Raw genomic sequence first — 70,457 nt, 5'->3', positions numbered from 1 at the left:
CTAAACAAATCAAACTCATGCATTGATGCAGGCTCACTATTTGGCAAGAGCAAGTTAATGCTTAATACTCATTAATCTTACTAATGAGTAACTACGTTTATAAGTCTTATTATAAAGTGTAAAACACATCATCATTTATTAATGCGTTACAAGACAAGGCTCCTTTTACCAATTATAATGTATTATAACTTGTTTATAATTGATTATTTATGATTTATTAAGTGTTAACAACTGAATTAATAACCTAATTATAATCCATTTATAAATCCTTTATAAGGGTGGTCTTATTGTAACGTGGTACCCAGTCTGTGAAGCACACCTTTATCCCTGTTTATCATCTTGTGATCGGATCCACCGCACGACCTCTGACCCCTTGGATCAATGACACCTGTGACAAATGACAAGTAAGTTTTGGTTCATAAACTGTAGATTTATTTATTTTTTTAAAAGCTTTTTATTCTTTTTAATCTCCTTCTGTTTGTTATTTCTTCCTTTCGGAGTCAAGTGTAAATGGCCGCCGCAGGTCGCTGCACATACTGTATACACGATGCCGTTATTGCTCCTCCGTGTTATTGCTCGGGCAAAGACGCTGGCGGCTGATTGGTCGTGCATCAGAAGGCGACACCGTGTTGTGTGAACATCTCATTTTAATTGTGCATTTATAGAGAGAGGAAGTGGCTGCAGAGGAAGAGGGTGATGAGCTCAGAAGTCACACGTCCTCTGACTCTGGGTAAATAATGTTCCTGGCTGCACCTATCATTAATCCTCTGTCTTTAACACTTACTGTTTGTCAGTGGAAACTGGTCTCGCTCCTTTTGATCTCCCCCCCTTTGCCCATTCAACCCTCCCACTAAAAGACTCACCCACCCAGGTCAGAGAGAGAGAGAGAGAGACTGTCCTGCAGGTTATAAAAAGTCAGGAGCAGACAGCGAGACAGGTCATGATGATCCACCCCTCAACGTCATGATTAATATCTGCTAATATTTGCTAATGTCTTTCACGGCTTCCCAGCACAGCTGAAGTTGATCCCTCTTCACGTCAGAAGGAGATGGGCTGAAGTGTGATCTCACTCCACAGGGTCTGCTGTTAATATGTGTGTGTGTGTGTGTGTGTGTGTGTGTGTGTGGGTGCATGTGCACACAGCTGGAGGCTGCAGCGAGGAGATTTAACTGTGTTTTCTCACACACTGGTGTCTGCTGACCTCAGCTGCTCATATTTACATCAGGCAACACCGATCGCTGTGGAAGAGAAAAAACACACACACACACACACACACACACACACACACACACACACACACAAAAAAAAGAAAGTGTGTGTGTGAAACCAAACTGAGGAGGAAGAGCATGAATTAATGAGAATGTTTTTTTGTTGTTGTGCGTCTGTGTTTTGTACAGTATTGATGATATTCTGTATAAATCAAAATTTATAAACCCAGATGTGTCCATAAATAAAACCTGTAAGGACAAACAGAACACACTCTGCAGGACACTGAAGTACAGATGATCATATATATATATATTACTGTCTCTCAGGCTGTCGCTGCTTTAAATAAATAAGATTAATGATTAAATACAAATCATTATATCACAATATGACAAAAACAAAAACGTTGATTTGTTTAATTACACATTTAAAACAGATAAGATCAGTTGCATCTTTCCCCGACCCAAAATTAAATATTAGATTTTGCAATGGAAACTTGTCATTATCACTTATTATTAACAATAAAATAAACAGTAATAAATCATCCTGAGAACCTGATTCAAACCAACAATCAGCCGAATGTCGTCTTATTCCTCTCTCAGTATGTGTCTTTGATTTGGTTTATCTTCTGTCATGTGATGCACAAAAAACACTCCAAACACAGAGAGTCTACCAAAATAAAAGCACGGATTAGAAGAACAACAAACTGATTTAATACGGCGTGAATTCAAGCTCGGCTCAGCTGGCTCTACATTTTCTCTCTAATATCTATATGTCTTCTACAGGTTTTCTTGCATTTGTTTAACCTGTAAGTTTCCAGCCTGCACTTGACCTGACCTAATTTCTCATCGTTCTGCTGCTGCGACCGGCCTTATTTTTTATTTTTCAAAATAAAGTCAGTGTCAGTTTAAAACCTTTAGTGCAGTTGCAGATTTTTCCACTTGTTTTTTAAAAAATAACAAAGGTGCTAAGGAGTTAGCTCAGGGCTTCTGCACCGTCAGAGACTGAGGATGAGGTCTGCATCCGTCTATAGATAACACTCTGAAACAGGCTTTTACTTGTGATTCTTTCAGTCCTTTAATCCTCCTGCACTTCCACTGAACTTAAAAGTCGCAGATAAAATCACAAACAGCCTTCGTACTAAATTATTAACCACAATATTCTGTCTCTCTCTCTCTCTCTATACCGCCGCCAGATAAAGCTTTTCTCCTTCCTCTATAATCTGATAATAATCTGATCTATGAATCCAAATTAAATCAAGAATCAAGACGTCTGTGTTTTCTTCACTTGTTGGTGGAGACATAAAGGTTTTAGACACACACTGTAATAAACAACAGGACAGAGGTTTCACTCCTTATATATAACGGCCAATTAAAAGCTTTTAAAGGGGATATTTCATTAATTTCCTCATTTGTAATTTGTTTAAAAGTCGGCAGTGCCTCGCTTCGGACCCACAGCTGAGCTCTGTCCCGCACAGGAGCTGTGATTTCATGTTTTATAGTTCATCTGTCCTCCGCCACATCTCAGGCCTCAGCAGCGTCGAAGCTGAGCCTCCTGTCATTAGCATGCCAAAGGTCCCAAGGTCTACTGTAGGGCACCTTTAGATGAAGGCTGGCGGGGGCCGAGGGAGGGGGAGGATGGGGGAGGAGGGGGTCGGGGTTGGAGGGGGAGGGAGGGAGGGAGGGGTTGGGTGGGCAATTACTGTCCCCACTAATTCTTTTTATCCCTTTCAAAGGGACGGGTGATTAGAAGAGGAAAGTTTAGATTTCCTGAACTTGAAGTGGAAACGCAAAAGTGACAGACGAAGCTCAGGGCCTCAATCCACATCAGGGAGGGCTGAGTGCGTGTGTGTGTGTGTGTGTGTGTGTGTGTGTGTGTGTGTGTGTGTGTGTGTATACCGGCAGGCTGAAGATGAAGAGGAAGTGGTGGCTTGTGGTTGTTTCACTTGCTGCTGTTTCTTTACCTGCACACAGTTAAAATAATAGAGTGACATTAAAACACAGTGGAAGAACTGAATGTAAATCTCTCTCTCTCTCTCTTTATTTACACGTCTGCGGGTCAAAGGTCAGAGGCACAGCGTTACGTAACATGACACGAGACGATACCCCTTTATATTTTACTACATTTTCATAGGAAAATACTTTTAATTAAACTTCATTTATCCGACAGCTGCAGTAATTTACACTAAATAACATATTTTAAGTGTTTGCTGTGTGTTTGTATTGATGCTTTTCTTTGGCAGAACTGCCTCAAAAAATAAAGAAAAATTAAATAAAAGTCATATTTTCTATAAAAACATGAAACTTCCAATAGAATATAATGTATTGTTATGAATTAACCTATTATTAAATCCACTGACTACAACTATTAAAAGCTTCTTACACTCACTGCAGTAACAATAATCCAAACTCATAGTATTACACATTATATTGAATAAACCAGTCTGTATAATAACTACTTTTATTTGAACACTTTTATTGTTAGATCATTGAATCTCTTTAGCTGCTGAGACTTTCTTATATATGTTTTTTGTCCATATCAGTAAAACGGGAGTTTGAGCAACTTTGTTTTTAAGTCAATTAATCAATTTATGTGATAATTCCTGAAGAAAATAACTTTGTGTGTGTGTGTGTGTGTTTTCTCTTCCCAGGGCTGACTCATCCACCTCCCTGTGTTTACTTATTTAGGCCAGCGAAGTCCTCTGGAAAATATGCATCGTTATAACTGTCCCTTTGTGAAGCACCAGACCTCTGCAATATTTCTCACCTAGGTGCGTGTGTGCCGATGCCAGAGCAGGGCCTGCGTCGGTTAACCCTCGGCCCGCCGGGCTGCAGCCACCAGCAGCAGCAGCAGCAGCAGCAGCAGCAGTGTGAGTATGAGGAGAACGGCTGTGGGAAACCTCAGGTGGCTTTTCAAGCAAACTTTATATTTCAGAGCAGACGTTCGCTCACCGTGTGGGACGAAGAGGCTCCTCCTTTTTTTTTTTTGTTTTGTACCTCAGCTTGGACTTCAGCTGTCCGTCAAACGACGGAGATGTTGTGTTGTGCGTTATAGTGTTGCTCGCCGGGCAACACCTGGCAACTGCAACACACAGCTGAAGTTCAGCCAAGAGAGTGTTTTGTTGCTGCAGCTACAGACGTCTCGCCCCCCAACTTACTGAAACAGACATGATCAATGAATTGAATCTTAATTTGGCGGTATGAGGCAGCTTCCTGTGTGTGTATGTGTATGTGTGTGTGTGTGTGTGTGTGTGTGTGTGACTGTCTGTCGGGGGGGGCAGCAGAGAGGGGGTTATGTCCAGTATGCAGCCACCTTTTTATTTTTAAACACTCTCTGTCTCTCAGCCTCCAAAATAAAAAACACACTCACACACGCGCACACACACACACACACACACACACACATACACACACACACACTGAGGGGGAAAAGGAAGAGGCTGCTGAATGATACGGGATGGAAAGGTGTGAGAGACCCCCTTTACATTTATGGCCTCTGTAGAACTGGAGGAAGTGGTGTAGTAAAGTGGAGTCGCGCTCCAAAGCCCTCACTCAATTCCAAGTACATCACAGACAGTGGATTCAGAGGCGACGGGAAAACACACACACACACACACACACACACACACACACACACACACACACACACACACACACAAGGAGGAGGCTCAGATGTGAAACACAAAACCTTTGGCACCTAAAAGCCTGAATACTGTAAGAAGCAGCGGCGGCTCAGGAGCTGGCGGCTGCGTATTGATAAGCAGCAGGTCTCGGATCAGGAAAGGGTTTGTAAGAGTCGAGTCCCGACAGGAAACAAACATAAAGGCCGGCCGAATGTTTTCAAGATAAAAGTCTTAAGGTTTGGTGATTTTCAATATTTCCAATAGTTTCTTTATTTGCTGGAGAATTTTTTCTTCCACTTCTTTGCTCATGAAAAGACATTTTGCTGATGCATGGTTTCAACACGACACCAAAAAAGCACAGAGTCAGAAGCAACAGAAAGTTATTATAAGTTATATTTCTACACACTTGGATCAATATTACGAGTTCATTAATGTATAAGCAGCATTCAAACTGTTCTTTAATCTGCAACGATGCATCGTAGTTTCTAAAATAACCACTGGTTTTGTTTTATAAAATTTTAATCTGGAAGTAGTCGATAAATAAATGAGGTGGAGTAAGAAGCACAGTGAAGCACATGACTGAAATGTGTTTTAACCAGCAACAAAACAAGAACTAACAAAACTACTTAAAGCATTAAAACTAATACGACCTGTGAGACGGCAGACTGGACTCTGTTCTTGTGTCTGTATCAGATATTATATTCACAGATGGTTATTAGTTGAGCTAATCTCATCTACTTCATGTTCTTTCAGGGAGTTCACGTCTAAATAAAAAACGATTAAAGTTGATCTTCTGTATAAAATCAGATGTAAGAAGGAGATGAAGTGGAATAAAAAGTAATGAAATGTAGAAGGAAAATACTTGAAGACGTATTCAGTTTGTTTCCACTGAGTTCTGTTTAAAAAAACAAAATCTTAATCATGAACTTTGCTTTGGTTTTAACCTTCCTACTTTTTGCATATGTTTGATTTTTATGCATTTTTCATCATTTAATTTGAAAGATTTATTATTGTTGTTTACGTACTGAACTTTAAACTAAATGGAGAGAAAGTACAAATGGAAATATTCAAGTAAAGAAGCTGAAAAAAGTTGAACGGAGACGAAACAGACACCTGAGTCACGTTCAGTCGAGGCTTCGGCGTCTGTTTTCCCGCCGTGCACGGTTTAATCTCCCTGACCTCTGTCTTACAGACTTCTTCTTCTCCGTGAACGATACTGTGAGTTCAGTGAAGTGATGTTTTATTTACACAGCAGAATTATCCTCGGAGCATTCAGGCTGAAATATTTAATATTAGAGCCTCAGAGGGAAACCTGCAGGCCCCATTATGCAAATCTGGGCATCACTTGTGGGCCGTCCACACTTTGGCACAAGAGGAACACAGAGTCTGCCCTAATGGCCCATACTCAGTAAACACCATCCCTCTCCCATGTGGATTAGAGACAACAAAAGATTAGCACTATTTGCAAATATACAGCTGAGTTCAAAGGCTCTCTCTCTCCCCTCGCTTCCCTTCTTTTGTTTGAACACGCAGCTTTGAATGAGCGGAGCATCACATGCTACAGACTCAAACAGATATTTAGGTATTAATCTATTAAATCCCAAACCTCACACCAGGCAGCAGAGTCAATATTTGAACATCTGTAAAAGATGGAAAAATGTGGATTATTATATATTTTTTTTATTTGAGGAGAAAAATACGTTTTAGCTTAAAAAGTAAAAGTTGATTTAAAAAAAAAAAAAAAATTTAAATCTGTTATGTTGTAGAAAGAGGTTCAGTGTGGGGTGTGGGCGGCGTTTGGAGACGTTGAACCCGCTGCAGAGAGGCGAGGTGCGTGCGCTAAAGCCACGCCCCGCATCCCCATGAGGTCCCTGGGGGCCCTTAAATGATGAGGCCTCGAGGGCTCAGGAACCAGTGTCACTCCTCGGGCCTGATCTCTCTCTCTCTCCCTCTCTCTCTCTGTCAGCGGCTTTTTGTTTTGAAACTGGTTCTTGGATTCACGTCGAACTCGCTCTTAACACTTGTGGAAATATGACTTCATCCAACGCCGACCAGCGCCTGGAGCATCTCCTCAGCGCCGTGGAGAGCGAGTTCCAGAAGGGCAGCGAGAAGGGAGACGCCTCGGAGAGGGATATTAAACTGACGCTGGAGGACGCAGACCTTTGGAACAAGTTCAAAGAGTTGACCAACGAGATGATTGTCACCAAAACTGGAAGGTAGGTTCAACGAAGCTGCGTTTGTGTTTTACGCACATTTTTACGCACGAGGTTTTTTAAACGTAAGAAGCAGAAATTAGTGCGTAAATAAGAAATTGTAGTTAATTTTAAAGGTTGTAAATTAGTTTTTTTAAATTTGATATCAGTCAGACTCACACACACAAGAGCTCTGTCACAACTGCTGCTCCTGAGGCCTCGGAGGCCTCGCGAGGTTTTTAGAAATGGAGCCGCGTGTGATTTGGTTGAGCTTCAGTAAAAATTATAAAACAAAACTCTGACAAACTCTGCGCTTCTTCTCTGCAGGAGGATGTTTCCGGTGCTGAGGGCCAGCGTCACGGGCCTGGACCCAAACGCCATGTACTCGGTGCTGCTGGATTTCGTAGCCGCGGACAACAACCGGTGGAAATACGTGAACGGGGAGTGGGTCCCCGGCGGCAAACCGGAGCCCCAGAGCCCCAGCTGCGTCTACATCCACCCGGACTCCCCCAACTTCGGAGCGCACTGGATGAAGGCGCCGGTCTCCTTCAGCAAAGTCAAACTGTCCAATAAACTGAACGGGGGCGGACAGGTGAGGAGGCCCGAAGCAGCTCTAATAACTGACTGAGATTCATTCTAACAAGTTAATAATAAAATAAACCACTGGAATATGATTTTTACTCTCTTTCTCAAAACTCTTGTTCTTATTTGAGGAGTTGAAGGATTTCCTCAGTGTTTTGAAACATGACGAATGAATGTGGATCATTTTTATCAAGAGAAAGACGCTTAATTCCATGAGATAAACCTGATTCCATGTCATTCTCCTGCTGATTAAAACGGTGCTCAGAGCTAGTGACAAATAATAATATTAACATGAATTTTTTTTTTGAATATTCTCTATAGATCATGTTGAATTCTCTGCACAAGTACGAGCCGAGGATACACATCGTGAAGGTCGGAGGGATCCAGAAGATGATCAGCAGCCAGTCTTTCCCCGAGACACAGTTCATCGCCGTCACTGCTTACCAGAACGAAGAGGTCCGTCCTGCAAAATAAAACCTCACGATCACTCTGATCACACTGTCTCCAACATCGAGTGAAATGCTAACAAGCTTCCTGTCACGTTCTGTTCCACAGATCACTGCTCTGAAGATAAAGCACAATCCCTTCGCTAAAGCCTTCCTGGACGCTAAAGAACGGTACATGCTGATGCTCAGATCATCCACTCAGTGTTAAGTCAGTTGGCTCTAATGGTGCAGCATCTAATATTATTGTTTCTGCTTGCAGGAGCGACCATAAGGAAGTCCCTGACCACAGTGCGGACAGTCAACAGTCCGGCTACTCTCAGCGTGAGTTTCTTTTATTCCTACGTTTCTGTTTCCAAACTCGATGCCGGGTCAGAGTCTGAAATTCCCGGCGGTCTGTTTGACTCGATCGTGTCCGTTTGATTCCGCAGTTGGAGGTTGGTTCCTCCCGGGCCAGAGTCCCATCTGCCCCAGCAGCAGCCCCCCTCAGTTCAGCAGCACGGCGGGCCACTCCTCCGGCTCCTACTGCGAGCGCTACTCCAGCCTGAGGAGCCACCGGACCGCCCCGTACCCCAGCCACTACCCCCACCGCAGCTCCAGCACGAGTAAGACCCGCTCATACACTCTCTGCATGTCGTGTGTGTCACGTTAAGATGTTTAAATAAAGAGGAGAGCTGGTTGTTAACGTGGTGTGTGTGTGTGTGTGTGGCTCGTTTTTCAGACACCTACATGGACAACACTTCAGGTTCTCTGCCGACGCACGACAGCTGGTCTGCTCTTCAGATCCCCAACTCCACAGGCATGGGCACTCTGTCCCACAGCTCCAACTCCACATCCAACTCCAGGTGAGCCTCCGCACCAGATGTGGCTCAAACAGCAGCGCACATCTGCAATCAGAGAGGCAGTTGGTGTTTATCAGTTCAAACTGTTCGGTATCAATGTGTCCCCCCCCCCCTAATCCAAACCTTCCTGTCTCTTCCGTCCACAGTCAGTACCCCAGTCTATGGTCAGTAGCCAGCACCACCCTCACCCCGTCAGGCTCGGCCTCGGGCTCCATACCCGGAGGTTTGACCTCCCAGTTCCTGAGGGGCTCCTCCTACACGGGCCTGACCTCCTCGCTGCCCGTCTCCTCGCCTTCCTCCATGTACGACCCCAGCCTGGGCGAGGTCGGGGTCGGGGAGGCCCAGTTCGAGAGCTCCATCGCCAGGCTGACCGCGTCCTGGACGCCCGTGGCTCAGAGTTACTGAGCGGCCGGAGACTCCACTCTTCTGTTGCTCGGCCGCTCGTCGCCCCCCCCCCCCCTCCCCTGAAGGCTGCGAGGCTCCGGGAGCCGGACTAAAGACACAAAGAGACGTCCTCGGGGGGAAAGACGTGGAAATGTCACCAGACCTGCAAAGACCCTGTTTGTGACAAAAGCAAAGATCATTCATCCCAGAGCCTCTTAATCTGAAGAGAAGGTGCAGAGTTAGGTCGCACTCGCGGCTGATGTTGATGTGCAGAGACAGACCTTCAGAGACGATCATCACCTTCCCTGTTGGACAATATCACACATAGAGTAATAAGCCTTAGAATAGCTGCACGGTCACACCTCTTTCTTTGCTCTTAGTAATTCCCAACATGCTTATTACACATTTATAACGAGTTTATTTACACTTTATTTTACTCTTACGGCTCCACACGACCACAAACAAAACAACTGACACAACTTTTGTTTTGAAGGAACATTAAACATAAAAGATGAAGAAAAAAGAAAAAAGAAAAAAAAAAGGTTGGGCTAACATTAATGTGTATATGTGTGTATATAGAATAAATTAACGTCCAGTGTTTTCCATGTAAATGTTCCTTCTTCTGGTTGCAATACAAATGATTGGACTGAGAGTCACAAGTGCCTTCTGTTTCCTCCCTCCCTGCACAAACACATGTACATAAACTATGTATTTGTATTTGAACTCACTGTGAGTTTTATTTATGTCATTTAATAATAAATTAAATATGTTTGTTTTCTCAAACTTGGGATTCGTTTTGTCATTTTCTTTGACTTTATACGATGATTTCAAGGAGCTGTGTGTCTCAGCGGCTTCAGCACGATAAGCTTTTATTACAACACACGATAAAGTCCCATCATCCCTCGAGGGGCAAACAAAGGTCAAGTGGTTTCATTAATAAAAGGTCAAGCAAGAGACGGCTCACAAAAAATTTCATGTCTCACTTTGAAAGCGGCGGCTTGGCCTCGAGGTGTAACTCTCACTTTGCCCTCGCGCATTAAACCTCGACCTGATATGAGCTTTCTTTAAATAACAGCGTCCGCACAGCTGCTCTAAGTGGACGTGGCGTCTCTGCCGAGCAGCCCAGGTGACACGGTGACGGAGAGGTGTCCAGTTCGAGAGAACCGCCGCTCCGTGGTACTTTTCCATCACTGGCGCCCTTTCGTTACAATCCGCGTCGTGGTGCGACATACGGCGAACACATTCAGATCTGCGTGTGAGGAGAGTCGAAGATACAGAACACCGACCCCGAAAAGCTGCCAACAATGAAATTAATAAAGTAAATAAATAGAAATGTTCATATTATTACTGGTATTTTTCCAAGAGTTAGCTTTATATCGTTAGCATAAACTTAGCAACACAACGCAGCTCAGGTTAGCAACATTTGCTTCTTAAAGAAACCTTGTTGTCTTAATATAAAAATAACTTTATAACATTATAATGATAATAATTATTGTAAGAATTCAGTTTTATTATCAGTAGAATAAAACAGATGTAGCCTGGTTTCATTAGATGAAGAAATTATCATATTTTTTTTAACAAAAAACAACAACAAAGAGCTAATTGGTCTACACAATCATTATCAATAATTATAACAAAGAAGGAGAATAAATAAATAAATAAATAAGAATAATGAATAATATATTGATGCAACACTTTTGCCCCTTTCTTTCCTTAAATGAAAATAAAAGCAACAATAATAATGAAGAAAAAGTTTTTAAATTATTCAGAAAAAGCTAGGCTAACTGATTTTAGTTTATAATTGGGGGTGGTTGTTTATTCTTTAATTTATCATTATTATTTTTATCTTTTATATGTTTATTTTTTATCATATCTGACTTGAGGTCACAGCTGACACAGTTTTACCTTTTTAACATTATTTAACTTGTTAAATGTAAATGTAAAGTCCCATGTACATATAAATTAAAAGTAACATCAAACTTATTATAATTAAATATAAAATAATACTGGGTTAATTTTAAAACAGACACATCAGCACTTTCAGTTTTGAGTTCAATAGAAAAAAAACTAGCTGAAATATATAAACGTACTCCGGTTGATTCAGCTCCGTCCCCGGCTCATACCTGAGGCCGGGGGCTTGGCCGTGCGCTCATGATGTCAGTGGTGTGATGTGTGTGTCAGCCCCACACAGCTTCGGCCCCCGAGGAGGGAGTGATGGAGCGGTCCTCACCCAGGTGCAAATGAAGGCTGAAGGGTCACGGGGCCACGGGCAAATAGTAATGAAGCAACAATGTGACCTGCAGCTGGCGGGGGCCAAACGGAGCAAAGGTGCCCCCCCCCTTCATGAAACGCTGACATCTCCCAAATCCTCCACTTTACTGCTTTTCATGAATTTATCTCTGTTACCGGAATAAAACACAGACGCCGTCTTTGTTCCAACACGTGGACCGATCTGTGATTATATCAACTACTGTAAGAGAGACGTTGCCATATATGTCACCTATAAGTGGATATATCATTATCACATACAGGGGAGATATACGTTTATAACATATATGAAATACCCAAAGTAAAACGTACATTATTAAAAACATCGATAGGATGAACTTTTATACGGTAAAAGATAATATATATTTAATCTATATATATAAGTTTATTAAAACAACATACATGTTGTACATTATATAGTAGTATTATTACTAAAGCTAATTTAAATCTATATGCATCAAACTATTCAAACTGGTGTTTGACATGTAACATTTCAATCTTTAAACTATCTATAACATATATATATATATATATAGGTAAGTAAAAAGTACAATATTACAATATACAGTTGATATAAAATCTTCTTTTGGCCACTAGGAGGCAGAACAAGCAGAAAACACAATGTTGACATATGATCGTCTTATAGAACCGTTATGGTAAAAAGTTGATTATTTTTCGGTCTGTAGTGACGCGGAGCAACGTTAGCATTAATGCAAAGTCACGTCTCTGACGGATGCTAAACGTTACAATGCTCAGCAGCTAGTCGCTAACACTGTCTCTGTCTTGTAGTGGACAGGAAGTGGTTAAAGGACGATCAGAAAAATCACAAACTAACAGAAGCTAAAAGACTCAGAACAAACTTTTATTCTTTTAGTTTTTACTCCTTAAGTTTTTACTGCAGCGAGTGTTTTAATCTGATGATCAACAACATCACAATCATCCAGGATTCAGGATGACATCATATTTAAAGGACCAATATATTAGTTATTAATTTTTACATTTACATACGTGACCTGTAAACCAACTCATGTTTCACTCACTATGTATCTCTCATATTTTCAGTTATTGCTAATATTCACTGGACTGATGATCAGCAATAATATCTTCATTGTGTGTGTGTGTGTGTGTGTGTGTGTGTGTGTGTGTGTGTGTGTGCGTGTGTGACGGGCTGTTTATGAGCAGTTGTCCAGACTTGCTGAGGAGGATGTTTGCTGATGGTCTTTGCTCAGTCTGCAGCGGTAAACAGGTCCTGCTGGGCTCAGGGCCATCTCTGCCCACTCAGTTATGGTGTGTGTAGGTGTGTGTGTGTGTGTGTAGGTGTGTGTGTGTGTGTAGGTGTGTGTGTGTTGATCTGAGGACCCAGGGCTGACTGAAGCCTTTGTCCTCCAAGATGGCTGATCCACTCTGTACACCTCAGCCTGCAGCCTGTGTTGGCCTTCACTAATTGACAATTGGAGTTTGACTTTGCACACCGTCGTCCTCCTCCTCCTCCTCCTCCTCCTCCTCCTCTGGAAGTGTGTGTTCCAAATACGCTTTACAGAGTGTGCCCAGCACCCAGGTGTGGAGGATGGAGGACTCTGAACAACAGATGCAGATGTTGGGTTGGGTCGTCGTTGCCTAACTGTGGCTGAAGTTATTTTTCGTTTTCATCTGTTTGAGTGACAGAAATAGAATTTATTGACGGACAGAAACGGGACTGAGGTCAAACTTTTAGCTTTTTATCCGATGAGGCAGTCGTGAAAATCAAAAATCTGGCAGGTGAAGAAAAACCTGCCAGCCTCCCGTCCCATCTCCGTCCCCTCACGTATCCCTCCCCTCCACTTCCAGGAATAATCCGGCGAGCGGCGCCTCACGGAAGAAGAAGAGGAGGGCGACGCGGCCTCCGCAAACACCACAATTATGATATTGAGTCACATTGTGCGAGGCCGAGCACGTTGATTTATGAGGGGCCGCTGCCAAAAAACAAGTCGAGGAGTCTGGAACAGCGAGTCAGCGCAGTGGCGTGGGGGGGAGGGGTGTGTGTGTGTGTGTGTGTGTGTGTGTTTGCAGACTGCCCCCTCGTCCACCCCTAAACCCCGTCCCTCTGATGTCTGTGTGTCTTCGTTAATGAAGAAATTCTGGTACCTTGGTGAGACATTGCTCTCAGCTGAGCAGACTCTGCCTCCTCGGTGCCCTCTGTACAGTCACACAGCCGCCCCACCCAACCGCAATCCCATCATGCCTCTGGGCTTCGCCTCCCTCGCTGAAGCAGCTGAAAGGGAACTTCTGGAAGTTTTTCTGCCAACACATTCTCAGTTTGCTGATTTCAGAAACAAAAAACAAGAAACTGATCACTGACAAGATATCTTCTTTAACTTCCAACCCACCTGACACTAACAAGCTAAAAGGACCAAACCAGAGTTTTGGCGTATGACATTAAAACCCAAATTTGATCCGAGCCCATCGGGTTAAAGTCTGATGGTAGAACTCCTGAACGCAGCACAGTGTTTAGACAGAGGGGGGGGGGGGATAAATGGAAACCAACACCTGCCCTGGAAACGAGGATTTATCTAAAGCTGCTCTCAACAATATTTATATATTAACAATGGATAAAAATGAACTATGTATAAAGTGAAAGGCGTGACTCATAATGATGCTTTTGTTTCGCAGCTCACTATTTAAGTGTTTCGTGAAGTTTGTTGAGTCTCAAGCAAAAACACAGAGAGAGAGAGAGACAAAGTGAAGAACTGGCAGGTGAACACAGTGGAGCATTTAGCAGCTAAACAGTCAGATGTTTCCTTCAGACCAAGAACAGGGAGATACTGGACTTACATCCGCCAGGCGACCGAAGACACGACTTGAGATGAAAGCTATAGTTCTCCATATCAACTCTTATGTCCTGCTAACGTGTTAATATGTCAGTGTCGTGTCTACAGTTTGTTGAGCTGCCCCCCCCCCCCCTCTGTGGCAGGCAGAGAGAAAATATAATAATAATAATGGAGTAGACCAACACCTGAACTATATAAATGAACGTCCTGTAATTCATCCTATGTGGTAACATACCTGAGGGGCCTAAAACATGGAGACCTGCGCTCTGCAATCAGGAGACAAGTCTTTACAAAAACACTACAGTCCCCGATGAGACAGATGTGCCAAGAGTGTTTTTGAACAACATGAGCAATTTCACACATTAGGAGGACTTGCTAGCCGGCATAAGCTAATGTATGTTTCCTCCGGTCGCCACAGTGATGGTGACAGCCTCTCACCATCCTGACAGGTCCAGTCCAAGTTAGCTGTGGACAGTCACACGAGCGGGGAAGACTTGTAAGCAAACTGGTCCTCAGTGAAGTAACATTTAGCAGAGGTGCATGATATCCAGTGTGGTCTGAGTGAGAAACCATGTTCTTCACTCGGTGGTAGGTGTACGACGATTATCCTCGGGGGGTTTGAAAACAATGTCGTGTAGAGTCAGTGATACATCGCTGGAGTCAAGCATCAGTTTACATGTATTTTCATATGTATTCTGTTTTGTGTTTGTGCATATTAAGTGTGTTATTGTGCGTTTGTGAAAAAATGCTACTGGTATTATATATTTTCACTCATCTCCATAAATTGTGATTAACTTCCTTCCTTCTTGCAAAATATTAGTAGTAGTATCAATGTTTTGTCATTAATACCTTTAAATGTACTTTTTCCCTGTTGATGCTGCCCATCTGTATTTATACGGTCATGTCAATAAACCCTCAGCTGCACTGTAACTGCAGATAGAAATTAGCTACTAGCTAAAAGCTACAAGCATCTTTTCTCTTTTTTGTGATTTTGTACGTGGTCCCTGATACAAATAAAATAAATAAAACATTTAATCAAAATTAAAAAATTAAAATACCTGGGCATGCCGAGCTCCTCACCCACTAGCTAGCTAACTAGCTACTAGCATAACGCACCATTCTTTGATCAAACTGTTGAGTCGAGGTGCATTGTGGGTAATGTAGCCACCGTGTTTTGACAAGGAAGATGAATCAGTGGAATAAAAACTACAACATCTCTAGTACACCTGCATCAATTTTTCTTTTTAAACTCTTCATCGTGACATTAAAGGAGTGTGATGCTACATGTAGAACACACTCTTAAAAATATTAACTATTCATCAAATTTCTTTTAACTTAAAATGTTCCTAATTTAAAAGGTATTTTAAATTATAAAATAATAAAATAAAATAATTTTTAATTATTATCTCACTGATATCGACGTCACTGTTTAATGTTTTCCTTCTGCTGCTGCTTTACATTAAAAGCATTTAATCGAGTAACCAGGACTTAAATTAAACGAGTTCCACAGAGCTCCACGGGTCCTTTAAGTCGCTTAGATCCTTTATGAGTGCCGTGCACAGACGGAGGTGAACGCACACTTTCTGAGACTTGCTTTGGAGTTACTGAGCAACATATTATTACTCATAACCCTGAAGCAATGTGTGAAGTAATATAATATGCATAAATCAGAATAATCTCAGCTAATACGAGTTGCAGCTGCTGCATTCTTATAAGCTGTTGTGTTATTTCCCCATTGCAACCAAACTCCTGTTGTTTCATCAGTGTTTTCATTATTGTGATTAATATAAATACTATAATGTTACTATTATAAATATATCAGATTACAGGGATGTTAACATGTTCAAAGCTACACACAAAAAAAAAATATAAAAAATACGTTTGTGCAGAATAAAGTATGAGAGAAATTATGGTTAAATTCTGATGGATTATGGGTAGGATGAATAATAAATTCTTGCATCTGACTGGCAATAACTGCCCTGTGCACATGTGATTACTCATGTGATCACTTGCTCTTTAAAGTTGCTCCAACACTAGAAGGAGTAAGTCACTTGAAAAAGGCGCCTTCATTATAATTTATAATTCACAGAAGTTTGAGCCCTTATTTGCCTCCCAGATCTCAATTTGTTCATTTCAAATTATGAGATAAATTATAATTTCTTCCACTTGAGGATCATCTTCTTATGACGATCCATCACATTAATAAGCTCACTGCACTTTAACTAAAACCAGGTAACACTCAGCCTCTTTACTCTTTCAGGAAAACACTGCTGCTCCCTTGTGGTTGAAAACTGAAACCCTTTAGAAATCTGTGCTGCGTCTCTCTGATGTCTGCACATTTAATTGGTAAACACACACAACTGCAAATATTTCTCAGTATTTGACTGTTTTGAAGTGACGCGTTTTAAATATACACTTAAAAATCTGTGACATCCACGTCAGGACTTCCACTATTATGCAATTCACCTGGTGCGAGGTGACTTTCAGGAAAACTTGTTCTCAATATCGGCCAGTGGCCTTTGGATGCGATCCAAACATAACACATGGCTGAGTTCAGTGACTCACAGCGCTGGTAAAAATCACTTCTCTTGGCCTTGAACTCTTCAGGGTTGTGAACTTTCAAATTCACAGGCAGTAAAGACACTAAAGTGAGCAGGAAAAAAAAAAGTTGCATTTAAACTTTACAGCTTAGTTTTTTTTTCTTTTTTCCATTGAATTCTGCTCGTTCAGAGAAGTGACAGCTCAGGTGAGGTGTTCAACCTCGTGCACTAAATATAATCACTCACATGGCATCACTCTGATTTTAGATTCATTTACTAAAAAAAAAGAAATCCAGACACATCTTTAAATATTCGCACGACATGCAAAGGGAGAATGTGGGCGTTACAGTCATCGCACCTGTTCCCGTAACACGAGAACACATGAAGAGAAGACGTGGAGGGAGGTTTGTTTGGCGCCTGACGTTGGCTCCGACGCGATTCACATGATCTCGATGTGGACTCTACGACAGCAGAGTTTCAGCTGAATTTGGCTTTAGAGAAATCCATCTCCGGGTGCTGAGCCATGAACCTGCAGCGACAGAGACAAGGGAACAGTTAACACGTCGCCACCAAAGCAAGACGCACTTTTATTTAAAATCTGATTTCCAACAACTTTTTAATGCATCTTGTTCAATTCGTTAAAAAAAAGTTGGTTAATTGGTTGGTTTCTCTTCATGTCTTTATTCCTAATATCACAAACACAACTGGTTTGCCTCTGTTAAAACTTTCCTCTTGCTCTGTAGCACCTCCTTCTGGACGACGAGTGAATCTTCTCAACCAGTAAATGATCCCTCTGAGGTGACACCGTCAGACGACACATTCGACTGGACAGACACGATGTGAACTTTGTGTCAATAAAAAGAAACTACGAGACGAGTTATCTCCACGGCTGTATTGTTTAACTCTTATAAAACTGCACAGGAGCTTTTTTACAGGCAGCTTTTAAAGAGCTTGTAGAGGAAGTGGACTCGAACATAACGAGCAGACAGTTGAGCCGCGGAGGAGGGAGAGGGGTCGTGACAGGAGAGCGTCCTTCATGTCTGTGCCAGCTCCGACGTTAGCCCACATCCAGGATTTTATCTCAGTTAGCTGCTGCGCTGTGTAATATTTGACATGACATGACAGGCTGTCCCACAAGGACTACCGACTCCATAAAACACTCGACAAAGAATAATCCAGCTCGGAGGGAGAATCACCCTCCGTTAATACGCAGATTAAAGCAGCACAGTGGTGGTTTAATGTTTCTGACCTTTGACTATGAATGGGATCTACTTCACTTTATGGCTGACCATTGTCTTTAAGTATACGTGGTTTTACTCTTGAGATAGTCTTTGGTTTCAGTTCAGCCTGCAGAGACTTGAAGCTTGTTGGACCGAGGAAATTCAGCACAGGGAACAACATCTCAATCTCCACCCCTCACAGACTTGGAGGCGCATTTGCTGTGAGTTTGTGAGGGTCACTGTCAAACCATCGAGGGCACGAGGGCTCTCTAGCAGCAACACTTTGAGCCCTTTATGCACACTTTCTGTAAGACCGCATTTCTGCAGACTCTGCCTGAGACAGTCACATGTTGTGGAGTGCACGGCACAAGCTGCTTCAGGCTCTTTTACTACCTACAGCAGGTGAGCCTGGCCTTGAGCAGAAGGAGGTGACTAAACTACACAGGCATCTTTCAGATTCACAGCTCTTATAAAATAAAGCTTTGTGCACCATAAAGCTCCCGTTAGACGCACTCTGACTACGCCGTCTGCTTTGAAGAGTTACTGTCAAAAAGATCTTTACAGTTCCGTGATCAAGCCTGAGCTAAACAGAACAGGTGTATTGTTCGCAGGTGATGTAACTTACTTTTTAAGGATGTCTTGTTTCTTCTGCTCTTCAGACGTAGGCAGCCCCATTGATTTCTGCCTTTGGTCATACATCATCTTCTCCACCATACCACGCGTCTCTCCATCCAGGTCTGACAGCTGCTCAGCAGGAAACACACACAGGGGAGGGAGGGGGGGGTTATAGAGCGGGAAAACTAAGGAGTGCTTGTCAGTAATCTTTTTTTGTCACTTTTATTAAACACACAGTTGCTGCTAAAGGCTTAAACATGGCGCCTGTTACCTTTGAGTTCTCTGGACAGATTTTCTTGGTGTTGATTTCTGGATCTGTGGTAACGATCTTACTCCACCACTCCATTTTATTAATCTGAAGTTAAAGGAAAGACTCGAATGAAACCAGGCACGTCATTACAGCTGAGGAGACGCATAACTAAAAAGGCCGGGATCCGTCCACAGCGACTCGTCTCTCACCTTCTCCAGGTGCACTGTGACCACCTTGCCGTCGTCGATGAGCCAGGAGCTTTCCTCCACCTTCACCTCGTTGTAGAGCTGCCCTTCAATAACAGGAGGGTGTCCTTTCAGGCCGACTTTGATGGAGCGTCGCTGGATGTCCACCACCACGTCTCTCCCCTTGATGCGGAACTTCACGTCAAACGGCAGGGCCAGCTGTGGGAGGAGGGTACCAGCAGTAACACACGTTAGATTCTGGTTAATTCGCAGAGACACGGAGGTGGAATCACTTCGTCTGGATCGGACACGGTGGATTTACAGCTGACAGACTATGTTATCATATCTGTCATTCTTTTGTTGGATTTGGTTCATTTATGTACAAACCAGGAGTGTGATAGTCACATTGCTAAAACTAGTTTATGACAAATCATATAAATAGTTAAAGTGTTACCTACTGATTGAATAAACTAAATCCACTTGTAATGGCGAACCAGTGTTTCTCAGTAAAGCCACGCAAAGAGTTTCCCACAGGAGGATGCCAATAGTTGAGGTAGTAAATTACATTAAATGATGTTAATATCAAGTGTAATATTGTTTGAAATTGCAAATATAAAAGGAGTAAATTCATTAACTTGCTGCGTGAACTGAATAAGCGAGTAAAAAAACAAAACAATCGTCCTCCATCGGCACAACCCTGGTGTGAACGCACCCAAGATGCATTGAGGACGCATTCGGAGGTGGTCTGGGCCACAGGTGTCCACATTCTTTTGGCAGTGTGAACGCTACTACTCTACCAACGTCTCCCGCCCCAGTTTCATAGGCCCTGTTCCGACCTGGTATTAAGATCCGATCACAAGTGGACAGCTCTCGGTTCGTCAGTTCACACCCGGCTTTAAAATGCGTCTCCACATGCGTCTCGATTGACCACTTTAGATCGGATCTCACTTCCCCGCTTTCTATGCAAATAACTAAAATAACAAAAACTGCAGTTCTTCGAATGGCCGCTTGAGTCTGGCTCCAAAAGCGGGTCAATCCTCACAGACTCCCACGTTAAAACGTCCAACTTTACAGCAGAAATAAACACGTTTCCAGCCTGGTACAAAAAACAGTTTTGGTCTCCGTGGCTAATTTCCTCCTTCATGAGGTTTAAAGTTCTGCATAACTGAGGGCGTGCTGCTTTGAGTGACAGGTGGGTGAGCATACAGCGAAATCTCGGCTTGACACGTGCCCCTCCTCTTTGCCCATTTTTGGATTACCTGGGAACTAGGGGCGGAGTCAGGTACTGGCAAGAGGGCGATGACGGAACGGCCCACTCTGAGCTTCAAAACCGCTCTCCAGAAACCCATGGGTGACGTCACGGAGGCTACGTCCATCTTTATTTACAGTCTACGGTGTGTGAGAGCGAGCGAAAGAGAGCGAGCGGGTCACGGAGGGGTTATTTGCATATAACGCGGGGAAGTGAGATCCAATCACAAGTGGTCAATGGAGACGCATGTGGAGACGCATTTTAAAGTCAGGTGTGAACTGACGTTAGAGCTGTCCACTTGTGATCGGATCACTGAAGACGCATGTTAATACTAGAGCTGACCGATTAATATATAACACGTCATCACGATATGAACATGTGCAATTAACACATCGCAAAAGACTGAAACGCGATGAATTAGAAAAAAACATTTTATTTACACACGCCGTGCGGTCACAGGGTTTTCAAGGTGCAGCGCCAGTCTGAGACAGCAGCCCCTCCTCTCAGCGGCGTTACCTGCAGCAGAGGGAGGAGGACGGAGGAGATGACTGACAGTGTCTGTGTTCTTCATTCAGCTTAGCTCAGCAGAACTGTGCGCGCACACTTCAATATTTGTTTATTTATCGCAAGTAATACCGTCATTGCAAAATTGAACAGTGTCATCGCTCACGGCAAATTTTCCTCAGATGGTGCGGGTCTACTGTGAGGCGTAAAATACGGAGACTGGATTCCACATAAAAGAGATTGTGCAATCTATTCTGTATGACAACGCCTTTCCTACTCAGTAAATGGAGAAAGCGATGTCAGTAGTTATTTGCTCACAACAACATTTTCAGGCGAAAGTCTGAATCTAAATATGAGCTCATAAGAGAGCAACGTTAAAAATGGACATTATTGGGTCGACAAATGGAACATGGGCAAAGCAGTCGCTCATCTTTCACACCTATTACAGATGAATGGTCAAGAAAGGAGGCGAGGACTTGTCGCATGATGTCACTGTCGAAAACATCTGGCTGCCTGAGCAGGAAGATGATCAGTAACACCTCCTGAGAGGCTTAGATGGTGAAACAGAAGGATTCCACAGAAATGATAAGTCAAAGCTTTATCCTGAGGTCAGAAGGAACTCACATCCACTTCACACAGGGTCTGTGTCCACTTGTAGGTGGGCAGATCCGCTCCATTTCCTGCGTTAGGCTTCAGTTTGTCTTTGTCCTTCTCATCTTCCTCTCCTTCTGAGTCAGACTGCGGACAAGGAAATTAAGACGGGTAAATCAGCAGAAGCAGATTTAACTGCTCATGGACACTAAACTGTTTAACCGACTGTTCACTCACCCCCTTCTCTTTTTCTTCTTTGTGAGATGGCTGTTCGACGTTTGTTGGTGCGTTCTCCTGTTTCTCTTCTTCTTTCTTTTTCTATAACACACCAAAAATAAATACATAAATTAATCAATGTAACAGAACAACTGCAGTTATTCCTGTGACAGAGCATCAGAGCACCCAAATGTCACCTCGTCAAGTTCAGACTGAAGTTTCTCTGCTTCCTCATCAGTCAGTTCCTGAATTCTGGGACCGTCTTCATTTTTCTTTTCTTTCCTCTCTTCCTCTGCTAGCTTGGCAGCTCTTTCGGCTCTCTCTTTCTTTTCCTTCTCCTCTTTCACCTGCTTCTCTTTGTGGACCTTCATCGCCAGCTTACTGTGGTGGGCATAAGCATCTTTTACTAACTGAAAAGGAGAGAAATAAGCCATGAGTGAAGATGTGCCTATGTTACTATATCATACAGCATAGTCTCAAATGTTATAGAGGCTGTGTTTACAGTGATGTTACTCACCTTCTCTGCAGCACCTGCATCGCCACCGGTGAAGAAATCAGTTTTGCGACGGAGGAAGCTGAAAAATGTGTTTACTAACTGTAAAGAGAAAAACAAACCATCACAAACAATAAAACAGAATAATGAAAGAAACCTATTGAGCTTGATCATCTCCATCCTTCTACTGACTCTCAGCCTTTTGACAATTAAACATTTCCTTTATTATTAGCTAAGAAATGTGTGTTAATGGAGGGGGGGGGGGTAATGATCCTTCTAGAAATTTCAGCCACTTGAAGCCACTTAGTTAAGACCCAGTAACTCATTGCTATATACAAATGTTAAACTGGAACGTTATTCAGGAAAATAAGCCATGTACAAAATGGGTTTTTAGCAACAATTAAGAGATTTTATTGAAATGCCCTGCTGCTTTATTAGTCACATGTAAGTCAAATTCACTACAACACCTCATCGATGACAGACGTAAGGTTGTGATCTGTTCAGCATGAGACGTTTTCATAATGACACCTTAGTTTAAACCGTTAAAAGAGCTGAAAACATTTGCTTTGACGTTATTTCAATGCTAACAGACGAGGTGTGCCCACTAGCTTACAGGCTAACTACATTAGCTTCTACACTGGCACGAAAGCATTAGCACGTTAGCAATAGAGTGAATTACCTCCTGTACCCCTCCTTCATGTTGTTGCGCCATAACCAGCAACATCCCGTCATACTTTTCTTCATCGTCTCCCATGTTTGTGAGATAAGAAAAGGTTAAATAAAAATGTTAGCTAACGGAATGACGAGCCGAAAAGTTGAGTTAGCGACAATGTGAGGGCCGTAGTCGCGCCACTTACTTCCTGGAAACAAGCCCCGCCCATGCTTGTTTGGGCCAATTGGAGTAAGGAATTTTAAATGACAGCTGAACTTACCAATAAAGTGAGTGCTGGTGTCAGGAAGGGACTGATGCGCCCGGTAAGAATGAGAACTTTCTAGAGGAAAAAAAAAATCGAAAATAATGATTTTATTGTAAATATGATTTTAAGCGATTGTATGTTAACCGTCATTATTTTGTAATGAAATTAATTTTTTTAATTAATTTTTAATTAATTTCTCAGTATATTAACTCTAAATGAATAAAAAATGTTGCTTCCCTTAGAGTAAGATAACCCAGTCGCATTAAATTTAATGACATTTATTATACTGACAGAATGTAAGAACTATTTAGTCCAGTTTTGGTGAAATCAGTTTGAAATTTCCCTCATTTAAGCAATATCACCTGTGTGGACTAGAAACTGGACTGGACTGGACTGTTGCTAAGCAACGCAAACATTTTCCTGACCTGACGATGTCACATGACTGCACCTAGAGGTGTACGCTGAAGTATCCAGGCTTATTTTCTTCTCTTCATCTTCTTCCCACGACCATACATAATTTAATTCAAATGTTATTTCTGGAAACATATACATCTTTGCAAAGTTTGTTACAATCTAAGATAGATGACGACCGTTACTGTAACGCTAATAAACGGTTAGTAGAACACCTGGAAAGCGGAGTGATACATGTAGTTAAAGGTCCCAGTGCTTTTGTATATATCAGCACTGATGGAATGTGTCTCGTCCAATCAAATTACTTGGTCGGAACTAACTGTCGTATAATGTATTCTAATCAGTAAACTCGGCTACAATTTGTGGTCATTACTAGTAAATACAATGAGCAAAGATGTTACGATATAAAACAGATCATATTGTGGTCTTGCAATTCTGTTTGCCTGGGCTGAAACTACCAAGATCAGTTAAAGCAAGTGACTAAAATTACCAGAATAGAGTGAAGGAAGTTATCTGAGAGTTATGGTTTTAGAAGTGAACCAAGCATAAAGTTATGTGATACCCTTCTAAACTTGGGACGTTGCACATTTTCATATATCACCTGTACAGTAATTATGTACACTTTATTCTTATCTGCTGCACCCATGGTTATTGATTAATATGATCCGTCTAACATCAGAGGCCATGACTTCTCGATTCAATAGCTCTCCAGTCTCTACTTCAAAGGAACACAACAGGACAACAACTGAGATTAGGTAAAGACATTTATTTATTGACTACTACTACAGGATAAATGCAATATTTGATAATCTGCGAGATGAAAAGTTGGGAAAAAGAACAGTGTAATCAATAGCGGATAAAACAAACAGTGTAATGAATTGGGAAATGGTGGGAGAGAACATGTTTTGACTATTTACTATATGGCTATAAATGATACTAAGACATCTACTAGTGAAATTTAATGGTAAAATAATATCTTGACATCAACCCAGTCATGAGCAGTATATTAAGATCTAAACTACTTGTGGGTTGCGCTGTAGCTGGATATTTTCTTGTTGGAAGCCACAAGGCTGAAAAGCAATGTGTGAAATATCACTGCAGTTTTATTCCTGGCTGGAGGCTGGCATAGGTTTCAGCAGTGGTACCTGTCTTCTCCTTTCGTTTCAGACTAGGGGAGCAAGTAATTTTCTATAGAACTTTTCAATTGTTTAATCTGGAGGTTACTAACAATATCCCACATCCACCTTCCACCATGACCCATCAAAACATTAAATGAAAGAACATATAAACCGAATGGCGCTAATAATGACAGAAAGGACATACAAATGTGGATTTCATATTATATCATTGAAAACCTTAATTGAGCATAATACAAGTGGTTAACTGGTCAAACAACATAATGAATGTTTCCCAAAGCTAACAGTAAATAAATGTGGGTTACACAGTAGTCCTTTGATTATAATAATAAAAAAACATTATTGTGAAAGTTTAATGTCTGTTACTTTGTATAAAAGATGCTGACAGTATGGTCACACAAAAGATATTGTCTTAAAATACATCTGTTACAGTTCGTCCATTTTATAGGGTAGAACTCTTGTGCTTGAGCTATTACATAAAAACACCACATGGGTTACAAAATAGTTGGATAGTTTAATATTATTTCAGAAATAAGAAATATGTGTATAAAAAGAGTTAACTGCTGGTTACTAGTCAGGATCAGAATATGGCTGGTGATGGCAGTGTTATCTAAACTTTAGCTAACAATCATCACAAACACTAGTTTGTGTGCGCATGTGTGACACAGAGCGTTCAGGATTCACACCTTATTTATAATCACGTTCCTTTTGGTGTTACTTTGGTGTTACCAATCAAATACAGATATTGAGATGGTCATATTTTTTAAAAATTGAGATTTTGGTTGTTTACTCCAATTTTGCCAAGTGACCATTTGTTGATCTTCTGGAGCTGACCATCTGATCCATGGTCCGGTTGTACATCTCTCTGATGTGCTAAAAGCTGGACTGTTTCCTATCCATTTGATAGTTTGCTGGTGGGAAGAGTAAGAGGGGTGACATTTTTGGGTCCATAATTCTACATCATAACCATTAGGTATACTGACATACAACATGCCATATTATTAATGCACTTTGAGTTAGAGGTAAATTCAGTTATAAATTCATAAAACTCAATCCTGTTAATTTTTTATCATTACAGATGTGTCCGATAGCACTTGAGAACGTTGACTGATATTTTGGTGTTTGCCATGTGAAATGACAAAAATGTTTTAGGGTGGATTTTACATTGAGGGCATTGAGGCTTATTTGATTTGATTAAGTCCAGCCTAATTTAGGGACACAATGTCAACTGGTTTAGCAAATTTGTCAAACTAACTTTAGCCATTCAGATAAAATGTTGTTGTTGTATATCAACTCAAAGAATAATAAAGTATAATAATAAAGTATTTGAAAAATAAGCAAATGATTACATTTACATTTCTCAGTTAAATAATGTGACAACATTAACTTGTACTCAGTGTAATAGCTGACTTTTCCCCCATTATTCCCATTATTCTCACTGGCATACTGTATTTATTGTATGTGGAACTGATGTACACTTGTAGCTCCCAACTTTTTGCTACACACTGGTCTCCTGAATTTGATTTGAACGATACTCTGTCACCATTTTCTTCATGTCATGGTCTGGCTTAAGATCAGTTCTTCTGAGCATGGTGTTTGGGGTGGCAAATGGATCATATCTGCTTCTGTAAAAGAGTGTTCAGTCACTGAGAAATGCACAATAGTACATTTGAACCTTACTGCCTTTCTTTTTGACGATTTGTAACAATACTGACTACTCATGGTCATACTAACATATTAACATATGCTTATCATGTGTAACACACTGCATTGGTCCCAACTGACAACACGAAGAAGGAAAAACAAATTAGATACATACAGTACTTTAAAGTTGGAAAGTGGGAGGAGTGGCTGGTTCTGAAATTAACTTTCCCCTCTGTAAATTCCCATTTCAAAGTTTTCCCTTAATTACCTCCATGATGTTCCTCAAGATTTTCTGGATAATATAATGATACTGATTGTTTTTAATATGACCAAAAGTTTTAATTATTTCAACTTGATTCCTCAGAAACTTCTGTTCTTTTCTTATAGTTTTGTATGATAAATAATGAACTGACTTACTTTTTGAGGTATTTCTCAATGGCCTTCCGTTCATACACTGTTCCATGTCTTGTTTTCACAGGATCAACAAATATCTTCTTGGTGAGTGGGCAGATGAGATGGTTGGGTACAAACTGAGTCACAGGCTCCACCAATTTCTTTCACATCAGAAGTAGAGAGTAAGTATTAAGAGGTTACAGTTCTTTAAATGTGTAGAATGTGATACATTATATGCATGTTAATGTGTATAATGTAGCTCTTGTAGCAGTGTCTCCAATTTGAGTCCAGCTGGGGACATTTGTTGTATCTCTCTCTCCCTTGTTTCCTGTCATTTCTCTATGTGCACTATCTATGCATACTCTTCAGCAAAACAAGAACCACCAAAGTCCTGGTTTTGAAACCAAATCTTTGAACATGCTAGTAACCCATAAGTACGACTTAATATCTTTTAATTATAACTTAGCATCACATTGTTATAATCTAGTATATCATAATTATGAGATAGAGAGAAGATACAATCTTTGAGTTTTAGTTATTTATAACTTCAGTTGTTTGCACGCTTTATTGTCAAGTTCCTTACATTTTTCCTTTACCCTGTAGAACCTTTCAAAATACTATAGTTAGTTTACCTTCTCCATAACATCCAGTGATTGCGCAGCAGTTTCCTCAGTGTGTTTTTTGGCCTGTTCTTCATAAACCTTTTGGCTGGTCATGAATTCCTCAGCCAGAATGCTTCCACAAAAAGGACATATATTTTACTCAAATGTTTCATTAACCTAACAACAAATGAATATGCTGTTTGCACAAACATGTTACAAATTTCCTTCATACAGTATATTTATGAAGTTCATACTTTTATTTTTCCCCTACATTGGTGCTTTCAGGGCAGGGCACCAAAAGTTATGTAGAAAGTCTGTGGTCTCTTATTTCATGACAACATGGTTCAGTGTTGTATGTACTGTACGTAGTATGGGCTGATGGAAAGAGTAGCAAGTATGTGGACAAAGCAACTGATAATTATTTTTACATTAGATTAGATTTTTCTGTCATCAGCAGTACATGTACAGTATACCTTGTGACTATATCCAGCTTTCTCCTCATTTAATTCATCATACTATGTATTTTTTTCAAGTGTAAGAGGACAATGATTAGACAATGTGTGATGCAGCAGCTGTGTGGCTGTACCTGACAAATGTACATAATTTATCAGGTATATTCTGTTTATGCTAACACAGTCTTAAGATGAAGCCTAATGATGTGTGGGTGTACCATGGGTGTGTGTAGGGGCTGTCTTACCTGTCCAATGGATCTTGAGGCTCAGGGACAATCAGCAGTCCATACACAGCATCAAGGATATCTCTCATGGTGATTAGTGAATTGTAGTTCCGGTCAAATATGTTGTGGCAGATGCGCCCCACACTGTTGATATTGCAGTGGTAGATCTTTTTTCATGTTAAGAAAATGATACAATACAATTAAAGCACATACATTACTTACAATTATAGTAATTGTCAGGTTATATTTCTTTGTTAGAGATTACACAGTGCTTTTGGAAACACTAGTACCAGTACACTACTTTGTATTTACCTAAAAAAAAATTAAATAGGAAAATACAGAACAATACCAATAAAGCTCTTAATATAGTATGTTTCAACTTTATTTATTTGACAGGATACGCGTGTGACAAAGCGAACAGTTGGAGGCTTCACCGGGTAGTCAGAACCAAACTGGCAAAAGAGCTCAAAGACTCCTTTCTCATAAGGTGTGTCAGGAGGTCCTTCCATGAGAATCTTCCAGAATGCTAAAAGTTTAAAATAAGATAGAACAGTTCACATCCAATATTTATTTGAATAAAATGAGTGTTGATATACTACAGACGCCTTTACACACTTTGAATTTGGTTTAAAATATGAACACAAAATTTTAATGCACTACATCTGGACAAAAAACCAGAGAGAGATAATAATTATTTCTAAAAGAAGTCCATATAGTGTGTTCCAGTATGTGAAAAGTCTTTGCCATGTCAAAAAAGAAACTATTCAACATAAAATAATGGAATAAATATACAATAAAAATGTAAGGAAAAAAAAGAGGAAAAAAACAAGGGATAAAAAAGTTTGGATAAAACAATTTTCAAGAAAACATGCCACTTACTGAAGTCAGATTCAGATGGAAAGACATTAAAGTAGGGATGTGGGTGACAATGGAGGCTCTTCAGCTCCTCCATGATACGTCTGTCCTTTTCCATGAAACGTCCATCTTTGGCCTCCAGGATCTTCTTTTTCAGCACACTAGTTTGAAAGATTAGTGCTTTAGAATTAATACAATTTTGTAATAGTTTAAAATATAGACAGCTAAGTGTGATGTCCATGTACTTACAGCAAGAGAAAACAAGTTTGGAATTATAGGTATTACAATAGGAGGGACATAAGCTATTTACCCAGGGTAACAGACTTTACCATGCCAGCTCCCTAGTATAAAGTCTGTGTAAAATCCAATTTAGCTGACATAGTAATCCTCTGAAGAATCATCGTCCAACATAGTAACCTGCTGCAGTTGAAGCATATTCCAACTATGTATGAAAGAAGCCTATTCTGTCACTTACCTTTCTGTCACTGTCACTTTACTGCACATTTGGCTTGGTAAGGTAGCCTCTGGAAATTCATCGTATCCATGAGTAGCAAAGAACCCTGTTAAAAGACTCTGGAAAAATAACAAATGGACATAAACCAGGATATCATTGTAATTTGTGATGTTGATGATTGTTGCTAATAGATTACTGTGATGCACTCTCATTTTCTGAGCAATTCAAACAGTATCGTGGACAACAATCAGTGTACTAACTTCAGTGATGGAGGATGGGTCAGCTTTGTTCTTGGGTTTCCTTATCTCCAAAGAAAGAACAGTCTCTATCTCAAAAAGCTTGAGACCATCTTTGCTTGTCTTTGGATTGAAACAGCAACCCCCTAAAAGAAAGACAGTTTAAAAATTGTGTGTGTGTGTGTGCTGATGTGGTGGTTGTGTAGTGTATTTAAAACCTGGAATAAGGACTTTGCTGCCCATATTTGCCATTGGCTCCTGATTTTGGTCAACTAGCTGAGGGTCTTACATTAACATTACATGAGCATGGTTTACTTTGGAGTTTTATTAATATGGATCATAATGTTTACCCATGGTTTTCAGGGTTTGTTCAAATAAAAATCTAGAAAACTAGAAAAAAAGTTTCCAGAAAGGAAACTGGCTTTAAGGATTTCATACCGTACCTGTTGCAATGCTGATTCCATGGAGACAATTGTTTTGGACATTTCCAAGAATAATCGAATCCAAAATGATGTTAGATTTTATCAGGGAGGCTGCAACAGGCACTGGCTTGTTTGTGGATCTATGGACAAATATTCAGATATGTTCACAGATGTGTTTTACATTCGTATGCAAAGAACAACAATTCATGATTACAACTGGTGACAAAGTAAAATTTCTCTGCTTCTTCAATGTTTTCCTCAGTTTAACACGAGGTACTAGTTGTATATCACCAGTTAAGAACCCACATTTATGAGGACCTGCAATGACAAAAGGCTTTCCATAGCCTGTTACCCCAACCTTAAGCATCTCAACTAAATACCTAACCCTAGCCCTTAACTAAACCAACATCTAGTTCTAACCTTCATGTTGAAAAGTGGTGGGGACCAAAAAGCCTCAGATGAAAAATGGCATATCAAAAGAACATGAGCTACTACAGAGTCAACGATATGAAAATACTTAGCATAAAAAACAACATTAAACATTGACTGTACAAGTAACACTCATCTATATGCATCACAATCACAGTTTGCGAGACCATGTCAATCAAACAATGCCAATATCACATCTATTGTAGAAAGCACCAGTGCATGTTAGTCAGCCCAATAATAACAATATCCAATATCACTGCCCTAAAATATGAAAAATAGAAACAACTGAAGGAATAACATTAACAAATAAGCTAATAATAAATTAACCTACCTTTAGATGCTAAGTTAAACGTCTTAGAGAAACAATGTTCACAAGAATCAAGTTCAATAAATCATGAGTCATTCTAAGTATAAAGTTTAAAACTTCAGTGCCTTAAGACGTCTGAAGACCTGGCCTTGCTGTTTAATATCACAAACCCAACTCAACTGTTAACTATGTTCACTGAGAGAACATTTAAAAATTGGCCGAGAAGAAATGGTGTCAAAAATTTGTTACAGCTACTGATTGGCGCATGTACATTTTTGGGTCATTTCAGAATAAGTAGGCTAGAGGGGCTTTTTTATTTTTTGCTTACATAAGTTTTTCTGACAATGTGCATTTTTTTCTTATATATTTAGGTTGCATTGTATGTTTTCTTATTGTGCAAATACACCTAGGGCATCATAGCTAACTAGCATAACAAAGGATTTTACCCAACATCAAGTCCATCTGTGAGACACAGAATGCGAAGTCTACAGTCTGGAAACTCCCTCTTCACTTTTTCCAGCTCAAGCATTCCATGTTTTAGGGCATCATACAGCATGGTTTGTCCATTGGCCTCAAGAGTGTGCACGTGTTCCTAAAAAAGGGAACAACTGTATCTATTTAAGTGTATTAGCCCATTATATTATGCTCAAGAACCCATATTGTATGGCATAAGGAAAGAAAGACCATATCTTAATCCTCAACTGTTATTTAAGACTCAGATGCACACTACAGAACTGAACAAAGGTAAGTTTGATATAATTAATGTTGTGTGAAGTACTGTATTACCTTAAACTTTTCGAGCGTCTCTGTAAATGTGTGGAGCGTTGTCACTGTAGAGTCAAATTTCACAAGGCCAATGACATGATGGAAATCATAAGCCATGCTCCGTGTTGCAAAGTTTTCAAAAAGCTCTTTTACAGCATGGATTTTCTGTATTTCCACACTCCCGTAGCACTTTTCAGCCATGGATGAGCTTGTGTCTATCAGCACCTGATGAAAGTAAAGTTTAGAAATGATTGAGTTGTACTTTATGTCATAGTGATCTTAGAGACCTTTTGTAATTTTGTGCCCTTACACTCCCCATACTGAGTTTTTTGTATGCCTAAAAAGAACTTGTGTCCATAATCTGACTGCTGCCACAATGTACTGACACACCCTGTAGTACAAACAAAAGTCAACAGTTTAGTTCCTATTTAAAGTGTTTGGAAACTTGCGAAGACAGATGTCTGCTCTCACAGTTTTCCGCCTGAGTCTGATTTATGCAGACTGATCTGAATTGAACTGAATTAGAACTGAATTATAACAATTTTCAAATACAATCCAAGTTAAGACTTAAAAAACACTTTTAAAAAAGTATATAATATATATATATATATATATATATATAGTAGCAAATGATCAAAATTACCAGTATGGCTTCTTTTGGAGTCCTGGTTGTGACAAATGAATGATCATCCCTATGGTCACCAGTTCTGCACAAAATGTGGACATTTCATATATTAGGTAAGATATTTATGTTATTTATTAAGTATCCAGACTTTGTGTTTCAGTTTAAACAGATAAAATTGCTATTTTTGCCCAACAGTCTAAACTCAATAATTCTTATTGACAAAGCAAAAACATGTTTTTAAAATTGTTTTTGTTTTGTGCAAAATTTATTATATATCAAACACTGAAATTTCTCATTTACAAAAGTATTCAGACCTTTGATTCAGTACATCGTTAGCTGCAATTACAGCTTTCACTTCCACTCTATAAGCTTTGCACACGTGGATATGGTTTTACCATGTTGTCTTCTTGTGATTTTGTATGTAATTTATTCTATGTAATGTCTTTTATCTGGACCCCAAGTCTGTAATTAAGTTTGACTGATTGATTTATTATGGGTTACGGACTGTTGATTGATGTGGAAAATGGCAATTTTATCCATTTCAAATTTAATCTTCAACACAATAAAATGTGGAAAAAGTGAAGAACACTTCCTCAAGCCACTGTATAGTTGTGGATTTGATTGTGTAAATGCCTAGTTAAACTTTTCTTCATCAGTATATGTTGATTTGCCCAATAGGTTTGGAATAGTACAAAAAAATTGAGGTACTCACCGTGCTGCCAACTTGTTCACATCCACATTTTCAGTCTCGCCAGTCAGACAATTATACACCTGAATCATTTCAGGCATTAGCTTGTTTTTCATCAGATAAACACCAACATTGTCTGCAAAAGAAAAAAGTACTTGTTTATAAAAACAGCAAGAGCACTAACATTACACATACAGTAATGTAGTACAAGTGAATGAAAAAGTGTGTCCAAATTTTTGACAGGTACGGTAGATCAGCACCACGGAGCACAAGAGAAATATTACAATGCAAACAGTGGCAATCTGTAGCTCCTCACTTCAAATTAAAGTACCATGTACCTTGGTATCTTAGCATAGTTCAACTTTTTGACAAACTGTGGAGAGATCGGTGCACATCATCTGACACATCATCTGTAAATAGATAAGTGTTTACCCCCAATTAACATTTATTCTTGGGGCATTAACAGACCACCAGGCAAGGGACACTGGCTTTTGTTACGGGCACATAAGTGAAGTATCCTCCCATCAAATGAAAACAGCTAGCACAAAGACCATGTACGTGGGAAAGCATGGATTCTCTGTCTTTCTTCAGCCACCAAATTCAGATTATTTTTTTTTACATTAAAGAAAAGGGTCATGTGTTGCCTATACTGTGCTGTATGTCCTACACTGAGACTAACATCCTGTTGCCCTTGTAGCACATAACTTAGGCCTACATTTATGAAATCACTGTTAAGACTGTTACAACACCAGATCCACCAAGACAAATGTCTGTATATTCATTTTACTAACACCCTGTTGATTTATGTAGTACCTTCTTTCAGCAAAACAAGACATGGGTCTTGAACTCCTAGATCCTTCAAACGTAGTGGTGGAGATACTTTGAGTAGAGGGAAAGCTTCTAGTTGCTCTGCCATGTTTCCAATAGTCTTCCCAGTACTTATGTGAAAGCTGTAATTTAAACACACAAATTACTTTACATGTTACTGCGTTTTGAAAACTTTGAGAACTGGGCCATCTGAGCACAAAACCAAAGCAAAGTGGACAGCAGTTAAGTTTTTTAATTTAATTATTATTCATAAAGCTGTATAAAACGTGTTGAGTGAGTTTATAGAGTAGTGTAGAATACTGCCAACACTAAGAGTCTATTGCAAATAGAAAAGAACTGATCTCTTTGGAAAATCAGCTAACATAAAATCAGTTACTATAATCATCATTAGCATTTATTTAATATTAGCTAGTACTGTTGCAATGTTAAACATTGTTACACAAACTAAACATGTAACCCTAAAACACTGTATGCATTTTGTACAATACATACAAATCTGTATAGCAAGGCTTTGTACACAAATGTGTGTTACTTTTTGAAACCTATTTTTAGGATATTTTTTGAACAATGAATTTGATAATACATACTTCTTGCCAGTCACACTGTCATGAGAAATCCAAAGATGATACGTTGAAATTAAAGGATGAACACTGAGTAAAATTTTCTCAGTGTTAGTGTCTCTCTTGAGTGACGTGTCTTTCAAAACCTCTTCAGTGCAGTTTGGAATCTTTTCTCCATCTTAACATAGGAATGGGAAAAAATTAACAACATATAATTTTTTGTTGCCTCAGCCAGTTTGGTAACAGGCACTCTCAGCTACAAAGAATTGTTTATTCTGAGTTAGTAGGTTTATTTCCATTATCCTGCTCAATGTACAATTTGAAATTGCAAAGTTTGAAACAAGTATTGGAAATGTTTTTTGTTTTTTTTAAACTCAAAAATGCAAAAAAACAACAAAAAACAAACAAAAATAACGTATACGCTCACATGACATGGTTTTTCAGACTATTCGACAAAGCAATAATTTTTGCAAAATTTAAATTAAAACACTTTTTTCGCATTCAAATCGTGGCCAATCCAGACCAACTGCTAGAAATCCATCGTATACATCATTTAATTGGGATGATACTGCAAAAACCCAGCGTTATTCACATAACATAACTTAATGGAAACACAGACAATTTGCATTTGTGTTTCACTTTTCTTTAAAAAACAAACAAACAAATAAAAAAACTTCTATTTTGTGTGCGATGGAAACCCGGCTACTCTCATGTATTTTCTCTAAGTAACACTTCCTGTTCAACTCTCCTGCCACGCTTGCCACACACCTCTCCATGACCAGCCCATCTCCTGTTCACTGCCCAGCCTTCATTCACTTCTCTGCTCTGCACGACAAACTACCATTTCCCCTTTGCCATCAGCCTCCACCTGCTGGAACCCCCATTTCCCCATTCCTCCTCATCTGCTGAAACAAAACAATAAATCTACACATTTGAGTTCATCTGTTAGTCGAAAGACTCACAAATATTTTTTTCACTAATTAGCTCTATTACATACACTTCATGAAACAACTAGAAATTTTGGTATCAGAGGTTTTTTTCCTTTTAATGTTGTTTAAATTACAGGCATGGCTTTCAACGCTGTTGTTTCCAACCACACTAAATAAAAGTTGTAGTTAGTAACTGACCAAAACTTGTTTTCATCAGTTTAAAATAAAACCTTTCTCCACTCAGGAACCACAATGTTTCTACTGTAGGTTTTGATTAAACTGGGGCTGTGCTCAAAAACTGTGTGCTTGTCTGACCATTTGGATTTAGCTGTAGCACTGATAATACATCCCTAGATCTAAGCAATTAGTAAAATGTTGTAACCCACACCATTGATCCATGATACATATGACCAAAACAGGACAACAAAGACCAAGGCACTTACATGTATGCAAAATGTGTACATATTTGCATATTTACATTTGCATAAAAGGTGAGTTTTTTAACCTTTGATTTTCTGCAGCACAACTGCTCTTTCCAAGGCACCTGGTATTCCAGGAACTTTGACTGGTTCGCGGAAATGGCTGCCTTCTTCAGACATGAGAGAACATGGTGCGTAGTTCTCATGATCTGATGTCTCTTCCTGTAAAAAAAAATACAAGGCATTACATGACACATTAGGCAGTACTGGAAGTCTATCATTTCTCTATAACACTTCTGTAATTGTGTTCCTGAGTGTAAAAATTACATGGTACTTTCAGAAATACCGCTTCTTAACACAGTTGACACAAAATTCACAACACTATTGAAATTATGCGATAACACAACATACATTTTAGAATAACAGACTTTATGGAGGCAACCATTTGTAACAGAACACTAAGGGCTCATTTGTTTGTAATTGGTTACATGAAGATATTTACCCCAACACATGTGAATATAGATTTGCACTCTAAATTAATTTGGAAATACCTTTGCCTCTGACATGAGGTATGCCCAGCAGTGTGTCGAATACTCAAAGACATCAAGGTCCTCAATGATCTTTTCCCCCCGTTCTTTTTCAAGTTTTGGCAAAAGCTCTCTAAAGAGCGTGTACAAGCCTTCGACCACTGCGATCTACAGGAAAAGAAAACAGTTATGAGCTAAAATTAAATCTGATTCACTCAAGGTCATGTGAGAAACCAAAAATAGGTAATAAAAGTATGTGTGATTTACCTTTTGAGTCTTGGATATGATTTCATTCTTGCAGAATAACTGATACAAACTTTGGGCCAGAGGGTTACATCCGGTTAGTTTCCGTATGTAGCCAATCAAATTCTTGTATGAACCCACTGGAGGTCTAAGTTTCTAGATGAGGAGAATATTCAGATATATTAAAAACTGTAACTAGTAATACACACCATTTAATAATTTAAGTGTTTTTGTTAGTACAGTGTTTACATTTCTTTGTGCAGAAAGTATTTTTAAGATGTAATCATTTTGTCTGTTGTTGTCTTACTGAGGGTTAGAAGATCAAAATCAATTGTATCTCTATGCATTGAATAGGCAAAGCAAAATAGATGAAGGGGTTAAATAATTTAAAAAAAATAGAGAGATAGGTTTTTGTACTACACATGGCTCTTACAATGATATACAGTGACGACAAGAGGGCACTGATTCCTTTCGGGGTTTGTTGCACTGAGGGCTTAACATCATCTTCGAAGAAAACTGTGGAGTCTGGAAGCTCCTCAGAAAATGAGGACAGTGAGAAGTGCACTGTGGACCCCTCTGAGATTCCACAATTTTCCAATGTGTTGCCAGTGCCAGTTTCTCCTCTGAAAATGTAGTTGATGAGCACATAAACAAACAGAACTGAGTGTTAGTGATAAAAAAAAAAAATCAGATGTTATTGTTAATAATCAGATCAAAGCCTCTGCTATCCATATATCACAATAATTCTGAATTACTTGTAATGAAGAACATGCGCTGGGATCCCACTTTCATTTGCAAGCTTCTTCTTCAGATTAGCTATCGTGTCTTTTTCCAGGTCCACATTCACCTCGAAGTCTCCCTGTATGAGTATTATTATTATTATAAGATTTAAAAACAAAAACAAAACATCAACATGTGTATGATGTTCTCATCCCAATGTAAATTCTATTGGAGGAACTAATGGGCTCAGTGAAAGACACTAACGAACATACTTGGACAGGCCACACAAAATCTGAAAAAGGAAAAAGGCTTGGTTATATTCTCCTTCCCAGTAACATACATCTAGCTAAACCACCTCTACTGCAAACTTTTGAACATCATAACCCCAGTGAATTAAACAATGTAAATACAGAATAGACCCATATTCTGTAATGAAACAAGGTGGATCTACCCACCGTTGCGCATATCACAAAGTCAGGGAAAGAATATAAACAATGTTATGACAATGTTATAGTTCCTACTCAGTAATGAGACAAGATGAAATAAAAGTTATCTGGATATCCCAACTTCAGTTAAGAGGAGCCTAAAGCAGCTTTTCTGATCTTTGTAGCTAGAACTGTATCATGCAGTGGATGAGACAGTACCAAATGGGGTTAGAGATTAAACTGTAGGACTCATAGAATATGTTCTGCAGTTTAAGCCTGTAAAATTTGGGTCAGTTTTGGGTGAGTGCAACAACTATGGCTTTTTCTGCTGATTTCATTGACAAAGCCTTTTGCATAGAGGCTCAAAAACAAATGAAACTCACCTTGAGCATGACATGGCACCGAACTGTATCCGTTCCAAAGGTTTCATTTCCCAGTTGCTGGGAATTTGGAGGAGCTGTATTCAAGTTCTCCTTTGGTGTAAATATAGCATAGATTACATCTCCACTTTTAATGTGTCTGTCTTGTAAAGACCCTATAAATAAAACAAAAACAAATGAACCACTTTAAATATGTTGTTGCATTATAGAATTTTTTAATTAATTTAAAATAACAATAGCTGCTCGAGGATGTTGAGCTTTTGTTAAAGTCGGAGGACAGATTTCTGGTTTGTCTTTTTTTTTTTTCTTTTAAATCTGTGTGTCATTATAATGACAAATGTCTTTAGTTAATAAGTTACACTGATTCAGTGTTATAACAATATAAAATATGTTATTATATCAAGAGAATGTTCTTGTAAAAATAATTACATAACATGCAGTAACATTATCATTTCTTACATTGCCTTATTTATCAACATACTTTTAGGCATACTTTTTACACTTCAAAATATAGTCACTATGGTGCATAATCACACTGGAAAATATCCTCACACCCTCATATACCTTCATTATTTATTTTAAAACTGAATGAGCTTACATGTGTTGAAGAAGGGATCGTCTGTCAGGGGCATCCCATCAAATGTGTAGAGACAGACACCCTTGGATGAGGGAATACTTTCAAAATGGCAAATCCTCAACATCAAATCTTCAATTGTATTTTGGGCTGGATCCATATCTGTATGTTCAAATTAACAAAATTAAATGTATACCATGGTGTGTAAATACCATAATAATTGTTGGTTTAATACAGGGATCTTTACACAATCAGTGGCAGTATTTAATGCAAAATTTAATGCTAATTGTGTGATATTATAATGCCTGAAAATTAACTGCACTGTCATTGTTTAACCTTCCTTCTGTCTCACCCTACTTCCCTTCATTGTGTTTTGGTTCGTTCTGTATTTCCTGTCCCCTACCAACCTTTGTAGTGTCTCAACCTGCATCATTTAATATATTTCTGAAGTAGGTGTGTCTCAAAGCACATTCTTGCTCAGAAATCAGCAGCAACAGGAACCACGTGTGAACATTTTTCCCTGATCTGTTTAAGCTCTGTAAAAATAAACTTCATGAACAAAAAGAGGGTATAAATTATATGATTTTCTTACCTGTGATGTGTTTCAGTTCTGGACATTTGGGATATGTGTACTGCAGAGAGAATGACTTTCCTGACTTTTGCACTGGCATCGCAGCTGGGTGTGCTGGGGCTCTAAATCTGCCAATGGTTTTTTTCATCGTGGAATAACGATTCTTTTCCACCTGACTTAATCCTGTTTGGAAATATAAATTTTGCTTATTTTCAGATTTAAAAATGACAACAAACAGCTCTTACATTCAACTCTGACGTATCAAAAAAAATAATTATTATTATTGGATTATTTTTATGTATTTAATTACAAAAGAAATTTATAATGCAAGCATGTGAAGCACATTATTGGATCTTAGGGTTATTCTAAAAAGCAAGATTGGGGTGAGCATTAGAGAAATAGCTCACAATTATTTTTTAGACAATCAAACCTGTTTTTACCCCTAAGCAACTTCTGTTCTCAGTATAAGTGTAATGTGATGTACTCATATAAGATCATGCGTGTTTCCTGATCAACAAGTTTCAGTTTCCTTCTTAATACTGAAACCCTCTCTTCTGCCTGATTTGGCCTATTAATGCCCACCAAGTCCTTCCTTCTTCTTTCAACATGGTTTTGTTAGTATATTCCACTGGTCCAAGGCATGCCATTCACATTAGAGGAGCAAGAACAACCAATGTAATGTGTAAATTTGTGGACGCCCTTCAAGCACAGCGTTTTTGTTGAGTTTGAAATCATCTTATTGATAATTGTCTTCAGTACATTTAACAAAAACATTAGACTTGCAACCACCTCATTTATATTTAGTAAACTTACCAAGGTTGGTTAAGTCTTCCTCTGTTACACTATCAATGAAATCTCTTTCATCCTTCACACCTAACTGTAGAAACTTGTTGTAGTAAGGCTCTAGTCTGTGCTTCTCAAGTAGGTTGAAAATCGCATCCATCTAAAACATGATAAGCAGATGTCAAAACATTATAAGAAGCCAGAGATGTTCAGTTATATTTATTCTAGATGTTTAATCGTATGTATTTATATGTTTGAGTTGCAGAAGCTTACCTTCATGTGTTCCACAATCGAGTGCATCAGTTATGTCGGATTGGTTTCGATTTGTAGCATTTCTGAGATATTGAAAGTGTGGCTTCTTTGATGGAAACGAAACTAGTAGGCTGAGCTACACACAGCTGCACAAATAAATATCCTCCGTCGCGTAGCGCAGTGGGTTACGCCCCATATACAGAGGCTACAGTCCTCGCTGCAGCTGGCCCCCGGTTCAACTCCCGCGACGGACAGCCCTTTCCTGCGTGTCATTCCCCCTCTCTCTGCCTCCCCATTTCCTGTCTCTCTACTGTCCTGCCCATTAAAGCCACAAAAAGCCCCAAAAATTCTAAAAAAGAAAAAAAAAAAAATCCTTTCATGCACACAATGCGAAATGTTGCAGGTTATTACCTTGTTTTGTGCAATAATCACATCACCCTGCTTATTACTGGAAGGATGAAAAAGCTTTGTATATAATGTATATATTTAAAAAAATAAATAAATTATTGTATATAATTGTTACGGCCGCCGCTCTGTCCACTTTTGTTGTGTCTAATTTTCCTCTGTCTGCCAAGCTGCCTGCACAATCAGCCCAGATGCTCCACCCTCTCTGTCCTGATTGGTACGCCCTCCAGGCTCCTGGCAGCTCAGCATTCAGCTCACCTGGGTTCCTGATTGGTGCGGCCTGTTTGCAGCTGGCCAATCCCCGCCGCCCAATCAGGAGCCAAAAGCTACAACACTCCTGCCAGCCTGTCAGCCCGGGCGGCTGACTGTTAGTGGCAGCTTGCCTCTTTGTTGGAAGTTTGTTGTATTGTGAGAAAGCCAAGATAGCAGCTATTGGTACCTTGTTGTGTGTGTGTTTTGTACTCCTTGTAATCTTTAAAATCTGGAAGTGGGGCCAGGTTTAGATTTTGTTAATAACTGACTGATTCTGCTGATTCCTCCACCTGTAGACATTGTGTTTGTTATATACACTAGGTGCAGGGGTGCTGTTTCTGTTGTGTTTTTGGTTTTTAAATGGCTTTGGTAGCCAGCCTTGGTTTTCCTTTCACTTTGAATTAGTTAAATGATAACACTGATTAGCTCCTAGAGAGTCCTCCTTTTGTTATATTCTGTTTTTGATTTGAACAGCACCCACCGGCCCCGTTCCTTGGTTTATTTTGTCTATGTTAACCATTATCTTTACAAATTTAAGTTACAATAAACAACCTTATACCTGTTAACAACTGGGTTTTGTGTTGCTTCCCTTTCCCCTGTGAGCCGGGTTGTAACAATAATGTATACCCACTGCCATCAGGCTGTATGACACCTCAGGCAAAGGCAGTAGCTCATGACCTGGACTATTGAACTTATATTCTTTATTATTAACTATTATTATTAACTATTATGACTATTATTGTTACTAATAGAATGAATTTCCCATAGGGGAAAAGTCTATCTATCTATCTATCTATCTATCTATCTATCTGTCTATCATCTATCTATCTATCTAGCTAGCTATTAACCTATCTATCTATTTGTTGTCTCTGTTGTCATTTAGAATTTTAGGAACTTCACCACTGTTTAATACAGGTTCTGATAAACTAGTGCTACGAAGGGTTTAACAAACGTGCCAAAGCAGAGAGGTCCAGCTGCCTCAGTGTGACTGATAATCAGTAAACCTTCTCTGGATCTCAAAATAATTGAGGCATAGGTGATACATTTTTAACAACTCTAATTACAAAATATTAACTTATTTCACTTCTATTAATGTCCTAATAATATCTGGCAATACTGGCTATAAACCTGAGCGAAAAACAAAACCTCAGTGGACAATCTATCTGAATACATGTTGATGATCTGTGTTAGAGGCCTGAAATAAGTTGACTGAGGACATAGTTTATTGTGAAACAAACCTGCAGCTGATGTAAAAAACTGATCAAATGTACACTCATGGAGGTATGTAAAAGTATAATTACAGTAGATCAATCATCAACACAACCAATATGCTGAAAAAACCTTTTACATTGAATAGGTACAAACAACACAGGGCTGAGGCCCAGCCACCTTCCCTCTGTTTCAGTGCCATCTGTAATTAACTTTGTGTGTTAAATTCATGTACCTGAGGGTTACGTGAATAGCCAGTGACAACATACCAATAGATATGACTGACAACATTGTGTAATAGTTTTATCTTGATGAAAATTACTACTGGCTAAAAGATCACAGTACTAAATACTCTTAACTAAAATAGAAAACAGATAATTTACCTATGTGTCAGAGTTTAATGCAAGAAACTCTCATGTGAGTAACATCCTGTTCAAGATGAGTTCGCTCAAATAGAAGACCTACATATTCTTCAGTTACTAGAACAGTCGAGCTCCACACTTCTTTTTGTTCTTCCTTATATGGTAATGACATTACAAAAACAGGAGACAGAAACATATAGGCCAAATCATGAAATTAGTCAACAACTATCTAATCTTGACCATCATTTGAGTTTTCACTCACTCACACATACATATACACATAGGAAATAGTATTAATAATATTTTTAGCACAGCTGGGCATCTTGCTCAAAGGCCAACCCAAGGCTAATTCATTTGTTGGCTAACTAGCTAGTTAACAGGCTAAGCTAACAAGCCAAGTATGATCGGGCTATGCTAGCTAGCTATGGTCTGCTATGTAGTGCTAACATAAAATAATACAAGAATTCCACAAAATACAGGAGCACAGGTTTACCCACGTTTTGTATCCGTATTATTTGTCCGATACTTGCATGTAAAATCTTCCAACAGGCACCGACACCACAAACACGGCCGAGAGGTCACGTTCAGTGACTTGAATTAGCTGAAGTGACGCCGCGTGCGCAGTCAGTTAATGGACAGTGAGGGTACCCACCTGTCACTCAAATACATAACTTTAAGCCTTAATAAAAATGTCAACAGGTGAATTATATAAAAATTCACCCATCACTCAGTTGTCATGACGGGGGAAATTAGCTATAGAGAACAAAACTGTTTTTTGTACCACGTTGTAAACATGTTTATTTCTGCTGTAAAGTTGGACGTTTTAACATGGGAATCTATGGGGATTGACTCGCTTTAGGAGCCAGACTCTTGTGGTCATTAGAGGGACTGCAGGTATAGTGACTTCCGTGTTGGCTTCATTTATCAGCTCCGGAGGTTGCCGCTTGTGTGTGCTCTGATCTCGATCGGGCACACACAGGTAAATCATCTCTAGCTTTCGGTACGGGGCTTCACAACTCCACTACGTGGACTTCGTTAATTTTGTCTCCCGCTGCCTGCAAACCTCCACTGACCGTCCCTTTCCTGCTCCGCCTGAAAACCACACTGCATCTGTTTAGCTCTGCCAAACTCTCTGCACCCTCCTTACATACTCCTGCCCGGCTCTGCTCAGCTCTCTTGCCCCCGTTTCAAGCCTCTGACTCGGCCCAACCCTCCATGCTGACAGGCAACGCTCCCCAGTCAATTCTCTGCTCAAAAGCCTTTATTATCTGTATAAACGATGAGTCCCTAAAGCCATCTACCAGTGGCGGAAGAAGTACGCTATTCAGCTTCTTCAGTAAAAGTAGTAGTAATACCACTGAAATAGTCTGTTCAATTAAAAAAAAATTAAGAGTATTATCAGGAAAATGTACATTTGTTAGACTACTATTCATGCATTAACAGCATTTTAATGGCACACAAAATAAAAGGCTGTTGTTTGCATAAATAATGTATCGTATTACCTTGCATTCAATATATTTTGTATGTAAAATATTTATTTGTAAAGTAGGCCACTAGTATCTATACCTGTCGAATTATGTGAGTAAAAAGTAGGCCTACATTTCCCTCTGAAATGTGAAGGAGAAATGAAGGCTATAAAGTAGAATATAGAAATATTAAAGTAAATAGTTAGGGTTAGGGGTAACAAGTACTTCATACTGTACTCAAGTACAATATCTCAGAAAATAAATTCTACCACTGCCATTCACAACATTACAACTGAAAGAAATGTTGGATTTCCATGTACAAGGTGCCTTAAATCTTTACATTGCATTTGCAGCTTTTCAAAATTTTCAGCATTGTTATAAAATATGGTGGTGGCCCCTTCAAACACTTAATTTACTGTGTTGTCATTTTCAGTTATTTTGTAGAATGGGTTTTTGTCTATAATTTTACAGATTTGCTGCAACTGTTCCCAAAACTGTGTCTTGCCTGCATTTTTATATGATAAAGATTTATCATGACAGTTAGGTAAACCTGATAGAGACAGACTTTGACCTACAGATCAAGTTATGTTTTAAACTGGTGTCAGACATAATAATCATAACCTGTTAAAGAAATCATTGTTTTTTCATGCAGGATAAAGGTGTAACTGGGGCACAGGTCAGGTGGCAGCCTGTGCGTTGACCCTGTCAGTCCTTGGTAGCCTGGTACAGGCTGAGTTAATGACTGAGGTAAACATGATAAATGTCATTCACCCCTGCCAGCTTCAGTATTTCCTTTCGCCGCACAGCTGCTGAGTTTAACTAGTCTTATCGCCTCCACGTGGAAGGAACCTAGATCCATGGGAAGTCCATGGTCACTGTTTTTTTCTCTCTCATTGAAGGGGCTTAAAAAGGAGGGTCAAGGCTGAGCAGGTGACATCCTGGATAAATAGGGACTGAGCAAGGCTGCTGATGCTTTCTGGAGCTCACTGACTCACTTTTTCTTTTTTTTTTTTAAGGATACGTCTTTCTTCACTATGTTTTCTCTTGAAGAGAAGATTACAAGCAGAACTTGCTCTGGTTACCAGGATCAGCATCCTCACACGATCCTTTATAACATCTTGAGCTGGAGGGACAGCGACTACCTCAACAACAAACTGAACTCTAACTCCGTAGCACACAACTGCCACTGTGAGCAGAGGAGGGCAGTTTGCCTGAAGGACCCAAAGGCCACCTGTCAAGTTGCCTCCGGCGTGCTGGTCAAAACCGTCTGCTTCATGAGAAGTTTACCCTCCTTCAGTCAGCTTCCACTGGGAGATCAGTCATCACTGTTAAGACACTGCTGGGTGCCTTTATTTGTGCTGGGGCTTGCACAGGAAAGAATGGAGTTCGAAGTGACTGACGTACCAAATTCAAGTATCCTCAGACAGATTTTGCTCAGACCGGGACTTTCTGAAAAGGAGGCTGACCAACCAACTCTTGTCGGCGTCCACAGACTGAGAACTTGCTTGCATCAGCTGTGGGAACTGGATCTGAGCCCGAGGGAATATGCTTACCTGAAGGGAGCTATGTTGTTCAATCCAGGTAAAACATCATCTTGTTTCAATAGCCATGATAATTACTTTGTTACAGCTGAGCTCAAACAGAAACTTCTCTTCTCCCACTTCAGCTGTTCAAGGATTGAGCGCCATGTTGCTTATTGAGGGCCTCCAACGGGAAGCTCAGGGAGCTCTCAGAGAAGCCGTCCACCTCCTGCACCCGGAGGACGCCAGTCGCTTCAGGCATATCCTCATAGCAGCCTCCGCCATTCAGACCGTCAGCCACAGCCTGGTCACGGAGCTCTTCTTCAAGCCGGTTATTGGCAACGCAAACATGTTACATTTATTATCAGAGATGTTATTTGTCCCATAAGATAAAAGAGAATAGACTTTTTATAAATTGAGTGTTGTATCGTTGAATGTTATACAGTGAAGTGCATGAAATAAATCTTTGAATACCTTGTTGAGCTGTGATTTTAATGATGTATCACTTCAGATATGAATCAAAGACACTTGAGAAGAAATGAGTGTGCTTATGAAGGGGGAACTGAGAAAACAGTTCAGTTGGTCTGACCTGAAACATATTGCAAACTTTGACTCCCTCATGTGGCCATATGTGGCAAACATCAAGCAGGCAACTCCTCTTATTGTTTCACTTCCTTTACTTTGTTTTATGAAGAGACATCTGTTAAAAGATGTGTTGCTGTCAACAGAGGAACCTGCCAACACATCTTTGCTGAAAATATAAAGTTCCTTTTCTGGCGAAGACCCCAAGCATTTACATTGTTTTTGAGAAAACATGACAAAGTATGGTGTAACGTGGATGAACAGAAAATGGTTTTATTTCACCAAGTTTAGTGAAATAAGAAGCATTGTAGAATAGTTACAGTTATAGACGTTAATATGACACAGACACATACATCATTTCTAATTAGTCATTTCTAAAGAGCTGCTTCTTGGTCCGAACCAGAACAACCAGTTTCACACCATTTCATTATAACGACACTGCTGCTGCAGCCAAATTCCTGACTCACTAAAAAAAAAAAGAGTTATTTAAAGCATCTGGGACCATTTTACCTCAAGACGAGAGAGCAGTTTATTCTTTATACTCAGAATTAAAACAGAGCACTAAAGGAGAAAAGCGTGTAATCTGGAAATGTGTTTAGAATATGTATATAAGCTACCCATGTGTATTAACTGAAGCCACTACAGTAAGGTCCATGACCAACAGTAACCGTAAACTAATGCTGATAAGAAGGCCACAGTGCTGAAAAAAATTCCACTTGAGTCATCTGGCCAAATTCCCATCTGCACCCAGGAGCAAACATGTGGGAATGAAAACGGACGTTCGCTTCACGAGGCAGCCCGGGATAACGTCGCTAACAGGTTACAGTACGTGATACAACCTGAAGCGCAGCTGCAGTTCACACCAGCTTTCACAACAATCTTTCAGTGTGAGAGCCGAGTTACAGACGGAAGAGTAGATGACCAAAAAACATTACCCACAATGCAGCAGACAAACTGGTTGACTTTCAAACCTTAAGATCTGTCTGCTTCACGTGAACCTCATGTTATGACACGAACAATTAATCTGCTTTATAAAGTGAAATCACACTCTACATAAAAGTCACAATAGAAATGAAATTGACATGAAAAAAATCCTAATTCAAAATCAACCTCATAGCTTTTTCCGTAGGTCTTTCTTCAGCATAAGAAAAAAGAAAGATATTTCATTTTGGGAAATACATTTTTTCTTCCCGAGAGGATACCACTCATAAATATGAGGCTACCAGCAGTATTTGGTTAGCTTAGCTTAGCTTAGCATAAAGACTTGGAAACCATGGGAAAAAGCTGTCCAGAGGTAACAAAAACACCTTTCAGCACCTCTGCCGCTCACTAATTAAAATGTTGCATGTCACTAGTTTATTAAGTACAAAAATATAGTAAAAAGTCCAGTAGATAACCACCCGTAAAAGCATAAATTGTTTAATAATTAGTGAGTTTAAGAGGTGTTGCTAGGCAGATTTTGTTACCTTTGGATCTATCCGGGCGAGCGATTTCCATCTGTTTCCAGTCTTAATGCTAAGCTAAGCTAACTGTCTGAGTATGGCTGTCATTTTCAGCATACAGTTGTGAGAGTGGTATCAATGTTTTCATCTAAGTCACGGCAATTAAGCAAATAAGCGTATTCTCGTCAGTACGACAGTGTCACAACCATGCAAGATGCAGCTCTGAAACCTTACAGGTTGAGAGTACGAAGATGGGTTTGGAAATTTAGTTTTGTCACATTTTAAAATAAAAACCCATTCTTATTTCTAGCATGCTACCAGGCACACATAAAAAAACTCTAACTAAAAGCATATTTACACTATTTTGAAAAATAAAACTGCATTTTTTTTTCCTGCCAAATATTCTTACTTCATTCCCTTAACATTACTGAAACCTTTTTGAGCAATGCTATTGTTCTCCTATCAGTTTATAAAATGTGAAATTATAATCATAATTTCTGATCATTAATCAAGTATTATTAACTGTAAATAGGTGTTACATAACGACTCACACAACTGTTTATAATCAAATCTATGATGATATTGAGAAAATTATCATTACTTTACAAGAAAATTATTTTTACAGAACTAATTTTAAATGTTCTTTGCACAATAATCTGACCAGCAAAGAGAGAATCAGGTTTCATGAAACTCCTTCAAGGACGAGGGGACGGTTAATCGTGATAAAAATATTTAAGAGCTGGTGATATCTGCCTGCAGGACAAGCTCTCGATCAAGCAATCCTTCAAATATACACATAACATTGATCAACCATAAATATCTACACACAGAGCCCTGAGTTCACCGACGTCCTTCAGACAATGTGAATTTTCACATTTTCCCCTTTTCCACAGCGAAGAGCTTGGCTCAGCCAGAGACTCCTGTGCAAGTGTAGTGTCCCGTTTCAGCGTCTCGGACGTGACCTTGACGACACCGCACGACAAATACTTCAAGCTTCGACAGCCGGCGTGGAGCAGGAAATCATGTTCTCACAGAGGAGCGAGTCAGTGACACACCTGAAGAGTTAGTCTCTGCATGAGAGTAGGCTGTCGGAGAACTAGAAGTATGACCTATTAAAAAAAAACAAAAAAAACATTAGCATTAGGTTAGAAACATCCAATTGATTCACATCCGATTGACAGTGAAACTGCGAGGAGAAATAATTTCATTATTCATTAGCCACACCAATGCATGGTCACCTTTCTAAAAATGTACTCTGAATTCATTGTTTGTGAACTGGACCAATATCTGTTCTAATCAGATACACAATACTGGACCTCATGGAAGAAACACTCATATGAACAGATTTGCTTTTAATACATTCTCCCATGACTCACATGCAGATGGAGAGAATCTGTGTCTCTCCTTCTTTCTCACTTGTTTGTCCTGTGGATGTTTTGAGCGCTAGTGTCACTTAGGAGCGACGTTATTATTTTTCTTGTGCACGTAAGGACGCAGGATACATGTTTCCTGATCTACAATGGATAAATAAATAATAAATAAAAATGGAAAAGGAAAAGAAGCAATGCGTCGACAAAGGCAGGGAAGAAGAAGGAGCAAGTAAATATGGATGTAAAAATGGTCAATGAGGCCTCAAGTGTGCGTTCTACAGACTTCAAGAAGGTACACTTGACCAAACTTTACGTGGAACATTCCCCTTAGTCCACAGCACCTTGAATATATGATACAAATATGATACAGAAATCAACAAAATATATGTTTAACTAAGATAAACTTAATGCGAGGACTTCTGAAGTGTTTGACAATGTTTTGGGAATTTAATTTCCATCATGCACTGCATTGCTTTAACATCTAACTTCCTGTCACACTATTCCCTCTTTATTTTCTGTCACGGCAAAGAAAGCAGGTGAACATTCAGCAAGTTGCAAAACAAAGCCACTGATGAAAAGTTTGAGCAGCTAACAGAGTTTGGTGAATCAAGTATAACTCACAGGAAAAAGCAGGAGAGCTTTTCGACGAGAAAATTTAAATGTTCTTACATCAGGCCCATTATTGTTTTTCTCATTCCCAGTTTTGAGTGTAGACCAGTTGACACAGGCACTACAGTGTCCAGTCAAAACAGCAGCATGTGCAGCCTGCACGAATCATTTTACTGATAAAAAACGATATTTACATTTCAGTCTGTTATTGGCGCAGCCCTGTGAATAGGTTCCAGGTAAATTTTAACAGCACCTCTGGTTTCATTTGCTTGGAAGTCAGTCCACATATAAATATTTATCAGTTGATCGACACAGCCGTCTGCTGTTAGGGTTGTTTCCTGTACTAGAGATGGTTGACCCACTAAACGTTTATCACACAGCAGTTTAAAAGGGAAGACGGTCAATTATTATTTACTCCAGGAAATAAAGGTGTTATATAAAAACTTGGATGAGAGGAGTTTACACGCTACAATTAAAAACACACATTTGGTAAATGTTAAATGGACTGCACTTATGTAGCTCACTTTTCTAGTCTTATCAACCACTCAAAGCGCATTTTCTAGTCTGATTCTAGTATTTTTTAGAATCAATACAATCAAATCTGACAACGTCATGCTGTCTTGCACAACACAACAAGTACTAAATACTGTAACACTACACTGGCTAAACACCGTACAGAGTGACACTGCAACCAACAATCCAACCCACATTTCTATCTTTCATACATTTTCATTTTCTATTTATTTTATTATTATTGTAACATTTATTTACATTATACTTTATCTTATTTTCTTACTTCTATTGGTATCTGTTTATCTTGAATTTAAGCTGCTGGAGCACTCCACTCAGTTTCCCTTCAGGATTAATAAAGCGTTATATTTTCTCTCTTATTTTAACTTTTAGTTCAACAAAATGAACATTTAAAGAATCCAGCTCATTTTTAAAGACTATGCCTGGTAGTGAGAAGGCTTTGAAACCACCGTCTGCACCCTGAGGGAATGATGACTGTACAGGTGTGCTCTGATGGAAGGCAATAAAAATACAGGTGTGGATTTTTTATTCAAACAAAAGATGGATTTTTTTTAACAGGGAAAAAACATGTCTGTCATACCTGAAATATGATGAAGTCTATCTTGCTTTCGATTAGTATTGTGGAAGAAATTCATGTCTATAACGCTTTTTTTTAGATGTATTTTTGTTTGTTTGTCAGAGTTTACAGAAACTTTAACTGAAATGATTAAATTAAATATGACAAATCTACTTACATGTTATCTGTTCTCACTAAAAGCATTAAATAAAAAAAAATAAATAAAAAAAACATCTTATAAGTTGATTTTACTGCAACATTTAGAGAAACAAAATTCAAACTCTTTGTCTAATCAGAAGTAAAAGTTGATGTTAAACTTATCAGGAAGTCAAACCAGTGTTAGGCTTTGTTTGATGAAAACAAAGCCTGGTATTACTTTGTTGGCAAATACATGCATGATGGATTTCCCCAAATAAATCTTGTTATGCAAAAATACGCTTCTCACTTCTCGTTTAAAGTCACTGACCAAACGATTGAGACTGACACAATATTTTGGATAAAACTCCCCATCTAATTTTCAAGAGCATATGTTATGAATTAAACCGTAAACTGTGTGTGTAACAACATAATGAAGACTGATTTCTTACTTCCATTGTTTTTCCACATCTCCCTGGCGCACTTGTCAGAGGAGGTCAGCTCTGATATCTGGATGTTTGGATTTGATTTGGAGTCATCTGGAGGAAACGGTGAAAAAAAGAGTGATGGTTACTCAATGGCTGAACAGCAAATCTACAGAGACAACATTGGTCGCTGTGTACAATGTTTCCACACAGCAATGGTGCCGCTGTGTGCACATCGATGGAGGAAGAGCTTAAAACGACCTGAGAATCATTATAGACAGGGTTATTCATGTGTGTGTTAATCTCCTGAGAGCATTTGACACTTGAATGGCTCTGGAAGCCCTGGAGCTGTAGTAGTAAATGTCAAAGAACAAAATATTACTTACACTCTTTATATTGAACACAAATAGATAATATGATAATATAATGAGCCAGTCTTTCAGACTCATCTGAACATACAATATAATTAGACTAATAATTCAAGTGCACAGGACAAAGTTACACCAGTTCAGTCTAAGTCTGTACCTCCATATGATGAGGATATACACAAAACCATTTTGATTTGTTTTTGCCGGAAAAATAAAAATGTGTAATGGCAACATTTTTAAGCAAAGGGCTCAGAATCTCGTTAATGTCTGAGTGACTCCGAAGTGGTGACTGCGTTTGCACAACATTTATGCAATCAAAACAAACCATTTTGCTTCATCAATTCTCAAGTTATGAGAATTACATATCAGATAAATAAAATGTCAGGAGAGACAGGTACAGTAGGTTTATCTCGCTGCCGTATGCGCCTCTCCCAAGTGAATTGGCCACAAACAACCAACAATACGTTGGTCTGCTAAACGCTGCCACTGTGCATGTGCATGCATGTGTGTGTGTGTGTGTGTGGGTGTGTGTCGCTTAACACTAGCTTCAGTCAACTGTGCACAGTGTTTAAAGGGCAAGTTTGTGGTTGTTATGTTTCATTGTGAATATAAATGAACCATATGAAATTTCAACAGAGGGTCTCAGAATTTGCTGAAGGGGAAACACCGACTTACTATTGTTGCTGAATGAGAAGGAATCGCTCTCCCTCATTGTCTCATTCCCGCTGTCCGACAGCGTTCTCTCGATCCTGGAGACGGGCGGCCTCCTCTTCGTGCTCTTCCGGGTGCTGATGCGGATGATGCCGCGCACCAGCCGACACTCGGCTTCCTGCTCGTCCATTTTGTGCTCCTCTGCCAGCGAATTGATGAGCTGATTGATGGCCTTGCTCTTCTTCAGAAACACAGAGTCAGAGGTGCACCTGGCCAACTCTTCGATCTGATATTCAGAGTAGAGCTCCATCAGCTTCTTAGTAATCAGAGAGTCCACATCCTCCTCGCCATCCTCCCAGTCATAAAACCTCATAGACTCATGCAGGGAATGATTGCTGGGCAGTGTTTGACCACCAGCTGGAGGAACATATGGTGTGCAGTTAGTTTCGACATCTAAGTACTCCCTTGGACTGTCCACTCTGACTCCAGCGATGCGGACATCCCCTAGCCAGTCTGTGCTATCCTCCTCTTTGTTGTCTCCTGGTTTCACACTGTGGAGGCTCACCTCCTCAGGCTTATCTGGGGAGCTCTCGTTTGGCGCCAGGCATGGAGCAAGAATGGAACGCCGGCAGACCCGGTACAGGCCGCAGGTCAGCACGCTGCACATAAAGGTCCTACAGGTCCTTGGAGAAGTGCAGGGGTTGCAGGTTTGTGCTGTAGAGGGAGGGTCGGCCGAACCAGGAATGAAGCCAATGGTCTCCGACTCCTTCCCGTTTGCATCTTTCAGGTGGGCTTTGTGGACGGTCTTTGGCTCTGGTAGCCTGTACTCCACTGGGTCCACACAGCGCTCCTCATACGACGACCTCTGGCTGCTGCTCCGGCTCAGTCCATGCCTGTAGCTCCCAGGCCCCGAGCTGTGTCTCAGGCTGCCAGTGCTGCCGGCAGACATGACTGACTGGCTCCAAGGTCTGCACAAGCAAGAGAAAATAATAGTTCAGGTGCGTTGAAATGGCATCACGAAACAACTGTCATCGAAGATTGTTATCGTCCCAATCTATTAGACAAAATCTAAAATCACTTGTAGCCACCTGAGGGCATCTCTCTTCAAAACCAATGTGAAACTACTATCCCCAGGTGGCAGGTAAAGTAGCCCGACTGGTTCTATTGAGGATGTGTAAACACACCGTTAAAGACAATTAACTATTATCAAATTCACTGCATAGAGCCACGGGGATTTCTAAGATTGAACTTGAAGTGAGTCATTGTAAAATGCAGTGATTGTTACAAGAACCATATCCTGTGTTTACACTCAAGGCACAGCCAACTTTATCTAAAAAAAATCTTGGAATTGAATGTCCCTTTAACAACTTTAAACCAAACAACAGGTAATAAAATACCATCATTTAAAACCCTATCATCATAAAAAGCAGTCAATTAGCTAAACTAGAACTCTTTGAAAAACGGTGATTTTTGGCCACAAACAAAGCAAACCTGTGTAAAACCGTCAGTTTTTATTAAAGTAAGAAACAGTTATTGTTGGTTGCGAGGTGGCCGAATTGAAGCAAATGACTGATCAACTGTTGATCAAATCTTAAACTAATTTCGATAGCATTTTATCGGCGTATTAATCCACTGAAAACACGACGAGTTTTAAATTGAGAGATTCTCCGTGTCATGACGGACGGTTTGCGAGGACTGTTTACAGTAGTCATACAGTGTAGTTAGCTAATAAACAAACAAATTAAGTTAAAATATTATTTTACAATTTTTTTCCCCCACATTTTACCACTAACACGGATTACACGTCGACGCTTGACCGACCGTTGGAAATTCCCTTTCGTGTATAAAAATGATTTTCACTTTCATGGCGACCTGTCATTGCTGGTCTTTCCTCCATTAGAGGACTAACGAATATCTCAGTAAACATTACTCACAGTATACACGGTGCGTCCACCAACTGACTCCCGAATTAATGTTGTCTTCTCCGCCTTACATTAAACATTTCTGTTTTTAATACATTTTCAAGCGTCCCATTTATCAAGTCCGCTTTCAAAACTCCAGGTTCACTAAAGTTTTCGACCAAATCCGCGTACCTGAGCGTCAAGGTGGAGGAAGCACACCAGGTAGCGACAACTAGGCTGGACTTCCGGTTGTGACTTCAAAAATAAAACACGAGATAAATTGCCACTGTGATTTTGGCTTAGAATTGTGTGTTTTACGGATTTTCCGTGATAATAACACACCGTGAACTTATTTAAATCACGTAGCAAGTAGACAGGAAGGCCACCATCAAATACAACATTTCCATAACATAAACCACCAAAACCAGTCATACAATTCTTACAGTTTTATTTTGAAATTTCCGGCCATATTGTTGGCAACTCCTCACTTGATGACTCTGCGTCAAGTCAGCCACAGCAAGGCATTGATTTACCGGATATTGTACAATTTGGCTTCTGTACATTTGTGAATTTGTCTACAAATGATATTTATGTAGAAAAATATAGTAATGAAAGTGTGTAAAGTATTCCGATACATTATGCAGCCATTTTTATGAGAGTCATCGCTATGACTAAAATGTAACGTTTTAGTAGATCGTTTATTTTGAAAGAAAATCAACCGGAAATGCATCCTTCCTTTGAGTCAATTTTGACAAAAGCCAAAATTCCCGGACGACGCGTTTTTTTTTATGGAAAGGCAGCTAACCAGTACTAGTCACGAATGTGTCAGGACTAGTGATAGGAGAGCAATATGCATCATAAATTACAAAGTTTTAGTTCTCCATTTCATTTGTGCATATTGGACAAACTGGATATTAGCAAATACGTTTAGCTAAAATGTGCAAGACAAATAAGCTAACAAGCTAGCAGTGGTAACGGTATTTTGGGTTTACTGATGTTAAATAGTCCGCCGCTGGCAGAGCTGGTTAGTCTGTATGGCACGGCTACTAAGCTAACGATGGGTAGTGGGTTATTGCTTGAATTTTATCCAGAATATTTCTAGGAACACGCTCCAAGATGAATAAATGAAGAGGCATGGAAAGTAACGGGCGTGTAATTTCGAGCTCGGGGTCTTTGGGTTATTTACAACTGGATACCCACAGTGAAGGATTAGCTTGTATTCACCGTGGACTGACGACGTTTGCTCCGGTCAGCCGCCTCAGAGCACACGGGTGTCGGTGATGCTGTGTATCGCTGGCCAAATGCCCCGATTTTCTGAATTGGGACAGAGCAACGAAACTTCATTATAAATCATGAAAAACTGCGAGTATCAGCAGATCGACCCGCAGGCACTTCCGACACCCACCCCGACCCCTCCGCCTCACCATGGAAGCGAGGGTGACAAGAAAGAGGAGCCGAGAAGACCGAGGAGAAAGTGGGAAGTTTTCCCCGGGAAGAATCGCTTCTTCTGCGAGGGACGGATCATCGTGGCCCGGCAGAGCGGGGTCCTGCCCCTCACCTTGGGCCTCATCCTCGTCACAAGTGGATTGTTCTTTATATTTGAGTGAGTTAATGCTTCATGATTCAGACATAACACCAGCTTTGTCCAGTCGTTGTCCATATGAAATATCCAGACATTTGAATACGTCTCACCTTCCAGATTATTGCAGCGAGAAGCGCTAAATCAGATCAATAAATTAACATGTAACTGAGTTAAAATTAATCTGGTGTATTAGATCTACACCGAACTGTAGAGCAGGTCCTAACGATTCTTAATAAAATCCTTATTCATGTTAAACAATAGTAATTTCTTGACCAAGCCCCAATTCAACTTTAAATATCTAAATACATAATGCAGTCTTGCGAATCTTTCCAAAAAAAAAGTACATATCAGAGCATTAATGTGACATAATATGTACTGTTATAATAGGAAATAACAGGAATACTGCTTGATTATGAATAGTGCTTTTTCTTTATCAGTGTAGAGAAAGTGTGTTCTGTCTCCAGGGATCAAGATGGTGATTAAAAGCACAGAATATTAATTAAAGCTAGATTCCTTGGTGGGAGGAAAAGGAGGCTAAGTTATATGAGACAGGACTTTGCTTTGATGGTTTCCAATCCTTTTGATATGGTCAGTGTGTCTTGGTAATTCGTCCTCTCCCTTGTCTGTGGCTGCCCCGATATCACAGCTGTCCCTTCCTGGTCAAACACCTGACCAGCTGCATACCCGTTATTGGAGGAGTCCTCTTTGTGTTTGTGGTCATCACCCTGCTCCAGACCAGCTTCACTGACCCCGGTATCCTGCCCAGAGCGACGCCAGACGAGGCTGCAGACATTGAGAAACAGATTGGTGAGGGCCAACTCGGGCACAAACTGAACTATATGGATGTTTTAAATGCTTCTGACATCATAAAATTTTACAGTTTTTAAAGGGCTGACTGTTTTTCCCCAGAGTGTCATTCCTGCCAGTTGAATTTAGACCACCACTGGCACCAGAGCTTTCTATGAGGCCTTAATATTTCCTTAAGGGAACTTGATCCCTAAATGCAAACTGCTTAAGCTCGGCTCACTTTCTTTATAAGTTACCCTCTGCTCAGTAGCATTCGATTATGTCAAACTTCAAGGACGTGCTATTTTCAGCGCTGTCATAAGAGCTTTCGCTTAGTTTATTTTGCTTCAGAGCACAATTCGCAGTTGAGATTGAGGGCATTGTTCTGCTAGCGTCGGCTGTTTTACTCTGAAATCGAAACATCAGGCAAATTCTAATGGGGCAGTCACCGCTCGTGCTGGTGCCAATTTAGTTTTAATGATGATGAAACCTTTGACACAGATGGAGAAATTTGGAAAAGACTAATTTGTTCGTGACTCAGTGTAATGGATGTTACACTGGCAGCCATTGGGGTAATTTTTCTGACGGAAAGGTTTCCTCTTGACTTCTTAAGCTCCTCGATTCGGTCTGAACTATTTCAGGACTGAGAGAGGTGTCGTCCCTCCTGACGAGGTTCTGCACAGATTCTTTTACCGCAATCTGTCCTGCCTTTTCACCACAGGCCTGTTTACAGCGCTCCGTCGGTTGTGTTCACCGTCAGTTTCAAGTCTTGCCAACATTACCTTCCCTTTCCATATGGCATGCTTCAGTATAATGACCTTTGTGTTTAAAGCTGGCTTCATGTGCACCTTGCAAACTCCTACTCGTGACCAAAGTTTAGGCAGTGGTGATGTAAGACGTTCATATTACCCAACTGTTCTGCTGTTGTTCCGGCTATTTTTGAAACAGAGACTCTTGACGTACACTTACCACTATTTCTTTAAGGAGATGTATTAAGACACTTTGTCTGACTCTGTTTTCTCTGTACAGGTGTCTTAGGTTGGATTTGATCACTGATAGTGCTGAACAATCAATACAAATATTGTCATAATCACAATATCCAAATCACAGGAGCTGCAATTTATAAAGATAAGATGTACCACAGTGTCCCTGTTTAATTCGAATTCTAAGGTTTAAGTACATTGTGTGTTCACACTGGGAAAGCAACACTTAAGAAAGTGTTTATAATGTTCAGTTTTTTTCCACACTCTCATAGAGGTGTTAAATGAATTATATATTTATGTATTGAGGTCGTAGTCGTAGTGGTGGTGTTGTACTGGACTGCATTATATTCACAGGTGTTTCTTAATAATTAGCTCCCCTCCCATGTATATCAATGGGAAGCAGGAAAAAATAGAAACACCAAAATACAATATAATATAATATAATATAATGTACACATTTCCAATGGCACTAAAAGACAGATGTTATGGCAGGGCTGTTGTGTTGTATTTGTGTCTGAGCTCTCTGAAAGCACGTGGAGAAGATTATAAAACGTGTTAAAGACCCTTGAAAGCTACACTGGAGTTTTCATTTACTCCTGTTCCTACGTTCCTGACGTCGCGTGGAGCTAGATTGGGAATTATGTAACGTCACCGCACGCTGCACTAGTAAGAGTGTATGAAGGTGAATGTTGTCGTTCGCTGTCGTTCTGGTCAGACTGGATTTTGCCAGGAAAAATTTACTCGCATACTGTAGTGAAAGGTGGGAAATTTGCTGAAAAAGCTAGCGTGACTAGCCTGATAATAACAGCCCTCTACAAGTTAAAAAAAATATACGACTATTGCTTGTAAATACTGTCTTTGAACTCAACCAGGCAGCGTTCCTCCTCGTATTATTTCAACATATTTCCTAGACTCAGTATAAATGGCAAGCGTGTAGGTGCTAATTGTGATAAGCCATTCCATTAGCTCTTATGATCAATTCAACTGATCAGTAAATCAGATTAATTTAATCCCTGTGTGTGTGTGTGTGTGTGTGTGTGTGTGTTTTCCGTCCCCTCCTCTGCAGACAACACTGGAAACACGAGCTATCGGCCTCCGCCGCGCACCAAGGAGGTCCTGATCAACCAGCAGGTGGTCAAGCTCAAGTACTGCTTCACCTGCAAGATGTTCCGGCCTCCACGCACCTCCCACTGCAGCCTGTGTGACAACTGTGTGGGTGAGCTGCGGACACACACCAGCACCATGACATTTGCCGACAATAAATAATAGATAAAGGCTTCACGGGGGGGGGGCTGCAGTGAGCGCCATTCCTTTACTCCAGTTCAGGACCGACTTGAATGACGTGTCGAAACCATTCCTCTAAATTAAAATGTCACGGTGCTCGTCTCTTTCAGAGCGGTTCGACCATCACTGCCCCTGGGTGGGGAACTGCGTAGGGAAACGCAACTACCGCTTCTTCTACACCTTCATCGTGTCGCTCTCCTTCCTGACGGCCTTTATCTTCGGCTGCGTGACCACACATCTGGCGCTGAGTGAGTGTTAATGCTCCGGTCCGCAGGCGTTTTTCGGGGGTTTTGTCAGGATCTTACTGATAGTAGCTTCTAACACACCCGCCTCAAACAGCACCTGCCAGAAACTGTTAGTGTTTGTTTCCACCAGACGGGTGAGGTTGATGACATCAGAGCAATTCAGGCATCTGATAAGAACAATAAACAGTGTACAGAGTATTTACCGGGTCCTGTTTGGCCACTTGCCAAAGCGTTCTCCAAAAGTCCCGCTCACGGAAGGGTCAGAATAAAATGAACTAATTTGAGCTTCATACCAGAGTATTACTGGAAAGGAAAATCTAATTTACACACATTCTCACCTTCTAATAGATTCAGAAAGACACTTGGAGCCGAGCGTCACTGTTATTCTTTCCTCTCTTTCAGGGGCTCAAGGTGGAAAAGGCCTGGTGTTTGCTCTGCAAGAGAGTCCAGGCAGATATCCTTTACTCCTTTTTTTAAAAATGTGTTTTTAAGATTTCCTGAGGAAACGAACACTGTCAGTGAGTAGGTTTTTATTTATTCTCCTTAACGCAAAACCTTTCACTGCAGTGGAGCTGGTGATATGTTTCTTCTCAGTCTGGTCCATCTTGGGCCTCTCAGGCTTCCATACATACTTAGTCGCTTCCAACCTGACCACTAATGAAGACGTGAGTAAAGCATTGGGTTTGGAAAGTGTTTGCACCCTCGCTTGTTTTGGTGTCTTGTGTTACAGAAATAGGTCGAGAGCATTTATTGGTGAAATTCAAAGGAAAACACTTTTGAATCAGATTTGAGCTAAGTTTTAAGAAATGCAGGGAAAAGTTGAAATAATAATTTAAAATATAAAACATAAAGCTCCCACACAGTTTTAATTGTAAGATTATATTTCATTCAGTAATGCATCATTGCAAAAAAAATAAAATAAATAAATAAATAAATAAAAGAAATAACAACCACAAATATAAACCCAGTGTTTATATGCTTTGCTTCCAGATTAAAGGCTCCTGGTCGGGGAAGAGCGGAGAAGATGTCACAAACCCGTACAGTCACAGAAACATCTTCATCAACTGTTGCTCTGTGCTCTGTGGACCCATGCCACCGAGGTCAGATACAGACTCTATTTGTCTAGATAATTTACTATCAGTTCATCCTTTGACTATTATTATGACTAAAATATTTATTGTTTTTTTGAAAATGCACATTAGATATTCAAATATAAGAGTTTCTTTAAGCATTTTAAACTTCAGAGCACTCGTTAAACGCAGACACAGCTGTATGGTAGTGAATGAAAATGCCTCGACTGTGGGTTTATCAGACATTCAGTCGCTATCTCTTGTTAATGCGGGTGCTCCGTATCGTCTGAGACTCTAAATATAACTAATTCATAACTGGACTGGGCTCAAATGAAAGTCTAAACTGATTTCCATGGTCTCACAGTTTTATATTCCGTCAGCGTCGCCGCCCCGGCATCACAGTTTACCGCAATAACGTCTCTATAAATGTTGAGGTGTGGCCCACAGTAAGGTACATCATCAGAGACACTTTTGATCCATTGATCATTTGTTTTATCTTTTTAAATTGTAAATTCACCACAGCTTCAACTAAACTTTTCTTATTGCTTGTTTGTTTCAGACCAGCAGTTGAAAACCCCAATATGTTGCCTTATTTTGAAAGGTTCATGTTTCTAAGTTGCATGCACTGGTCTATGGCATGTCCTTTTTAGAGTCTGTTTTTGTGGCTGTACAGTTTGCAAGTGTCCATTACTAAGGGAAAATGAGATGTGGAGACTAAAACAGGATGTACTTTTTCTTGTTTCTGTCCTTTTCTCAGCTTGATAGACAGACGAGGTTTCCTGCCCGCGGACGAATCTGCCCAGACAGGCAGCACAGACATCGAGGTGCCAGCTCTGGCCACTAAAAGCGAGATAAATGTGGTAGGCGGATCTTCCCAGCTGGCTTTTGGCTTGCAGGAACCCCTCTCTCCTGTGCCTGCACCCCCCCCGCCAACTCCCACCAAAACTCTTCCTCTGCCTGACAGAAGCCTTGTTGCCTGCTGTAGCCCCAACCTCGGCACCTCTCTGCTGCCTGTTGTTGACTGCGGTGTATGGGTTAATCCCTCCACATTCTGTATTTACACTACAGACAGAGGTTTACATATCAACATTTATTACCTCTTTCAGTGGAAACGAGACTTACATTTATCTCTGAAATACGTTGACGACGTCGTGTGCTAATATAATTTTATGAGTCTTATCAGTTGAAGCAAAGCTCCCTGATTGCAGGTTAAAGAAACAGACATGAGAGCGGTATCGATCTTCCCGTCTCACTCGGGGGTGGGGGGAAGCAAACAGGCCTATTTTACAGAAACTATTTTCTTAAATGAAGATTTATTAAGGTTTGATTTCCTGTTGGTCTTTAAAAACTTGCTGCAGGCAGTTAATGCGAACAGCTCAGTCATGTTTATCTAATGAACAAATCAGGTTATCTCCTGTGTTTCTTTTGAAGGAAGCACCACATATTGCATTCACTTGTATTTTTTTTTTTTTAATGTTACCTAGTATTTAGTTCATGTGCAGTATGTTGACTCAGGGTGTTTTATGAGCTGCTCCCTCCTTGTTCTCCCTGACAAAGGGAGTTTAAAGGGATGCCTGAAGAGTTGTTTACAAGACTGTGGTTCAGATCGAGTTGCAGCGTGAGCCACAATGCTCTCATATCAAGTAGTAGAGTAGCTGCAGTTTGGCCTTTAGGAAGATGGATGGCTCTTTTCTTTTTTTTTGTTTACACCAAAATATTTATTCCTGTGTAGGGATTAAGCTGAAAGCCAGTTGAAGCTGTAGTGTTTCTAGTCTTAAATTAATTTTGTTATTGAGACGGGTGTTGGTGAGCGTGTAGAAATAGTCCTTTGACCCTGAGAAGCTGTGAGGGAAGCCTTGTTTTTATTCCGTGTTGGTTCCTTTTCTCCTGTCTTATGTTTACAGTCATGTTTCAAAGGTTAAAGTGCCAAATGATCAATCCATCATTTCCCACTTATTTTTTTTCCCCACATGCCTTTTTATTCCTTGTTTTTTGAGTTGTTGTTTTCCATCCTGTTTTTATACATATTTCTATTTTTTTTTTAATCATGTATCACAATTTAAAAAGTAAAAATAAAATAAAACATGCATATTTGTCCTTGCAGGTCATCATCTGTGTGTGTGCTCATCTTTCATTGTTTTGTTTGTCCACCCTCATAATTTACATATCAGAGTATGATTGTGTTTTCCAAGGGAACAAAGTGTCACAGTATCAGTGCGTTCACTGTGTCCATTCATCCAGTCCTAACTTCCTGTTCTGTATGTGGTCTGTCTCTGTGCCTGTCCTACCACCAACACTAGGAGGAGAAATGTCTGGACTTTGCTGTGTCCTGTACTGGCTGATTAGCCACATTTAGAGCACAGAAAAGCAAGGCTTGAGCTTGGTAAGCCTGTTTTAGAGAAAGGGAAAGCGAGTGCAGAGTCTCCCACCGCTGCATGTCCTCTTGGCCGGCTTCTCTACCTATGCATTGCTTTATGTGGAATACATTGCAGAGTGCATAATTTAATTTTAAGAGTGTACTGTGTGTAGTAGTGGCTCCAATAATTCCACGATACTGTGTCAGTATTGGCTTGAAAATTGACCATTTTCATGCCACAGATCTGCCAAAATTTGATTTTTACTCCTGTTAATATATATTAAAAAAATTACATATATGAAAAGGCCCCTGCAAATAAAACTTAGATATCTGACAAGACTTTTCTGTAGATGAGCCGTTTAATTATTGATAATCGATAAAACACTGGAATTAACTGAGAGAAATTTAACCTCTATGTTTAGGGATTGATGGTACGAAGGGACACATTGGAAACCATCGTTGAAGTGTCTCCATGTGCTGACAGCAAGCTTGACTGAGCTGGAATTAAATCCTCTTTGACCTCTGAACTGAGGCGATGCACAGCTTTTCACACAGTGAATAGTAAATTGCCACTTTTCTAACCCCGATTAACATTTAAATTAACACGTAGTTAAACTTGAATACATAAAATGGGCTCCCAAGGCTGTATGATCTTGAAGTTCATCAGGGCTGAAGTCGTTTTAAATTTTTAATTCTGGTGAAAAGCTGCACTAATCAGTGGCATGATGCTAGCATGTTATCATGTTGACATCAGCTTGAGGTTAAATGAGCAATTTGTAAGTTTTGCTATTGCTACATAGCCAGCGTTAGCATTAACAGCTGTTTATTTAACATTGTGAGTTCAGCATCAAACTTAAGTCCTTTTCTCACCGAGAGCTGTCTCCAGCAGTGGAAAGAAACCCTTTTGTTTTCCATTCCTTTTCTTCTACTGAAGTTAGCATGCTAACCGCCTAGCTCCAGTCTAGTCGGCCCGTCTCGTCACTTTTCCCGATACCCAGTCACCGTAACGTCCAGTCTGCCTTGAAGAACTAGTGCAGCTCAGAGGCTATTTTACCCTTTTGCGTTGAAAATATATTAATGACTGAAGCTCTTAGCAAAACTGGTAAGCAAACAGCCGTTAATGCTAACGTTGGCTAGGTAGCAATAGCAAAACTTACAAACAGCTTCTTTGCAGGCTTTGCTTTGCAGAGTTGCTAGCGTAGCTTTTGCTCTTGTTAACAGAAAGCTTTCATTACAAACTGGTGGTAGAGAGTTTGAAAGACATGGTCATTTATTAGGCAGGTACAACATACGCAGCTGAATTGCATCATGGGAAGTGTAGGATCCAGTGTTTTTAGAGATCAATACATAGTGACTGAAAGTCAGGCTATGTCGGCATCTGCTTCTTCAACTTTAAAATTTCTGGGGTGCTCTTTCTTTTTTTCTTTTTAAATATAATTTCGTACTGAGTTCTTCCAGACAAAGCTCTTAGATCTTCATTGGGCTAAAAACCTATCAAATATGATCCCAGAGGTCTAATGAATATGCAAATCTGTGGCATGAAACATTCGGGAACTGCTGCTTCAGATCGCTCAAGCGGCCTGCGCACACTTCCAGCTTGCCTTTTATTCATCTTGCACAGCTGTTACTGAATTAACTGAAGTGATTTAACACCCTGCTGTTCATCCTGTTAACTTCACTGGCTCGTCTCATCAGTGTTTGTCTTTTCTTTTTCTTTTTTCTTCTTTCTTTTTTGTCTGCTCTCCTCTGTCTCGCGCCTCCCCAGTGCACACAGGGAACTAAAGGTCTGCTGGAGTCAGCCACTCTCCCTCCGCTCCTGTCCACCTCGTGCCCTCAGGGGAAACCTCAGACAGCTCATACCTGCCCGGACAGCAGCCCTGCGGTGAACTCTGACCCCTCACCGGAGCTTTCCGTGAGCTGCGGGGCCCGCCACGCCGCCAGCTCCCCGGGCGACGCCTCTCCATCACGTCACAGCAAGGCCCGCTCGAAGAAGAGTAAACGAGCGGCTTTACATATTCCCAACCCCGCCTTCGACATCCCCGTTTCCCCTACCTCTCCGGACGCTGCCAGCTTCGCCCCTTTGCACTGACCGACCTTAAATAACGACTTTCTCAAGTGAAAACACACATTGTTTGAAGCTTGCATGCTGTAAAACAGTGAGATACAAGTATGATTTCAATTTTTCCCCCCCCCCTCTTACTCTTTGTTGGCTCTCTGAAAGTCCCAGGTATCGTCACTGAGTAAAGGGATGACAATCACAAAGAGATGTTATTTTGTGAGATCAACCTACAGGAAATAGGAGAAGGATGAAGATTACTCTGACGGTAAAGGGGTTGGGGCTTTGGTACAGAATGGAAAGCACATAAAATGATGAAATGTTAAAGACGGAGGCACTAGCATACTGATAGAGCCATATGTCTTTCAAATGATTCTCATGTGAAACATGAATTTTACCAGCATGTCAGATCCACTAGGTTTTGTGAAACAGTGGCTTTGATGTAACAGGGAGCTTGAAAAGCTTTGTGCGGAGGGTTGACGCTCAGAATCTGTAAGTATCTGTAAAGAGAAAAGTTGCGGTTAAAGGGAAAGTCCATCCCAAATACAGAATTCACAAATGTCATTTCCATAGTACTGTGCGGCTCGGTTTATAGCGTGAATCTGAGCCAGTTTCTCCTTAAGTTGAATAGCAGAGCGACAGTTTGTGCTGATGATGTCATGTTGAGATATATAGGCGGTGAATAATGGAACAAGTCATGGGGATTTAGAAAGCGGCCATGTGGCATTTCCGAGGAGCGGCGGCGTCTATTTTCATATCGAACGCTCTGTGTTCAAAATCAAACTCACTGTTTTAGTGAAAACACTTTCAATACTCCTCGTCATAGAAACTCTGCCAGAGGGATGAACGACATTCTTCCAGAAGACGTTCCCTTGTTTGGTGTTTTGATGAAAATATTGTCGAACATCATCAAAACCGACAAATCCGACAAGCACTTGATGCAGTGATTGCGTCCCTACCTCATTTTAAACTGTTAATTTTATTTCACCCGTCTCTATAACAACAGGGTGTTACCCACACCTTTGACCTTTGACTTCAGACGGGTTCAGACGCAACTTTGTGTCTTACATTTTTACCTAATCTTGAGCGCCTAATGTCTTTATCATTTCAGTTTTCATCAAGAGCCGAGATACAGCACTTTGTTGCTATGCCAACATAGTTCCTGGGAAATGAAATGAAATCAAATTACTATAAACTAATTGAAACAGAGAAACCATGAGCCAGGCAGTAGTTCAGTGACAGAGTACTTGAAGTGCATTTAAAAAACAGACTGAGGGGGCATCAGCTAACTGTGGAGTACTGTGCTCCAAAATCTCAAATAGGTGTTGAACTGTCTTGAGTTTATGAGTCACATAATTTTCAAATGGTGTGAATTTTGTTTTTGTGTGGATTTCTCCTTTAACTTCACACAAACAACACAGTGGGTTCAGTGTGTATCAGTGGTATTGGTGTGTACCGTCGTTCAGATTTCCGTGCTGTAAAAATGGCAGTGAATGCAACTGCATGATAACGACTACAGACGTATATTATGGTATTTTTTAAAAATTTTTTTGGTTTTGTTTATTTAAATCCATTCAAACGTCACATCACACTCCTCAGAGGACCTCCACCGCCTTTTTTGTTTTTGTTTTTTCTCGGAGGAGAGCCGTGTTTTGGACTCATGACCATAGTTGTGTAGCTGAAGCAGCGTTACTCATTCCTGCTTGTGTTGATCATTAATGTCACACAGTAAAAAGATTTTATGCTCCGTTTCAAATGTCCGCTTCCTGCTCGCACTTTGTCTCAGCAACAGCAATACCTGTCCTCTCCTCCTTAAGAAAATGTTTTACTTTGTGCGCTTTGACAAATCTAAACAATGTATGTGAATGGTGGACGTGTTGATTTGTTCTCAGGTGGAAAGCTGTAGGGATTAGGTATTCAATATGCAAGTTCTATGTGACATATATCATGTTAATCCACATTGTAACCTGATGGCAATAGCTGCACAAAAATGCAACGACCGGCTCATCCCCAGGCACTATGTCATAGGCATGCACACACACACACGCACACACACACGCACACACACACGCACACACACTCACACACTGTTTGTCTGTAGCTCACCTAAAGAGTGTTAACACTGAGTAGAGAAGCATCACTTCATGTGGAGTATTCAGTGTGTCATCAGCAGTCATCCCAGCATCCTCTGGATTGTCAGTGAGAGTGAATGCAAAGCAATGCATTCGTGAGGAGAAACACTTGTACTGTATTTGTACAAACTGTGTGGTTATTTAAGCCAATGCTACTGTCGAAAATAAAGAAAAAAGGAGAACAAACCACCCTGAAGTGAGTGTTTTTATTCCTCCGAAATGCTACGATCGACCACTAGGTGGCAGCGATGGCCTGTACACATGCAGCTGCAGTCAGATAATACATTCACAGTCAAACCAGTGCACTAAACACTCCAGACACCTACTGAGTTTCAGGCTTTTTATTTTTTTTTATTTGTTTTTATCACCATCCTCATCTCTTGTTACCTAATTACTTTGCTTTTCTTTGTCTTCCGCTCCTCATTTGTAAACACGACACTTGAAATGAGAGAATTTAGTATGATGTCTCTCTCTGGATTGGTTAGTTGAAAATTAAATGAAAATGCTGTAAACATTTTTTACTCTGTCGCTCATGTAGGGAAACAATGCAAAGCCAAGCTGTGCTCAGGTGCTTTTAAGGTGGAGTTTCAGCGGTAAGTCTCGAAGCTGGACGGAGAGGTGGAGGTGGAACCGTTTGGTTTTTCTTCGTCCGAATTCCACAGCTGACTGTGAAACTGCGGACGGAGAAAGTGAATGAATCGTGTTTCTGTCCTTCGTCAGCAGCTTCCAATGAATTCCATTTCATTGACCAACAAGGGTCAGTGTTTCCAGTGTTAAAGCCCCTTAAAACTTGGTTTCAAATCCTAGGAATATTTCTGTTTATAGACAGGTCATGTAGGAAGTATGCAACAGTTAAAATACACAAAACCAGTGGCTCCCAACCGGTGGGCCTCGACCCACTGGACAGCTGGGAAGGTATTGCAAGTGGGCCAACAAATGATCAGAGTCGGAATCAGGTTTATTGCCAAGTACATTTTCATATATGAGGAATTTTCTTTGGTGTTTTTGGTGCTTAACTACAAACACAGCAAGAAGAAAAAATATAAAGAAATCAAAGCAAGCAAGAACTGCAGAGAAACAGAGAAAAAAATTACAATAAAATATTTACAATAAGAATGTGGAAAAAATTACTATAAAAACACAAATATAATACAAACAGCCGAACCTGTACTAACTTGTTCTAACTTGCAGACGTTAATTGAGAAAAAAAAAAAGGTTGTCAGGGGTTTTAATGTGTTCAACAAACTGCTGAAAAAGATGATTGAAGGAAAAAAAAAAAACACCATGTATTCTCACTTACGTCAACACCAATAAAATCCTTTCCACTGAAAAGATTCTGTTGGGTGACACTGCATTACTTTTGTTGCTCTGACTCGGCACACTGACATTTGATTCTGCTCTCTGAGTCATGGTCTGCATTATATGAAGATGCCAATATACAAGCTTCATCCCATTCATTTTTATACCTACTTACCCTCTCTGCAGGGATGTGGGTTGGCTGGAGCCCATTTCACAGGTTGCTAGTTTCCATTAAAACAAGATTCCCCCATTTGAATGTGGAAAAATATAAACTATTGGGTCTGTAGTGATGTTTGATCCTTGTTGTTCCACTCTTATGTGACTACTCCTCAAACAAGGCTATTGCTGTTCGTTTTGCTAAAGCGACATGGAGAAAACACACCCCGCCGTCTGAGAAGTACAGTAATGTCTGGAAACTTAATGGACACCACAGATGAGAAATTTGTGTATAAAAGTGAAGCTGTTATTGTAGTTGGTAAAATTGAACTGCCTGACAGTGAAGCCTGGTTCATACTATGTCTATGTCGTAGCCAACGCTGGTGTGAGCATTTCTACTTGCTAGATGGAGCTGGGGTTTCTGTACCGCTGTGTGTTTACTTCAAACAAGTGAATGGGACTTGGACCTTATGAATGTTGAACCACAGTTACTTTTTACTGACAGAAAAGAGAGAAGACGTCGGAAGAGACGGTGTGTATCAACACTGAACTGATTGAGGCAGAAGGAGTGTGAGTTTTCTGTGTGTGTCCGGCTGCTGAGATCCGACACATGCTACCAAGCAAACCGATCACAGATGTTGTGGTCAACGCCGCCGTGACGTGTAGTTACATTTCTGTGGAGGTGCATGGGGTATGCAGCTACGCCGTAGCTACGCCGATTCAATGCTGAACTCCAGGAACACCTTGCCTGCGTTGCATGTGCATGGTGGCTGCGTTGCTGAACGCTGTTGCTGCTATTTCCAGCTCTATCTGTCTACATAGAGTTTGCCTTGGATCATGGCCACCAGGAGGCCACTCAATGTTGGATTTCTACTTGTTATAAATTAATTTCTGATTTATTTTTGACAAGAAACATCACGAAACTGCCACTGTCTTTGCGTGTGCGTGGTGGCTGCGTCGCTGAACGCCGTTACTGCTATTTCCAGCTGTATCTTTCTACATAGAGTTTGCCTTGGATCATGGCCACCAGCAGGCCACTCAATATTGGATTTCTTTTCATTATAAATTAATTTTGGATTTATTTTTGACAGAAAACATCACTAAACTGCCACTGTCTCCGCATGCAGCTGCTAAAATGATTAATAAAATAAAATATTTATATTTTTTTCATGTCTGTGTCATATTTAGATTCAGCCCAGACATTTAAACTATAGTGAAAGGTATCAATTTTGTGTAATGTTGCTGGTATGATGTTAATATGACTATCAATAGGTCTTTTCTGTCTAATTTACTGGGAACAGCTCGTCACGCAGCCAGTATGTTTGCTCTAACCCGTTAACACACATGCCGAAATGAAAACCAAGACGTTCTGTGCGCCACGCTGCCGTGTGTTTTCCCGGCCTTACGCTGCTTGTCACTTACAGTAGGTGTTAAATTGATTAAAACAAACATGTTAGTTTGAATTCTTTTGAATCTTTAAAAAGTGACACAAAGTAGAGCAAGTTCAGGAAAGCTTGTGTAGCCTTCTAACAATGAATACTCTGGTTTTACACCTTTTAACGTGGGATATGACAGTTAATGTTAACTCAATTTAATCAACTTGAACTTGTGTCAACAGTGTCATTATCAGATTATGAAATCTTCTTACGGCCCAGAGGTTTATGATCCTATCGCACCCACCCCATCATTACTCCAGATGTTTTATATGGAGTTTATGCCCCTCCCTGAATGATAACATGCTGTTGCTCATGTACAGTAGCGACATACTGTGTGTTCAGCCAACAGCTGAGAGGTTTCACACAACTTGAATTTATTCAAGTCTTGTCGTTCCACATTCGCACTGTAGAGATGATAAAATCAGGAAAATCATGTGCGCAATCATAAACACTGACCGGGAAACACAGATCAAGATTTCATTAGTCGCTTTAAACCTGATATTATCATTTAAAAGAGAGAACGAGGATTTGAAAGTGCCACTTATTCCACAAAGCGACGTAAAGGTGTTAAAATATTCAGTTTTTCTTCCAGAGAGACATTACTGTTAATTCTCCAGCAGCCACTTCACTCAGACTGCGGTAAATCAGTTCATTTTAACTAACTGCTGCCAGAACATGCAGTGTCCGGTTACACTCTGCGTTGTCTCTTCCATAGATGAGTTGATGACTCTCTCTGATTGACTATGAACAGGTGGCCTGTTCATAGTCAAATGTTGGAGACTTGTGTCTGATACTCAAAACATGGGGGAACATTTAAGGTTCTGTGGGAGACACTTTGTCCCCAACACCATCATCACAAGTGTAAAGAGGTGTTACCATCAGCAATTTAATACACTACTTTAGCTAGCAGCTAAATGTTGTTCTGAAGCCACAGCGTCGCTCACAGAAGCAACTGTGAAAAGGATATTGATGTTGTTGAGAAATTTAACATTTTGCTTCTTGCTTTTATTTCCTCTCGTCTTGTGTAACCTCCTTAAATTTCCCACCTGGGGATCAATTAAGTGTTAGTTTAACTGCTCCCAGAAGCTCTTCCATCAGCCACATCAGTCTTCCTGGAGTTGTCTCTTGGATGTGCGCAGTAATCCGGAATAATATTGTTTATGCATATTCTAGGCCTAGTTTTAAAGCTGCACAACCAATGACCTCTGACCTCTAGTGATCCGACTGTCTGTGTTTGAATCTGGCAAGTATGACCAATTATTTAGTCATAAATATAAAATGCAAAGTGTACTTTTTAGGTTCCAAAGG

General features: G+C 40.1%; 6 protein-coding genes across 6 annotated transcripts; 3 read left to right on the top strand and 3 right to left on the bottom strand.

Annotated features, from left to right (window-relative positions):
* Window positions 1–6,859: 6,859 nt before the first annotated feature.
* On the top strand, window positions 6,860–9,292 carry LOC111228180 (brachyury protein homolog A). The gene is made up of 8 exons (XM_022753984.1): window positions 6,860–7,044; window positions 7,348–7,612; window positions 7,924–8,058; window positions 8,158–8,219; window positions 8,308–8,369; window positions 8,477–8,650; window positions 8,767–8,890; window positions 9,034–9,292. The coding sequence occupies exons 1-8, from the start codon at window positions 6,860–6,862 to the stop codon at window positions 9,290–9,292; spliced, it is 1,266 nt and encodes a 421-aa protein (XP_022609705.1).
* Window positions 9,293–17,142: 7,850 nt separating this feature from the next.
* nudc (nuclear distribution C, dynein complex regulator) lies at window positions 17,143–23,074 on the bottom strand. The gene is made up of 9 exons (XM_022753967.1): window positions 22,889–23,074; window positions 22,234–22,311; window positions 21,914–22,126; window positions 21,738–21,818; window positions 21,534–21,647; window positions 19,181–19,375; window positions 18,993–19,076; window positions 18,732–18,850; window positions 17,143–17,415 (listed from the first exon to the last, which is right to left on the bottom strand). Exons 1-9 carry the CDS (start codon window positions 22,961–22,963, stop codon window positions 17,364–17,366), a joined length of 1,011 nt encoding a protein of 336 aa, XP_022609688.1. The 5' UTR covers window positions 22,964–23,074; the 3' UTR covers window positions 17,143–17,363.
* Window positions 23,075–24,283: 1,209 nt separating this feature from the next.
* LOC111228168 lies at window positions 24,284–40,092 on the bottom strand. The gene is made up of 25 exons (XM_022753969.1): window positions 40,002–40,092; window positions 39,759–39,888; window positions 38,967–39,128; window positions 38,399–38,536; window positions 37,804–37,955; window positions 37,031–37,134; window positions 36,709–36,898; window positions 36,300–36,431; window positions 36,057–36,200; window positions 35,592–35,727; window positions 34,185–34,335; window positions 33,583–33,719; window positions 32,794–32,905; window positions 32,100–32,163; window positions 31,478–31,681; window positions 31,138–31,283; window positions 29,977–30,095; window positions 29,558–29,679; window positions 29,319–29,416; window positions 28,868–29,004; window positions 28,390–28,514; window positions 28,010–28,155; window positions 27,343–27,445; window positions 26,735–26,871; window positions 24,284–26,298 (listed from the first exon to the last, which is right to left on the bottom strand). Exons 1-25 carry the CDS (start codon window positions 40,026–40,028, stop codon window positions 26,172–26,174), a joined length of 3,243 nt encoding a protein of 1,080 aa, XP_022609690.1. The 5' UTR covers window positions 40,029–40,092; the 3' UTR covers window positions 24,284–26,171.
* A 4,375-nt stretch (window positions 40,093–44,467) lies between these two features.
* LOC111228176 (nuclear receptor subfamily 0 group B member 2-like) lies at window positions 44,468–45,657 on the top strand. The gene is made up of 2 exons (XM_022753979.1): window positions 44,468–45,255; window positions 45,341–45,657. The coding sequence occupies exons 1-2, from the start codon at window positions 44,709–44,711 to the stop codon at window positions 45,580–45,582; spliced, it is 789 nt and encodes a 262-aa protein (XP_022609700.1). The 5' UTR covers window positions 44,468–44,708; the 3' UTR covers window positions 45,583–45,657.
* A 36-nt stretch (window positions 45,658–45,693) lies between these two features.
* LOC111228174 (keratinocyte differentiation factor 1-like) lies at window positions 45,694–53,935 on the bottom strand. Its single transcript, XM_022753978.1, has 4 exons — window positions 53,798–53,935; window positions 51,888–52,831; window positions 50,872–50,958; window positions 45,694–48,327 (listed from the first exon to the last, which is right to left on the bottom strand). Exons 2-4 carry the CDS (start codon window positions 52,810–52,812, stop codon window positions 48,239–48,241), a joined length of 1,101 nt encoding a protein of 366 aa, XP_022609699.1. The 5' UTR covers window positions 52,813–52,831; window positions 53,798–53,935; the 3' UTR covers window positions 45,694–48,238.
* Window positions 53,936–54,570: 635 nt separating this feature from the next.
* LOC111228187 (palmitoyltransferase ZDHHC18-like) lies at window positions 54,571–64,950 on the top strand. Its single transcript, XM_022753989.1, has 9 exons — window positions 54,571–55,367; window positions 55,993–56,153; window positions 58,182–58,331; window positions 58,510–58,647; window positions 59,047–59,098; window positions 59,207–59,309; window positions 59,635–59,744; window positions 60,472–60,574; window positions 63,836–64,950. Exons 1-9 carry the CDS (start codon window positions 55,117–55,119, stop codon window positions 64,157–64,159), a joined length of 1,392 nt encoding a protein of 463 aa, XP_022609710.1. The 5' UTR covers window positions 54,571–55,116; the 3' UTR covers window positions 64,160–64,950.
* Window positions 64,951–70,457: the final 5,507 nt, after the last annotated feature.

The sequence above is a fragment of the Seriola dumerili genome, unplaced genomic scaffold (genome assembly GCF_002260705.1).
Source record: "Seriola dumerili isolate Sdu_G_001 unplaced genomic scaffold, Sdu_1.0 BDQW01000202.1, whole genome shotgun sequence".
Lineage (NCBI taxonomy): Eukaryota > Metazoa > Chordata > Actinopteri > Carangiformes > Carangidae > Seriola > Seriola dumerili.
Note: the sequence above shows the minus strand (reverse complement) of the source record. Positions and strands in the feature narration are given on the sequence as shown.

Excerpts from the sequence above, each read along its gene's own strand:
- nudc (XM_022753967.1), bottom strand. The coding sequence starts at position 22,963 with ATGGGAGACGATGAAGAAAAGTATGACGGGATGTTGCTGGTTATGGCG. Across the intron at positions 21,819-21,913 it reads TTCAGTCTGAACTTGACGAG|AAAAAGAAAGAAGAAGAGAA; the intron begins GTGACATTTGGG and ends GGTGTGTTATAG. Across the intron at positions 21,648-21,737 it reads AAGAAGAAAAAGAGAAGGGG|TCTGACTCAGAAGGAGAGGA; the intron begins GTGAGTGAACAG and ends CCTTGTCCGCAG.
- LOC111228187 (XM_022753989.1), top strand. The coding sequence starts at position 55,117 with ATGAAAAACTGCGAGTATCAGCAGATCGACCCGCAGGCACTTCCGACA. Across the intron at positions 55,368-55,992 it reads GGATTGTTCTTTATATTTGA|CTGTCCCTTCCTGGTCAAAC; the intron begins GTGAGTTAATGC and ends CCGATATCACAG. Across the intron at positions 59,099-59,206 it reads CTGCAAGAGAGTCCAGGCAG|TGCAGTGGAGCTGGTGATAT; the intron begins ATATCCTTTACT and ends AAAACCTTTCAC.
- LOC111228168 (XM_022753969.1), bottom strand. The coding sequence starts at position 40,028 with ATGCACTCGATTGTGGAACACATGAAG. Across the intron at positions 36,899-37,030 it reads GCGCATGTTCTTCATTACAA|AGGAGAAACTGGCACTGGCA; the intron begins GTAATTCAGAAT and ends CTACATTTTCAG. Across the intron at positions 31,284-31,477 it reads AGACGCTCGAAAAGTTTAAG|GAACACGTGCACACTCTTGA; the intron begins GTAATACAGTAC and ends TCCCTTTTTTAG.
- LOC111228180 (XM_022753984.1), top strand. The coding sequence starts at position 6,860 with ATGACTTCATCCAACGCCGACCAGCGCCTGGAGCATCTCCTCAGCGCC. Across the intron at positions 8,059-8,157 it reads CTGCTTACCAGAACGAAGAG|ATCACTGCTCTGAAGATAAA; the intron begins GTCCGTCCTGCA and ends TCTGTTCCACAG. Across the intron at positions 8,370-8,476 it reads ACAGTCCGGCTACTCTCAGC|TTGGAGGTTGGTTCCTCCCG; the intron begins GTGAGTTTCTTT and ends TTGATTCCGCAG.
- LOC111228174 (XM_022753978.1), bottom strand. The coding sequence starts at position 52,812 with ATGTCTGCCGGCAGCACTGGCAGCCTGAGACACAGCTCGGGGCCTGGG. Across the intron at positions 50,959-51,887 it reads CTTCTCATTCAGCAACAATA|ATGACTCCAAATCAAATCCA; the intron begins GTAAGTCGGTGT and ends CGTTTCCTCCAG. Across the intron at positions 48,328-50,871 it reads GATGTGGAAAAACAATGGAA|GTCATACTTCTAGTTCTCCG; the intron begins GTAAGAAATCAG and ends TTTTTTTAATAG.
- LOC111228176 (XM_022753979.1), top strand. The coding sequence starts at position 44,709 with ATGTTTTCTCTTGAAGAGAAGATTACAAGCAGAACTTGCTCTGGTTAC. Across the intron at positions 45,256-45,340 it reads AGCTATGTTGTTCAATCCAG|CTGTTCAAGGATTGAGCGCC; the intron begins GTAAAACATCAT and ends CTCCCACTTCAG.